The sequence below is a fragment of the Convolutriloba macropyga genome, chromosome 7 (assembly GCF_964194025.1).
Source record: "Convolutriloba macropyga chromosome 7, txConMacr16.3, whole genome shotgun sequence".
Taxonomy (NCBI): Eukaryota; Metazoa; Xenacoelomorpha; order Acoela; family Convolutidae; genus Convolutriloba; species Convolutriloba macropyga.
The window spans coordinates 29586008-29648122 of NC_134474.1; the positions used below are offsets into that span (position 1 = coordinate 29586008).

At 34.7% G+C, this 62115-nt stretch overlaps 1 protein-coding gene across 1 annotated transcript; it reads left to right on the forward strand.

The window, feature by feature from the left end:
- Nucleotides 1–24382: 24382 nt before the first annotated feature.
- On the forward strand, nucleotides 24383–54498 carry LOC142342195 (neuronal acetylcholine receptor subunit alpha-6-like). Its single transcript, XM_075393434.1, has 3 exons — nucleotides 24383–25197; nucleotides 51006–51211; nucleotides 53740–54498. The coding sequence occupies exons 1-3, from the start codon at nucleotides 24782–24784 to the stop codon at nucleotides 54396–54398; spliced, it is 1281 nt and encodes a 426-aa protein (XP_075249549.1). The 5' UTR covers nucleotides 24383–24781; the 3' UTR covers nucleotides 54399–54498.
- Nucleotides 54499–62115: the final 7617 nt, after the last annotated feature.

Below are 62115 nucleotides of genomic sequence, written 5' to 3' on the forward strand. Positions count from 1 at the left end.
ACTCTATATTTTTAATTTTTTTTTTAAAAAAACCAAGCAACACTTAAAACACATAACTTCTGCACCAACAACAGCTACATCAAATATTCTTTTTGCCTTACACTCTAGGAACACTGGGAACAATCCACATCAAGTTTGGTTTGATTTGAACAACTCTAAGACCTAATCAAAGAGACCTATTTTTAAAAATTATTTAAAATTAAATATTCGAATTAATCGGAAACTGACGTACGAAAAACTAACTTTTTTCCTACGCAAGCTATAGCAAAATTCTTTTTGTTGTAGACTCTATATACCCTGGGGATACTCCATACCAATTTTGGTTTGATTTGAACAACTTCTTGATCCGATAAAAAAGACCTATATTTAAAAATCCTTTTTCGAGAAATTCAAAAAGTTCCGTATGAAATACTAACTTTTCTCCTAGACAAACTTTAGCAAAAATTCTTCTTTTCCTACACTCTATCTACACAGGGGATACTCCATACCAAGTTTGGTTCAATTTGGACAACTCTAAGACCTAATCAAGAAGACCTATTTTTAAAAATTATTTAAAAATAAATATTCGAATTAATCGGAAACTGACGTACGAAAAACTAACTTTTTTCCTACGCAAGCTATACCAAAAATTATTTCCGTTTCACCTTCTAACTACACATGGGATACTCCATACCGGGTTTGGTTTGATTTGAACAACTCTAAGACCAATTCAAAAAGAGCTCTTTCTAAAATTACTTCTTCAAAATTATACGGAAATATTAGGAAATTTCCGTATGAAAAGTTAACTTTTTTCCTAGCCAAACTATACCAAAAATTCTTTTTGTTTTACACTCTACATACCCTGTCGATACTCCACGCCAAGTTTGGTCTGATTTGGACAACTCCTTGACCCGATGAAATAGACCTATTTTCAAAATTCGCTATTTGCGAAATTCGCAAATTTCCGTATGAAAAACTAACTTTTTTCCTAGGCAAGCTATACCAAAAATTCTTTTTGTTTTACACTCTACATACCCTGGGGATACTCCATGCCAAGTTTGGTCTGATTTGGACAACTCCTTGACCCGATGAAATAGACCTATATTTAAAATTCCTTTTTCGAGAAATTCAAAAAGTTCCGTATGAAATACTAACTTTTTTCCTAGGCAAGCTATAGCAAAAATTCTTTTCGTTGTAGATTCTATATACACTTGGGATACTCCATACCGAGTTTCGTTCGATTTGGACAACTCCTCGACCTGACGAAATAGACCTATTTTTAAAATTCAATAATTGCAATTTAAACGAAATAAAGGCAACTTTCCGTATGAAAAACTAACTTTTTTCCTAGGCAAGGTATACCAAAAATTCTTTTTGTTTTACACTCTACCTACACAGGGGATACTCCATACCAAGTTTGGTTCAATTTGGACAACTTCTTGATCCGATAAAAAAGACCTTGATTTAAAATTCCTTCTTCGAGAAATTCAAAAAGTTCCGTATGAAATACTAACTTTTTTCCTAGGCAAGCTATAGCAAAAATTCTTTTCGTTGTAGATTCTATATACACTTGGGATACTCCATACCGAGTTTCGTTCGATTTGGACAACTCCTCGACCTGACGAAATAGACCTATTTTTAAAATTCAATAATTGCAATTTAAACGAAATAAAGGCAACTGTCCGTATGAAAAACTAACTTTTTTCCTATGCAAGCTATACCAAAAATTATTTTTGTTTTACACTCTACATACCCTGGGGATACTGCATACCGAGTTTGGTTCGATTTGAACAACTCCTTGACCCGATGAAATTTCTATATTTTTGAAAATAGAATAAGCGAAAAAGTCGAGATTTCCTATTGAGATACGAACTTTTTTTCTACGAAAGCTAAGCGGGCCATTCTTTTTCATTACAACGTAAATATTACTGGTAGTCTGGGATATCAATTTGGTTCACTTTGAAAAAGTCCTTGATCCGATAAAATTTCTCTATTTTTGAAAATAGAATAAGCGAAAAAGTCGAGAATTCCGATTGAGATACAAACTTTTTTCTAGGAACGTTAGGCGGACGATTCTTTTTGCATTACAACTTAAATGTTACTGGTAGTCTGGGATATCAATTTGGTTCACTTTGAAAAAGTCCTTGATCCGATAAAATTTCTCTATTTTTGAAAATAGAATAAGCGAAAAAGTCGAGAATTCCGATTGAGATACAAACCTTTTTTCTAGGAACGTTAGGCCGACCATTCTTTTTGCATTACAACCTAAATGTTACTGGTAGTCTGGGATATCAATTTGGTTGACTTTGAAAAAGTCCTTGACCCGATAAATTTTCTCTATTTTTGAAAATAGAATAAGCGAAAAAGTCGAGATTTCCGATTGAGATAAGAACTTTTTTTCTAGGAAAGCTAAGCTGGCCATTCTTTTTGCATTACAACGTAAATGTTACTGGTAGTCTGGGATATCAATTTGGTTCGCTTTGAAAAAGTCCTTGATACGATAAAATTTCTCTATTTTTAAAATTCAATAATCTCAAGTTATTCGAAATAATTGCACATTTCCGTATGAAAAACTGACTTTTCTCCTAGGCAAGCTATAGCAAAAATTCTTTTTGTTTTAGACTCTACATACCCTGGGGATACTCTATACCAAGTTTGGTTCAATTTGAACAACTCCTTGACCCGACGAAAAATACTATAGTTAAAAATTAAATAAACGAAATAATCGCAAAAATCCGTCTGCAAACCCAACTTTTTTTCTAGGCAAGCTATACCAAAAATTCTTTTTGTTTTACACTCTAGGTACCCATGGTATACTCAATACCCAGTTTGGTTTGATTTGAACAACTCCTTGACCCGATGAAAAATACTATATTTAAAAATTAAATAAACGAAATAATCGCAAAATTCCGTATGAAACACTAACTTTTTTCCTAGGCAAGCTATACCAAAAATTCTTTCTGTTTTAGACTCTACATACCCTGGGGATACTCCATACCGAGTTTGGTTCAATTTGGACAACTCTAAGACCTAATCAAAAAGACTTATTTTTAAAATTACTTATTCAAAATTATTCGGAAATAATAGCAAATTTCCGTATGAAAAACTAACTTTTTTCCTAGGCAAGCTATACCAAAAATTCTTTTTGTTTTACACTCTACATACCCTCGGGATACTGCATACCGAGTTTGGTTCGATTTGAACAACTCCTTGACCCGACGAAAAATACTGTATTTAAAAAATAAGTATTTGAAATAATCGCAAATTTCCGTATGAAAAACTAACTTTTTTCCTAGGCAAGCTAAACCAGAAATTCTTTTTGTTTTACACTCTACACACCCTGGGGATACTGCATACCGAGTTTGGTTCGATTTGGACAACTCTAAGACCGAATCAAAAAGACTTATTTTTAAAATTACTTATTCAAAATTATTCGGAAATAATAGCAAATTTCCGTATGAAAAACTAACTTTTTTCCTAGGCAAGCTAAACAAAAAATTCTTTCTGTTTTACACTCTCGATACCCTTGGGATACTCCATGCCAAGTTTGGTCTGATTTGGACAACTCCTTGACCCGATGAAATAGACCTATTTTCAAAATTCGCTATTTGCGAAATTCGCAAATTTCCGTATGAAAAACTAACTTTTTTCCTAGGCAAGCTATACCAAAAATTCTTTTTGTTTTACACTCTACATACCCTCGGGATACTCCATGCCGAGTTTGGTTTGATTTGAACAACTGCTTGACCTTATCAAAAAGACCTATTTTTAAAAATTATTTAAAATTAATTATTCGAATTAATCGGAAATTAACTTACCAAAAACTAACTTTTTTCCTACGCAAGCTATAGCAAAAATTCTTTTTGTTTTCTAATCTACGTACACAGGGGATACTCCATACCAACTTTGGTTAGATTTGGACAACTCCTTGACCCGATGAAATTTCTATATTTTTGAAAATAGAATAAGCGAAAAAGTCGAGATTTCCGATTGAGATACGAACTTTTTTTCTAGGAAAGCTAAGCGGGCCATTCTTTTTGCATTACAACGTAAATGTTATTGGTAGTCTGGGATATCAATTTGGTTCACTTTGAAAAAGTCCTTGATCCGATAAAATTTCTCTATTTTTGAAAATAGAATAAGCGAAAAAGTCGAGATTTCCGATTGAAAACCGAACTTTTTCCTAGGCAAGCTATAACAAACATTCTTTCTGTTTTACACTCTAGATACACATGGGATACTCTATACCGAGTTTGGTTCAATTTCAAGGAGTTTTTGACCATACGAAAAAGGCCTATTTTAAAAATTCGTCATTCGGAATAATCGCAAATTTCCGTATGATAAACTAACTTTTTTCCTATACAAGCTATAGCAAAATTCTTTCTGTTTTAGACTCTACATACCCTGTAGATACTGCATAGCAACTTTGATTAGATTTGGACAACTCCTTGACCCGATCAAAAAGACCTTTTTTTAAAATTCCTTTTTCGAGAAAATCAAAAAGTTCCGTATGAAAAACTAACTTTTTTCCTAGGCAAGCTATACCAAAAACTATTTCCGTTTCACCTTCTAACTACACATGGGATACTCCATACCGGTTTTGGTTTGATTTGAACAACTCTAAGACCTATTCAAAAAGAGCTTTTTCTAAAATTACTTATTCAAAATTATACGGAAATAATAGGAAATTTCCGTATGAAAAGCTAACTTTTTTCCTAGCCAAACTATACCAAAAATTCTTTTTGTTTTACACTCTACATACCCTGTGGATACTCCACGCCAAGTTTGGTCTGATTTGGACAACTCCTTGACCCGATGAAATAGACCTATTTTCAAAATTCGCTATTTGCGAAATTCGCAAATTTCCGTATGAAAAACTAACTTTTTTCCTAGGCAAGCTATACCAAAAATTCTTTTTGTTTTACACTTTACATACCCTGGGGATACTCCATGCCAAGTTTGGTCTGATTTGGACAACTCCTTGACCCGATGAAATAGACCTATTTTCAAAATTCGCTATTTGCGAAATTCGCAAATTTCCGTATGAAAAACTAACTTTTTTCCTAGGCAAGCTATACCAAAAATTCTTTTTGTTTTACAATCTACATACCCTGTGGATACTCCACGCCAAGTTTGGTCTGATTTGGACAACTCCTTGACCCGATGAAATAGACCTATTTTCAAAATTCGCTATTTGCGAAATTCGCAAATTTCCGTATGAAAAACTAACTTTTTTCCTAGGCAAGCTATACCAAAAATTCTTTTTGTTTTACACTCTACATACCCTGTGGATACTCCACGCCAAGTTTGGTCTGATTTGGACAACTCCTTGACCCGATGAAATAGACCTATTTTCAAAATTCGCTATTTGCGAAATTCGCAAATTTCCGTATGAAAAACTAACTTTTTTCCTAGGCAAGCTATACCAAAAATTCTTTTTGTTTTACACTCTACATACCCTGTGGATACTCCACGCCAAGTTTGGTCTGATTTGGACAACTCCTTGACCCGATGAAATAGACCTGTTTTCAAAATTCGCTATTTGCGAAATTCGCAAATTTCCGTATGAAAAACTAACTTTTTTCCTAGCCAAACTATACCAAAAATTCTTTTTGTTTTACACTCTACATACCCTGTGGATACTCCACGCCAAGTTTGGTCTGATTTGGACAACTCCTTGACCCGATGAAATAGACCTATTTTCAAAATTCGCTATTTGCGAAATTCGCAAATTTCCGTATGAAAAACTAACTTTTTTCCTAGGCAAGCTATACCAAAAATTCTTTTTGTTTTACACTCTACATACCCTGTGGATACTCCACGCCAAGTTTGGTCTGATTTGGACAACTCCTTGACCCGATGAAATAGACCTATTTTCAAAATTCGCTATTTGCGAAATTCGCAAATTTCCGTATGAAAAACTAACTTTTTTCCTAGGCAAGCTATACCAAAAATTCTTTTTGTTTTACACTCTACATACCCTGTGGATACTCCACGCCAAGTTTGGTCTGATTTGGACAACTCCTTGACCCGATGAAATAGACCTGTTTTCAAAATTCGCTATTTGCGAAATTCGCAAATTTCCGTATGAAAAACTAACTTTTTTCCTAGCCAAACTATACCAAAAATTCTTTTTGTTTTACACTCTACATACCCTGTGGATACTCCACGCCAAGTTTGGTCTGATTTGGACAACTCCTTGACCCGATGAAATAGACCTATTTTCAAAATTCGCTATTTGCGAAATTCGCAAATTTCCGTATGAAAAACTAACTTTTTTCCTAGGCAAGCTATACCAAAAATTCTTTTTGTTTTACACTCTACATACCCTGGGGACACTCCATGCCAAGTTTGGTCTGATTTGGACAACTCCTTGACCCGACGAAATAGACCTATTTTTAAAATTCAATAATTGCAATTTAAACGAAATAATCGCAACTTTCCGTATGAAAAACTAACTTTTTTCCTAGGCAAGCTATACCAAAAATTCTTTCTGTTTTAGACTCTACATACCCTGGGGATACTCCATACCGAGTTTGGTTCAATTTGGACAACTCTAAGACCTAATCAAAAACACTTATTTCTAAAATTACTTATTCAAAATTATACGGAAATAAAAAGAAATTTCCGTATGAAAAGCTAACTTTTTCCCTAGCCAAGCTATACCGAAAAAACCTTTCTGTTTAACGGTTAACATACCCTGGGGATACTCCATACCTAATTTGGTTCGATTTGAACAACTTCTTGATCCGATAAAAAAGACCTATTTTTAAAATTCCTTTTTCGAGAAATTCAAAAAGTTCCGTATGAAAAACTAACTTTTTTCCTAGGCTAGCTATACCAAAATTATTTCAGTTTCACCTTGTAACTGCACATCGGATACTCCATACCGAGTTTGGTTTGATTTGGACAACTCTATGATCTTATCAAAAAGGCCAATTAAAAATTATTTAAAATTAATTATTCGAATTAATCGGAAATTAACGTACGAAAAACTAACTTTTTTCCTTTGCAAGCTGCATCAAAAACTCTTTTCGTTTTGCACTCTGTATACAAGTGCTATAATGTACAACAACCTTTTGACCTTATTGAATTTGCCCATAATAGAAACACAGAAGTCCGAAAAACCATGCCCCGCAAAATAATCTATTGAAAAATTTGTTAGGAAAGAACAAACACGCTATAAATCGAAACTAACAAAGGACTAAAAATTTTTTGGGCTCCTTAGTTGTGCTCGAAGTGGCTGAGCATTGTAATCAGATAGGAGACTTCATTAAATTTAAAATAGAAGAGTTTATATTTAATGGCCGTCAAAACTATTTCCATTTTCTCCTCTGTATCTTCCACAACGAAACCAAAAGGAACAAAATTTTGCTCTTGCATTGTAACTAATTTCAGTTTCTTGACAACTCGGAGTTTTCGAAGCACACAGCGTTCCACATCTCCACGAAAAAAGAAGAGAATTTCGCCGACAAAATACTCGTCGCCACTTAGGTCGTCGTCTATTGAGACACAAACAAACTTATCAGCAACACATCCTCGTCCGTAGGCCGCCGATGATAAGAAAAAATTTCCAATTTTACGACAAAACAGTTTCAAATTTGGATTTTCTGTGCGAAACTTTCTTGTCTCAGTGTTTTCTACAAATCCGTAACATTCATCTAGTTTTTTCTTCTCGTTAAAAGTTGTGAGCATTTCAGCCAGACAGTCGTCTTCTACAGTCATTTTCGCGATCATTTTTGCTCTCACAAATCCTCGTACTAGGAGCTGACACTGGTTTACGGTTCCTGTGAGTGGTGCAATCAAAAGTCTGTTGGCCGACTCAAACATGGCAGCAGATGCGGTGAACAATGGTCCTATATTTTTCGCCTGCCATCCTAGATGCCGGAGTAGATGAAAATTTATCGACTCCATCTTATTTGTTTTCTCCGACATGCTGATGCAGAATTCTGACAGCAGTTTATCACAAAAGTTAGCATTCTCGTTAGATTCAAAAAGTTCACGAAGAGCAAAAACCAATTTTTTGAGATCCACTGCGTCACTTCTTCGTTCTTCACCATGCAAATACGGAGGGAAAATTATGGCTGACAAATAAAACAACAAAAACTTCACTTCCTTTGCTTTGAAGCTGGCTAAGGCTTCGAGACTTCTGACGTTATTTTTGAACTCTTTCGGTAAGTCAACGTACTCGAGGAACGAATTAATTTCAGCTTTATGATCTACATCCATTTTATTATAATGATGTTGAAGAAGATCTTTTGCTACACCAAGAAAAATTTGGTGCATTGGGTCAATTGGAGACGAAAGGGGTTGATTTGAAATTACATCAAAAGCTTTGCTTCTACCTTTCACGCCATGAGTTTTGAATTCGCAGTCCTCTTTTGGTCCCAACTCCGCTCTTAATTTATCAATGCTTCCATTCTCTAGCTCTTGTATGTTTCTCATATGCGAATCGAATGAGCGCATTTCAAAAGAGTGATCATGAGGGTATCGATGTGTGTATGCTAGATGAATTCCTCTCTGTGTGCATAAAGTGCAACCATAGTAACCATTGAACTGCTTCATTTTGAGTACTTTGGATTTTGCAATCAGATCAGTTACTAACAAGATTGGCTCAAATGTAATTGTCAATTCTTGTTCATTGAAAGTGAGCTTCTCCGAAACAGACAACTCGTTTTGTATATGCTCAAAAAAACATCAAAATCTGGATAGCCTGAACCAACAAACAGCGCTCCTAGTACAAGATTTTTAAAAAGTTGTCGTTGCTTAGGTGGTAGATCAGCAATAGCAAAGAACAGCGGCCACGCCGAGGTTGTCGGAGTCTTGCAAACAGCAGCTCCATCTGTGTTTACAATTAACCTCACAATCACCTCCCTTTGATCATTCATGGCAAATTTTGGCATTAGAATATCGCGCGTGGTAAGTTTCTTTTCAGCGTACTCAAACATTTCGGAAAGAGAAGTCTTCACAATATCGACAAGCAACGGGCGAAAATTTATTAAAATCAGCTCCCCTTTCTCAACCAACGTCCTGTCACACTGATAAGAGCTGCAGAAGTCTTCAAATTGTTTTTTAACTGCCCACGGCGAAACAGATTGACCGTCAAAGAGTAGCTGATCACGCTTCAAGAGATCGTTCAAAAGCGCATCAGAAGCATTATGGACCGAAACAATAGCCAAAAGCGAGGCTTTCAAATTTTCCACAGAAACACCTGATACTTGATGCAAAAGCCCATTTGAATCATTACGTTCATACGACACAATTTCATCACCACTATCGTTAAAACTGTGGTTGCTGAACAGATCAAGTGCCGTGTTGCTCTGAAAATGGTCAGAAGGCAAGCTAATAACGGTGCTACTAACTCCATCTGATGAATCATTGCATTCTGGACTTCCAAATCTTGCTAAATCATCTCCGTCACAGGCGGGGCCACAGTTGAGAGGAATTGAGCTTGTCTCCGAAACAACAGTGGCATTTGAATCTTCGCTATAGAACTTGATAATGTCAGTGAGCAATGAGGAACGCACATCCCTTGCATTTACTTTTATTCTGGGAATCACTGTTCGTTTTCGTTTTGAGGGCTTCATACCTACTTCGCTCATTTTATCTTCTGACTCCTCTGCTTCTATACCGTGCTCGGATACATGTCCACAGAGACAAAACTTATTATTTTCTCCAAAAAAATCTTCATTGTAATAAGTAGTCAGTTCTTCGCCCGGCTTGATTTCACGAATCGCTCGCAGTCGTACGCACTCTCTGCCTTTGAAGCCACCACTCATGTAGTAATCGCAGTTTGGGACACACGAGTGATTTGCCCACCTTGCGACGCCAACTAACAATTTATCGCCTTCCATAAGGGACCAGTCATCAATCACACGATCTTTTGGTTTTTTTGCCAGCAAGCCTACAGCACATTTGATTTCACCTTTTTTGATTACTTTTCCACTGCGATTCACCAAACAGTACCCGCCGAAATTGTCAGCTTCGATACGAAAACCTTCAGTGAGAGCACATTTGTAAATTTCTTCCATATCCTGACTCAGCTTTTTGAAATCTCTGTCAGAATCAATCAAATTCATGTAACTTTCTTGGGACATCAATTCTGTGAGCAAATGTATTTCATTGGCCGTTTTTTGAACATAACGCTCAGCGACAAAACCTTCAATTTGGGCCAATTTTTCGCAATTATCCATTTCATCTTAAATTAAAAATTACATTGAGAAACACAATTTCTTGAGAAGCTATTGCAATATGAATATGAGACAGGGAAAAAAGTCCGACTTCAAAAATTCTTTCAGTTCTAGCACAAAAAAAATCGACATAAACGGGAGTAATTTTGATAACTGCATGCTAAAGCTGCATGATGAGAGAACACATAGCCACCGATGAATTAAATCAAACCAATCGTTAAATCAGAAGGAAAATCTAAGCAAGAACTAGACAAATGACTTCATTTACAAATCAAAATCCACAAAATGAATCAATTTTGTCATAACTAACAACAATTAGAGTTACAACTAACTTCGCCGTAAAATTTAGGCAAAAACTAGACAAATGTTCTGTTTCTTTGTAACCACTGTCATGATAAGTTTAAATCAAATGTCAAGTTTAAATATAGCTAACTTAGAGGTCTAACTGAAACCTTTCCTCTTGGCTATAAAGGTTTTACAAAAAAGCTATTGTTATTTCATTCCGCCTGATTGTTCGCAGTTGTCGGCGTCTCTGATACTTCTTGCCTATGTTCAACAACCTCAGCATTTTTCAGATAGCTTTTCCTCTCCCTTCCTGATTGGTTTGCAGAATCTCTCGCCTTCCTCAGTGCCATTCGAGGTGTCAAAGGATACTTTTGCTTCACGACGTCTAAACAAGAGAAAACTCTCTGCATGAGTAATAATTTTTAAGAATAGAAGACCGATGCTAACTTATTGCAATTTTTCTAGAACTATTTTTTGAAGAGTGAGATCAACAGAAAAGTACAAAAACCTTCAAACAATTCTCGTTTTTCGAGAGGCGCTTCTGTACGTGTGCCTGAGCTCTGACTGTACATCATCTGATCAACCAAGCCGTCAACTCCAAAAATTTTTCTGCCCAAACAACGGCCAAGTTGAGATGGATAGCAGTTTGCCACATGGGTCTTCATCAGATCTTCTCCCTCGAATTCAACTCTATGAACTGGGTAGGCGGCCCTCAAATCTGGATTCTCGTCAATGCTTTGAAACCCAAATTTTTGAAGAATGGAGATTTCCTGAACGTCTTCGAGCTGAAATAAAACAGCTTGGAAAAAAATGTTTTGTTTGATTGAAAAAAATTCAAACCAACCGTATCATCAAGCTCGCCCAGAATTTTGCGTCGTTTCTTGTCATGCTTTGCCTTAATTCCAACCCCCACTTGTTGTGCACAGTTCATTCTCTCGTCGTGACCTTTCAAGAAGTCTTCGAACTCTTTGCACATGGAAGTTGAGCAGCTCTAGAAATTAAAAAAAGTATTGAGAGAGCAAAGTTTTGGACACTTTATAATAAAAAAATTTATAATGTCAGCCAATGGTTTGATAAATTTTTCCAATTAAGGGATTGAACAATGAAAGCAAAAACTTACGCCATTTTTCAACAACAAAACAACAAACCTCCGATTTGTCAGCAGCCGTTGTCGCCTTTGGCAAAAAAAGAAGTGACCGTGTCTCTTTGTTTGGTTCTGCGACTGCTTTTGTGGGGCAAACACTTTTTTCTGTTACTTTTGCTCTGGCTTTTGCGGGACCAAGACTTTTTTCTGGGCACGTTTGAGGCATCTCTTTTTGCGTAGCTTCAGTCGGTTCGGGAGACGAGAAAAGCTGATCAGGTGAGTCAACGACATGAGTAGCTGCAGGTTGAGTTGCGCTTGTTGTTCCTGGCCCCTCCCAGAGAAAGGGGGGTCGCTGTCCTTTCTTATAAATTTCGGCCGCTTGCTTCTTGTATTCGCGCACTCTCTCGGCCGGCCCTCTACCCAAATACAGCATTCTGCGAGGATCGCGGTTGTGTCTTATGAATTCGTACTCTCCAGGTTGTAAGGCGAGCTTCGCTTCGTCAGAATAACCTCTGGGCCAAGCAATACTATTGAGACCCGTCGATACACAAGCTTTTTCGTATATGAAAACAAACAACGTATTTCTATGCTCATGACGAATGCTGCGTTCAACTTGTGTTTCCGGGTCCGTCTCAAAGCTGGGAATTTTTACTTGCCTCTTAGGGCGATCGCTGGAATTGGCCATAGATCTGAAAGACAGATTGAAAATTATTCACATCGAAGCAAGTCAAATAGTTGAGTACAAACAAGTAGAATCAAAGAAAACAAGATTGAAAGTCATTATGTTTCTTGTGGGTTCATCATTGAAACTACACACTATCTCATAAAACAAATTTGGAAGCTTTGATTCAGTTTAAAGCATTAGAAATCTAAACTAACTCATAAATTTAACTGCTGCATCTGAGTCCTGTTGCATCTGACAGTTATAGAATTAAAAGAAGTACATACAAGTAAAGTATACTCTTAGCACCTTGAATGAGCTATGGATCTGGAACAAAGTGAGTGAACTCAATAAATCTACGTTTATGCATTTTCTTGGTTGGCTTTTTTTCCCCGATACAAATCTTTCTTCTTATTCTTAGCTTCTTCGCTGTACTTGCCTTTACCTTCTAACCTCTGCTTCGCATTTAATCCAGCTTTATTGGCCGCTTTCTTGGCTTGTTTTCTGGCATCGGGGAATGATGAGCTCGGAAACTTTCTCTCAACTGATCCTAAAATTGAGACTTGTTAAACGTTAACTTACTAAAGGGAGTTCACGGGATTTTGGGAAAACGTCAAACACCTTTCAGAAACAAGAAATTTTCTAACTCACGAAAAAATTTTAGCAGGGACTCCTTTGATGCACACTTTCTTCCATTTGTCAGGCTCTTTGTGGGTAGAATCATTTCGTACGCCAGTCCATCAACTCCGTAAATCCACTTACGAAGTGCCAGTCCGTATTCGGAGGGTTTGTGCCCACTGTAGACATGGTCTAGATTTTTCCCGTTCAGACCAAACTGCACAGGAGGTTTCTTCTCCACAAACCGAAAGACTGTGTGCTCATCAAGATCGTCGTGGTTATCCGTTTGATCCTCGTCTGGGTTATCTTCAACGTTACCAGTTTCTTCCGGAAGTTCCGCAATCTCGTCAATACTTGCAAGCGCGCTGGTGACCTTCAAGAGAACAAACTTTTTAAAATGATAATGTAAGTTAAGTTGTCAAATTAGACTAACGTAATTATTGAAGTTGCGCTTCACGGATAGCAAATCATCGACGGCCTGACTTGTTGAGCCTCGCAGAAGGTCGACCAAGTCATGCATCCGTTTCTCATTCTCTAGCAAAACTTCAGTGATTCCTTTATGTTTTGCACAACACTAAAAAGAAACAATCATTAGTGCTTTAGCCGACTAGGATTTCAATGATGCAAGTAAAAGATAATCATACCGAGACAATAGTTCCCTTCGCAATCTTTGACGAAGATTGTGGATTCAAGCAATTGCCGCTGGATACTTCCGAAGCTGCTGGGCAAATTTCCACAGTCACAGGTTCCACAGCTTTGAGAGGCTTTGTAATTCGCTTTAACTCTTCTAGCTCGCTTGAAAAATCATCAATACCTTGCAGCACAATTGAGTAACCACACAATTTACCATCCCTGTTAAGCATTATGTTACTACCCGCTTCCAGCTTCACTTTCTCGAAATAGCTTAAACAGCCCCACATATCTGAATCTGCGTCAATAATTCGAACGTCATCCTTCTGATTACTCATAATTAACCAGTTGAGTTTAGCAGCAGACATTTTCAAGACCTGAAAAAATTTAGAAGATTGAGATCAAACAGAAAATCATTGGAACGTAAACCGCACAATTAAATCAAGATTGTCATTCTGAGGCGAAAACTGCTTGATAGACACAACTATAAATGAAACTGTTAAATCTGATTCCAGTAATCAATATGTACGAACTGTTCAGCTAAATCTGATTCCAGTAATCAATATGTACGACCTGTTTAGCTAAGTTAACGAAATTACAGTTTAACCTCAGCCGAAAAAACAGCCATTCTCAACTGGGCTTAAGTCTTCAGAATGCACTGAGACTGTATCAGAGCTCGAGTCACCAGTCAAGTCTATCACTTCTGCATTTGCTTTTTCAAGTTCTTTCACTCTCTTTGTGAGCTCTTCTAGTTTCTTTTTGAGTTCCTCCATCTCACGCAACAATTTATTTTCAAAACTTGTTTGGTCATGTCGAACATTACCATCTTCCCTCAACGACGGAGTCTTGCAATGAACGCCTTTCTCATTTACAACAATTTCATACTGTCTCATCTTTACAACTGAAAAAATTCCCAAGTTGATGTGTACGTTCAAAACGAAAATCAATTATACCTGGGAAACATAACCCAAACTCTAGGCATTTTAGACTCCTTAGACACAGCAGACCTCTGACAGTGACCCTTACTTGATTTTAACAACATCTCGGCCCGATGAAAATTAATTATTTAAAAAAGACCTGTTTTAAAACTCAATAATCGCAAATTATTCGAAATAATCGCAAATTTCCGTATGAAATACTAACTTTTTTCCCAGGCGAATAGTAAGAAAAATACTTTCTGTTTTACACTCTTGGTACCCATGTTATACTCCTCCATACCCAGTTTGGTTGAATTTGAACAACTCCTTGACCCGATGAAAAAGACCTATTTTCAAAAAATGTTTAAAATTAACTATTCGAATTAATCGAAATTTCCGTACGATAAACTAAATTTTTTTTCCTACAAAAGCTATACCAAAAAATTCTTTCTGTTTTACAATCTATTTATACATGGGATACTCAATACCGAGTTTGGTTTGATTTGAATAACTTTTTGACATAATGAAAAAGACCTATTTTTAAAATTCCTCATTCGCGAAAATCGCAAATTTCCGTATGAAATACTAACTTTTTTCCTAGACAAGCTATAGCAAAAATTCTTTTCGTTGTAGATTCTATATACAATAGGGATACTCCATGCCGAGTTTGGTTCGATTTGAACAACTCCTTGATCCGACGAAATAGACCAATTTTTAAAATTGAATAATTGCAATTTAAACGAAATAATCGCAACTTTCCGTATGAAAAAATAACTATTCTCCTAGGCAAGCTGTATCAAAAATTCTTTTTTTCCTACGCTCTACCTACACAGGGGATACTCCATGCCCAGTTTGGTCTGATTTGGACAACTCCTTGACCCGATGAAATAGATCTATTTTCAAAATTCGTTATTCTCGAAAATCGCAAATTTCCGTATGAAAAACTAACTTTTTTTGTAGGAACGTTAGGCTGACCATTTCTTTTGCATAACAACCCAAATAGTTCTGGTAGTCTGGGATATCAATTTGGTTGACTTTGAAAAAGGCCTTGATCCGAAAAAATTTCTCTATTTTTGAAAATAGAATAAGCGAAAAAGTCGAGAATTCCGATTGAGATAAAAACTTTTTTTCTAGGAACGTTAGGCGGACCATTCTTTTTGCATTACAACCTAAATGTTACGGGTAGTCTGAGATATCAATTTGGTCGACTTTGAAAAAGTCCTTGATCCGATGAAATTTTATATTTTTGAAAATAGAATAAGCGAATAAGTCATTATTTCCGTATGAAAAACTAACTTTTTTCCTAGGCAAGCTATAGCAAAAACTCTTTTTGTTTCAGACTCTATATATACAGGGGATACTCCATACCAAGTTTGGTTCGATTTGGACAACTCCTTGACCCGACGAAATAGACCTATTTTTAAAATTCAATAATTGCAATTTAAACGAAATAATCGCAACTTTCCGTATGAAGAACTAACTTTTTTCCTACGCAAGCTATAGCAAAAAATCTTTTTGTTTTACACTCTACCTACACAGGGGATACTCCATACCAAGTTTGGTTCAATTTGGACAACTTCTTGATCCGATAAAAAAGACCTATATTTAAAATTCGTTATTTGCGAAATTCGCAAATTTCCGTATGAAAAACTAACTTTTTTCCTAGGCAAGCTATACCAAAAATTCTTTTCGTTTTACACTCTAGATACACATGGGATACTCCATACCGAGTTTGGTTCGATTTGGACAACTCCTTGACCCGACGAAAAAGACCTATTTTTAAAATTCGTTATTTGCGAAATTCGCAAATTTCCGTATGAAAAACTAACTTTTTTCCTAGGCAAGCTATACCAAAAATTCTTTTCGTTTTACACTCTAGATACACATGGGATACTCCATACCGAGTTTGGTTCGATTTGGACAACTCCTTGACCCGACGAAAAAGACCTATTTTTAAAATTCGTAATTTGCGAAATTCGCAAATTTCCGTATGAAAAACTAACTTTTTTCCTAGGCAAGCTATACCAAAAATTCTTTTTGTTTTACACTCTATATACACATGGGATACTCCATGCCGAGTTTGGTTCGATTTGAATAACTCCTTGACCCGATAAAATTTCTCTATTTTTGAAATTAAATATTCGAAATAATCGCAAATTTCCGTATCAAAAGCTAACTTTTTTCCTAGGCCAGCTATAGCAAAAATTCTTTCTGTTTTACACTCTACATAACCTGGGGGTACTCCATGCCGAGTTTGGTTCGATTTGAACAACTCCTTGACCCGACGAAATTTCTATATTTTTGAAAATAGAATAAGCGAAAAAGTCGAGATTTCCGATTGAGATACGAACTTTTTTTCTAGGACAGTTAGACCGACCATTCTTTTTGCATTACAACCTAAATAATACTGGTAGTCTGGGATATCAATTTAGTTCACTTTGAACAACTCCTTGACCCGATAAATTTTCTCTATTTTTGAAAATAGAATAAGCGAAAAAGTCGAGATTTCCGATTGAGATACGAACTTTTTTTCTAGGACAGTTAGACCGACCATTCTTTTTGCATTACAACCTAAATAGTACTGGTAGTCTGGGATATCAATTTGGTTTGCTTTGAAAAAGTCCTTGATACGATAAAATTTCTCTATTTTTAAAATTCAATAATCTCAAGTTATTCGAAATAATTGCACATTTCCGTATGAAAAACTGACTTTTCTCCTAGGCAAGCTATTGCAAAAATTCTTTTTGTTTTAGACTCTACATACCCTGGGGATACTCTATACCAAGTTTGGTTCGATTTGAACAACTCCTTGACCCGACGAAATTTCTATATTTTTGAAAATAGAATAAGCGAAAAAGTCGAGATTTCCGATTGAGATACGAACTTTTTTTCTAGGACAGTTAGACCGACCATTCTTTTTGCATTACAACCTAAATAGTACTGGTAGTCTGGGATATCAATTTGGTTCACTTTGAACAACTCCTTGACCCGATAAATTTTCTCTATTTTTGAAAATAGAATAAGCGAAAAAGTCGAGATTTCCGATTGAGATACGAACTTTTTTTCTAGGACAGTTAGACCGACCATTCTTTTTGCATTACAACCTAAATAGTACTGGTAGTCTGGGATATCAATTTAGTTCACTTTGAACAACTCCTTGACCCGATAAATTTTCTCTATTTTTGAAAATAGAATAAGCGAAAAAGTCGAGATTTCCGATTGAGATACGAACTTTTTTTCTAGGACAGTTAGACCGACCATTCTTTTTGCATTACAACCTAAATAGTACTGGTAGTCTGGGATATCAATTTGGTTCGCTTTGAAAAAGTCCTTGACCCGATAAATTTTCTCTATTTTTGAAAATAGAATAAGCGAAAAAGTCGAGATTTCCGATTGAGATACGAACTTTTTTTCTAGGACAGTTAGACCGACCATTCTTTTTGCATTACAACCTAAATAGTACTGGTAGTCTGGGATATCAATTTGGTTCACTTTGAACAACTCCTTGACCCGATAAATTTTCTCTATTTTTGAAAATAGAATAAGCGAAAAAGTCGAGATTTCCGATTGAGATACGAACTTTTTTTCTAGGCAAGCTATACCAAAAATTCTTTTTGTTTTACACTCTTCACACCCTGGGGATACTGCATACCGAGTTTGGTTCGATTTGAACAACTCCTTGACCCGACGAAAAATACTATATTTAAAAAATAAAAATTTGAAATAATCGCAAATTTCCGTATGAAATACTAACTTTTTTCCTAGGCAAGCTATACCAAAAATTCTTTTTGTTTTACACTCTACACACCCTGGGGATACTGCATGCCGAGTTTGGTTCGACTTGAACAACTCCTTGACCCGACGAAAAATACTATATTTAAAAAATAAAAATTTGAAATAATCGCAAATTTCGTATGAAATACTAACTTTTTTCCTAGGCAAGCTATACCAAAAATTCTTTTTGTTTTACACTCTACACACCCTGGGGATACTGCATACCGAGTTTGGTTTGATTTGAACAACTCCTTGACCCGATGAAAAAGACCTATTTTTCAATTTCTAAAACTTCTAAAATGCGGAAAAATCGTAATTTTGAGCTAATAATGGAATGTTTTCAACGATTCTGTTGGTAATCTAGGGTTTCCCCTGCAGAATCCTCAAAAACAAACCACGCAAAAGTTAATAGAAGCAGTACAAATAAATGATAAAGAAAAAAAAAGCTCTCAGATGGGACAATTCTGAATTCAGATTAGCTAAATAAGCATCAAATAAACAATTTCTCAATATGGAAGTATAAAACTACACGGCAAACACTAAAACAACATTGCTATAACAATTACTGGACTAGCACAATACCATTCGATAATAAACAATCAAAAACATCATCCGCAAATCGACTTTCGTTTATTGGGGACCATCGTTTACCCCAGCTGGAAAATTGCCTAGGCACTTCTTTTTTCGCAGGAATTCTTTTTTTCGGTAACGCTACAACCTTCTTCTTGGTATGAAAACCGAGACATCTGATCCTGTCAACTTTTTCAATGATCATTTCGCCATATTTTTCTCTCTTTTTCTCGATAAGACTCCTGGCACGTTTGCAGTCTCCACTGCCAAAAAAATTGACCCAGCCATTGTAACGCCATTGTTTTTTTTCGCCCGTTTTCTGATTTGGTCTTAATTTGCCCAACTTGATCGATTTCGCATTCTTAAATATCTTCCAGACTTTCGCTAGTACTTGCCCAGGTTCGCACTTAGCTTGAAAATTGACGAACCTTATAGAGGTTGCGAGATCTAAATCTACTTGACGTCTTGTCCTATATAATTCCTTGTCTTTTTTAAAACATTTGAAACATTTTACTCTGATCTCCTTTCTGCGTCCTCCTGGACTCAAGAACTCATTTACATTAACTCCCTGTCCAGGTACATGGTCGTCAAAATACCTTGACTGCATCTCACTTGATCTAAAATACTCAGTTCCTGCTATTAAAATGACCTTGGGCACGCCCGACACTCTGTTCTGCGCTCTACAGCAGCGCGCGCAGCTATTCTGCGACGTGCAACACTCGTACGGTACGACACGTAGCACGGGCGGGGGTATTCTGGTGTAGCTGCCGGACTTGGGGGGGGGGGTTGGTTGGGGGGGGGCTCTCTGACACTTTCTCATTGCTTTCACTAACTTACTATCACCATTTGAATGTTTCCGATACATTTCATTTCATATGCACCTCTTTGCAGGTTAATTATAATGGTCTAGCCGGACAGCGCTTCATAGCACTCCTCCTGCTGTCAGATGACATGCTCAGAATGTATGCAGCTGGTCAAGTGACAATGCGGCAGCTCATTCGAATATTTCACATTGCCAACACATATAACTTACCTGTAGAGAGGCGAAATACAACTTGCGTTGAAATTACATATTTCACATGATCTCGAGGTGGGAAATATGGTGGTAGTTGTTTTAGTTGTGGTGGTAGTTGTTTTAGTTATGTGTTTTAGTTGTTATATATCCAGCCTCGCGGGGCGGAGGCCCGGGCTTATTTCAAAGGGCAATTTCTCAGAGATTACTGAACCGATTCTTGAAAATGAAGGTGTTTTGGAATCAGGAAGAAAAGGGCTATCATCTGGAACATAAAAAAGTTCGGAAAAACAGTTTTTAAATTTTGATGATTCTGACCCCTTGGTCGAAAACAGCTCATTTTCGACATTCTTCAGATAAAGCAAAAAAACAACACCTTCGGTCACAGATAACATTGCAACAATATACATGACCGTAACGCAAATTAGCCAAGCTTTATTTTAAGCTATAGAACGCTCTCTAACTCTATCTATGCTCGAAGTTATTAACAAAAACAATTTTGAAAATTCGAATTTTTTCGAAATTTCGACCTCAAGTACGTTGTACTCTTTGACCAATTTCTCAAAAAATTTTACGTTTTTTTAGATTAAAATTGGTTTAGTCACAAAGCTGCGATACTAAGCTGCACGATGCGTACTTGAAATCATAGTTTCGAAGTACATACACAATTTTAAAACTGGACTCATTGTGAAAAAAGGCATTTTTTTCACTTTTCTTCCAATTCCTTGCAATTTTTTTAACCCTTTCTTTCGAAAACGATAGTCTTTGTATACATATCTAAAAAGATGAGTTTCTAAGCAGTATAACAAGCATAAATATGCCAGATAAAAATTCTGTAATGGTAAAATACGTTGACAAATTTTAAAATTCACCCAAAAAAAAATTGAAAAGTTTCAAAAACTTCTTCCAATTTTCATGCGTAAAAGATACTTTAAAGACCCTTTCTTTTCGCGCAACCTTTCTTTCACGCCTGATCTTTTGAAAACCATGACAGATTTTAAGTGCGGAGTCCCTTAAAAACAATAAATTTAATGTTTTTTCTGTTAGTACAGTGAAAAAAACTATTACATTTTGAGAACCAATGCAAATTTTTTCACCGAAGAATGTTTTCAAAGCAGGCAGGCTATATTTTTATTTTGATTTGCCTTAAACACACAATTTGAACCTTTCGTATCATATTAGCTTTAATCTGAACAACACTTTGACCCGGTCACAAAAACTGACCGCACTCGATGAGGCTTAACTTTTTCGATCACCGAAGATTGTTTTGGACACCAAATCGTCAATTTTACTCCAATTGTGCTCATTTTTGGTTGGCAGGCTCCACTTTAGCCATAATTGGTGATGAAGTTAAACAATTGGTCTGACCGAACCATTTTGGGCAAGTTTTAATCTATTTCCAAAAAAAAGTATCCGAAATTTTTTGACCACCGATCATTGTTTTGGTGACCAAATCGTCAATTTCAGTCCAGTTGTGCTCATTTTTGGTGGGCATGCTGCACTTTAGCCATAATTGGGGATAAAATAAAAAAAATTGGACTCAGGGAACCATTTTGGTTAAGTTTTCAATTATTTCCAAAAAAGTATCCGCGCTCGATGAGGCTTAACTTTTTCGATCACCGAACATTGTTTTGAACACAGAATCGTCAATTTTACTCCAATTGTGCTCATTTTTGGTGGGTATCCTCCACTTTAGTCAAAATTAGTGATGAAATTAAACAATTGGTCTGACCGAACCATTTTGAACAAGTTTTAATCTATTTCCAAAAAAAAGAATCCGAAATTTTTTGACCACCGATCATTGTTTCAGTGACCAAATCGACAATTTCAGTCCAATTGTGCTCATTTTTGGTGGGCAGGCTCCATTTTAGCCATCATTGGTGATGAATTTAAACAATTGGTCTGACCGAACCATTTTGAACTAGTTTTAATCTATTTCCAAAAAAAGTATCCGAAATTTTTTGACCACCGATCATTGTTTTGATGACCAAATCGTCAATTTCAGTCCATTTTGGCTCATTTTTGGTGGGCAGGCTCCACTTTAGCTATAATTGGGGATAAAATAAAAAAAATTGGACTCAGGGAACCATTTTGGTTAAGTTTTCAATTATTTCCAAAAAAGTATCCGCGCTCGATGAGGCTTAACTTTTTCGATCACCGAACATTGTTTTGGACACAGAATTGTCAATTTTACTCCAATTGTGCTCATTTTTGGTTGGTATCCTCCACTTCAGCCGTAATTGGTGATGAAATTAAACAATTGGTCTGACCGAACCATTTTGAACTAGTTTTAATCTATTTCCAAAAAAAAGTATCCGAAACTTTTTGACCACCGATCATTGTTTTGATGACCAAATCGTCAATTTCAGTCCATTTTGGCTCATTTTTGGTGGGCAGGCTCCACTTTAGCCATAATTGGGGATAGAATAAAAAAAATTGGACTCAGGGAACCATTTTGGTTAAGTTTTTAATTATTTCCAAAAAAGTATCCGCGCTCGATGAGGCTTAACTTTTTCGATCACCGAACATTGTTTTGGACACAGAATTGTGAATTTTACTCCAATTGTGCTCATTTTTGGTTGGTATCCTCCACTTCAGCCATAATTGGTGATGCAATTAAACAATTGGTCTGACCGAACCATATTGAGTTAGTTTTAATTTATTTCCAAAAAAAAGTATCCGAAATTTTTTGATGACCGATCATTGTTTTGATGACCAAATCGTCAATTTCAGTCCAATTGTGCTCATTTTGGTGGGCAGGCTGCACTTTAGCCATAATTGGGGATAAAATAAAAAAATTGGACTCAGGGAACCATTTTGGTTAAGTTTTCAATTATTTCCAAAAAAGTATCCGCGCTCGATGAGGCTTAACTTTTTCGATCACCGAACATTGTTTTGGACACAGAATCGTCAATTTCAGTACAATAGTACAGATTAAATGCTCAGTTGGCGTATAGCTGTCATTTGACCACGGGGGGTCAATTCTTTGCTGCATCATATAGAAAAAAATGATCCAAAAATAAAATTTTTCGATAATTTCACTACTTTTGTCTCCTTTCAACACTTTCCAGTTCCACTTGCATCTAACTATTTTTTGAAGAATTGCAGGTATAATTTGAAAAAAGATTATAGTAAAATATCAAAAACCAAGGTTGGGGGGTCAATTATTCGCTGCATCATATAGAGAAAAATGATCCAAATATAAAATTTTTTCCATAATTTCACTAAATTTGTCTCCTTTCAACACATTTTTCAGTTTCAGTTGCACCCAACAAATTTTTTTGAAAAATTTCAAGCATAATTTGAAAGGGGATAACAGGAAGATTCCAAAAACCTAGTGTGGGAGGTCGGTTTTCAGACAAATGAAATGCAAATATCATTTTTTATATTATTTTTAAATCATTTTTTTCTCTATGACGGAGCGAAATTTCGACCACCAAACTAGGTTTTTGAGTTCTTGCTGTAATCTACTTTCAAATTACTCTTAAAGGTTTGCAAAAATTTCAGTTGGATGCAAGTGAAACTGGAAAGTGTTGAAGGGAGACAAAAGTAGTGCAAATATCAAAAATTTTTTCTTAAATCAGTTCTTCTATATAGTACTGAGCGAAAAATCGAACATCCCAACCTAGGTTGGAGGGGTCGGTTTTTCCCTCAATTTTATAGAAAAAGTGATTGAAAATCAAGTTTTTTGATAAACCTTAAACATATGGATTTGTGGAATTTTGGAACCCTCTCTGTCTTCATCTTCAAGGAATAGCACTGCACCCCAGGATGTAATTTTTTTTCGGTCTGGTGAACGCACGAAAGTCTGGACATGAACGCACGATGGTCTGGATTTGAACGCACGATGGTCTGGACATGAACGCACGATGGTCTGGACATGAACGCACGAAAAATTTGGCGTTGAACGCACGAATTTGAGTTGGAGCGCACGATGGTCTGGACAAGAACGCACGAAAGTCTGGACATATACTGTTTCGGTCTGGGATGGTCTGGACATATTTGTCTTCGAACGCACGAAAAACGCACGAAAAATTTGGAACGCACGAAAGTCTGGACATATCCACTTTCCGTCTGGGACGGTCTGGACATAGGCACTTTGAGTCTGGGACGGTCTGGACATAGGCACTTTCCGTCTGGACCTGTCTGGACATATCTGGTTTCGGTCTGGGACCTCAGCCTGGGAAATAATGACAAACATTAATCACGTGTTTCATGTGGGATTTGGTCTTTTCCTTTGGTCATGAGAATGCTTGATATAAGGTCCTTCAATGTGAATTACAAGACTGCTACCCCTTGTAGGGATCCAGAAATCCCTTCTGACGACAAATGATCTCATCCATGCTCATGTTGACGAAAATCTTTCAATTTTCCTATCTTCTAATATTTTGTCAGAAAAAATTGTTCAATAAAAGCTTTTACCCAAAAATTCTGACAGAAATTGATGTCAAAAAATACATCGTCGTGCAAAATTACGCCATAATCTGTTAGAATTTTGCAAGATAACAAATACTGACCACGCACCTTACCGCGCCTTAAGTTATTTGCTAGACTTCAAGTATATTTGACGATCCAATTTAATCTCTCGATTTGGGTACATCTGCATGAAATGTCTCCTTGATTTTACTAAAGCTCTTCACAATTATTAACAGTAATCATGTTAGTTTTTCTGATTTGAGACACCATTTCGCTGTTAAACTGAGAATTATTTCTGTTGAATAATCAGATGAATTGAACTCGCATTTTACTTTAACAGCTATTTCTTCAGAAAATGAACCCATGCACCGTTATTCTGAACAGGTTTTCAACGGAGACATCATTTATATAATTATTTGAACTTATTAGGTGGATAATCTTTTGCTTAGACGTGCACAGTACTGATATGTGCAAGTAGACTTGCATTTAGACTGATCCAGTATTGATGTTGACTTGCAGTTCAGTTCGGGTTTATGTGGTCTGCAAAACATCTTAAACCCTTGAACAGGCGCCAGTTTGAAACCCATCATAGACCGTCGGGCCCTAAATGCACCATAACATTTTTCGATATTAACTGTTTCAATCATGTTTCTGTTTAAAATTTTGCTCACCGTTTTAATCGCAACCCAAAATGCAATAATCAATGCTTCCGATGCCAATAATTACTACAACAAGACATCACTTTCTGAAGAACTTCTGAAAGGCTACAACAGATTTACCCGTCCTGTCAGATCAGACCAGACAACTATCAATGTCACATTCGACATCTCGCTCTATCGTCTTGCAGGGTTTGATGTCAAAGAGGAGACTATCACAACGTTGCTATGGCAACGGATGGATTGGAGGGATGAAATTATCCAGTGGGATCCGAAGCAAAACGATAACGTCACTCTACTCAGATTTGAAATGAATGACGTTTGGACACCCGACATATTCCCCTTCAATGACGTGGCTACCTACGATCCTAATATGTACGAAGATACCATTCCTGTAAAAATAAGGTTGGTTCAGATCATTGTCGGGTTTTCAGACACTTTTAACATTTTAGCGTTTTTAGAAACTTGAAAAACTTGAAGTATCTGTTAAAACCAAACAAGTAAGCTTGGAAATGTGCGTTTGCACATAATAAAAATATTCAACACCGAACATCCACATTTTTGACTCCACCAAATGAGGAAGAGATAGAAAACTTTCAAAAAAACCACTTAATGTTCAAAAATAATTGGTGTATCCATTTAATAAATCGCTTTAAGCTTAAACTACCATGCAAAACAAACAATAACTCATAAGAGGGCCAATGATATTGGCTAATAAGGACAGTAATAAACAAGACAAATAGCAAAATTAAACTAAAACAACAAGCATTATTTACGAAAAAAACTCATCGTCTATCTGTTTTTTTTTAATAAAAAGTCCAAATAGCATTAAAAAAACCAGCATAGACCAAATGATTTGCATTTCACCCAAAAAAAAAAGTAGCATGTCCCTATTGAGAATACCTATCAAGTAGACAGAAAACAGAAGGTGCAAACATAGAAAACAAGTTTAGTTTTTTAAAACAATTAATCTCAAAGCCATGAAAACCATTAGCTATCAAGACATTCAATTGTTTCATTTAACCCTTCATACAAAACCGTTGAGACAAAATCCAGAATGTCACAAGACTACAAAAAGAACAAATACAGGCACTTCAATTTTGCAACGAAACTGTGTCATCACAATCTCTTCACTATAAGGTCGAATTTAAGCAATTACGCTATCTTTCAATGCCTATATTGTGATATGCAAATTGTCATTAATGTGCGATTAATTTGCTGATTCGTTCAGTAAAAGAGAACGTCAAAATTTGGAAATTGTCCAAAATAAATTTACAAAAGTTATGAAAGCCAGTAGTTTAAACCCTAAAAACCATAAATTAAAAACTAAAACAGCAAAAAAGGCCGCCCTTAATTTGACTTGGCAAAAAACGCAAGCCCTTCCTTTCTGCTTTCCAATAAACCAAACATTGTACTGAATGTTACCGAAATAACTATTTTGAACAAAAATCCAGCATATCAAAAATGAAGTTTGGAAGCTTGGTTACCCCTCGAGTTATATTACCGAAAAAAATAAAGCATCAACGGAAAGCATTGGATAGATTTTTTAATAGCTCCTCCGACAACAAATAAGACTTTTGAACAATTGGACTTAGTCAGAAAACTACAAAAACAACATCGGATGGTGGCAAAATTTGAAATCTTTAAAAATATACAAAAACATAAAAACCATGAGCTTACTCAAAAACCATAAATTGATTTCACTAAAATCAAATAGTGTACCCAATTTCTACTGAACTGTTAAATGAAAACAGAGTTGACTGCAATTGGAATGATACTTGCAAAAAAAATAAGGACAGACATCAAAAAACATTCCGAACATTTTTGATTGCATAAGACCACGAGCAACGATTAGGCCAAAACAATCCTTACGCTCTCACTGCACGGCTGAAAATACCTATAATTTTTAAAAATGCGTAAAGTTTTTTTTATCGCAAACGAAATTCAGAAAAAAATTCAATATAAATTTTGCATCTTTATAAACATTTTTTTTAATTAGCAAAACACTGCAAAATTTCTATTTCCTGAAAAATCTTTTCTTGAGAAATAGAGGTACAATAAACGCAAGTCTGATTAAAATTACATCCTGTAGAGTTTGAGGTTTTTTGTTAAAAATTTTCGGCTCCAATAAAATCTTTTTCAAAACAAAACCCGGACTTGAGACTCGGAGCATTTCAGCGCTGAACCAGCATATTTCAGGAGTAAAAACTTAATTCAGTTCTGAAACATTGCACCTTCAGAAGATATTAAATTTCATCTAGAGCAGCTCTTCATAGTGATTCGATTGAGGTCATAAAAATCGCCGGGGTAAATTATCCTGGTTAGTCTGAAAAAAAATCACATCTGAAAAACTATTATGAGCAGAACAAAGTCATAATTTTGTTGCCTCTAGCTGTTAATTATTGTAACCGTTTACACGCAGTCTCACAGTCTTTATGTTTAAGCTAGTTTTTAGTTAGGAAAAACCGTGCCATTTTAGATTTGCTACACAATTTATAAATTACAAGTACCAGGCTGAAGTCCAAATCGCATATGAAGTAAACCTTGTTGGCTGGAGATAAGCTGAACTTATTATTTTTCATACAGTAAATATTACTCAGAAATCAAAACTACCCAGCCTAAACTGTGACTTGAACATAGTTATGGCCATCCAGATAAAACAGAATGCCCCTAGACTGGTTAAGCGCTGATTGCTCTGTCACCAAGCTACGGGAAGCATCCAAAACAGTAAAAACACGTGACAAAATTCGCCTGAAAGAAAAAAAATATTTTACTAAAGAAAACAAACCCTTAAACAGATTTAAAAACCGGAGCAGAACAATCTAGGACAAATACTGAGAGCATATTACAAGACTAATCCGCAGTGCAGCAAGCAACATGTATTAAAGCTTGCAAATCAAAACAAGCGCATGAAAAAAGTTTTCAGAAAAAAAACAGCAAAAATTATTAACACTTAAAATTCTTAGAAAAAAACAGCACGAAAAAAAATTTCCGCAGAAACTTAGCAAAATTTCTCATTTAGTTAGAGCACTCACTTCTGTTTCAGCCTGCATGTTCTTAGTCATGGTTCCATAGTGAACTCAAAGTTAGTAGTAGATAAAACAAGGGAATCAACCATCGGTAAAATTTGTCCCTTTCTCCTAACGCTAATCGCACATGTCGAATCGGGCCAAATTTTACTGTTTGTTGAATCCCTTGTTTTATCTACTACTATACATTCTCTCTATATTCACTTCTTTTATATTTAAAATCTATCATTTCTTGCCTCACTTAGTGCAAACCGCTAGTACAGAGTTAAGCTGGTTATTAACTGTTATCAGACGGTTCCATGAAGCGGTTTCACCGATAGTTCGGGTTCTATGAGTGAAACTGCTTCGCAGATCCCCACTGTCTCCAGTGGACGTCCCCAGATAGTTGTATAAAACTAATCAGTGAAACTGTTTCGCAGATGAGACCGTGTAACAAGCACGTAAACAAACTTGCGAAAAAACTTGAACAAAAAAGAAAACTTGGACAAAAATTGAAAGAAATATTAAAATAATAAAATTTTAAAATATCCCTTTATTGATATTTAATCAATCTAAAACTAAAACTTTCTGTCTCATTTGGCGTAGTGGTTAAATCAACGAGTCTAGTTAAGTTGCTTCATCAAACGGAAGGTTTGGGGTTCCTTCCTCACTAACTCCAGTGAACGTCCCCCGACTCTGATGAAATACTATGAAATTAAGTGAGATAAAGAAACAAATTCACAGTAAAGTTGATCAGTGAATTTGCAAAACAACTTCGTTGAACTGCTTCGCAGATCCCTACAGTGAGACTGTACATGGGACACACTGTGATGGGTATACAGTCAAAAACACTGAGATCGGTGGAAACACAGTGATGAGTGTTTTTCAGTATAACTAGTGAGATCGTGTAACAAACACGTACAACCAAACTTGCGAAAATCTGTGAAACCACTTTGTGGATTGATGAAGCCACTTCGTGGATAACTTGAACAAAAAGAGCAAAGTCAAAAACACTGAGATCGGTGGAAACACAGTGATTTGTGTTTTTCAATGTCTTCTTGAATATTATACTTATAAATATGCTCTCTGAATTGATTTCTAGTATGACCATATCTATATCTATGAAGATAAATAAATAGTCTATATTTCCTCTTTCTAAATCTATATAGTGATATATGTTTATAAACATTACACATACTACATACTAGATACTGATCAGGATCAGAATAACGATATCCCAAATGTTCTATATAATCTTTCACTTTAACCATATTTTTACATACAAAACAAGAATATTCTAATTCTTTACAATTATTACAACATTCTTTCCAAGGTTTATTTATACACTTTTTGCATTTCATTTTCATTTTTCGAAAAATTACTTCTAAATTATTTCCCTAAATAAATACATCATGTCCCAATCAACGAATACTAGTGTCATAAACTTCTGTGATGTCTGTAATCTATCCTTTGAATCAAAGAAGGGTTTATACAGGCATCAATCATACGATCTCAAACATAAGGAACTATTGGAAAAAATGTTTGAGTCTGAAGAAGAAATCTCGGAGAGGGTGTATAATTCGGATGAAGATGATTATATTATTAAAAACAAAGCCAAATCAAGGAATAAAACAACTCTGACTACTCACTCATATAGTCATAATCGTAAGTATCTAGAAAACACAGAAGATTTTGATATAAACTCCAGCCAGAACATGAGAGAAATTTATATTACTGATAAAGGTGGGAATTACAATGAAGACATAGACGAAGCAACTAATTACTCTTTAGAAGAATTTAAAAACTGTTACCAGTTCAGAAAAGTTAAGAGTTTCAAATTTAAGATCACGGTTGAATGTGATTATAAGAAGAGAACCAAAGAAGAAGTTAAAACTGCTAAAATATTTTTCAATACTGATTATATTAATAATAACGCAATATATGAATATGATGACTTCAATCAGTGGCTAGATTTCGAAAAGGAAACACATGAAGGTTATGGTTATGATTTCGAGTTTGTTGGAATAAGAAGTATTCAGTTAAACAATGAACCAACTAAAGCATCTATTGGTATTTATATAGATTTACCTCCCGATCTCAAAAGCTCTAAATCGATATTAGATGTACGTAGTTAAAAATATAATTGCTTACAACTAACTATTTTTGCTTGGCTACATCCAGCCCCACACAATGCAACTCGAGAAGGTTAATATGTAGATAAACTAATTGAACCAAAACAACAACATGAAGATGATTTTGCTTATATAATAAGAATACAGAAAATGCATAATATTAATATTTGGGTATACACACCTTGTGGTGGGGGCAAGGTAGAATTGTTTAAACAAGTGGATGATTTTGATAAAGATAGAAAAGATGCAAGAATACTAGTTTGGAGTAATGAACAAATCGAACACTGCGCCCTAATAAAAAATATAGAAACCCTGTTAGATCGCCCAAATAAAAACAACATTAAATATTATTATTGTGATAGGTGTACCTATTGGTTTTACTCACAAATTAAATATGATAAACACGAATGCAAGAACTCATTCAAACCAGAGATTGTTTGTCCTAAGGAAAAAAATATTACTTTTATAAATTAACACAAACGACAGAATATAAAAAATATTACAACTGCCGATATAGAATGTTGCATTGTTGAAGTCACAACAAATGACTGTAAATATGTAATAGCTGAACATATTCCAATAGCTGTGGTATACACCTGGCAAGGTAACTTCAAGCACTACTTCGGTCTAGGCTAGGCTGCATCAAAAGATTTGCTAGAGATCTATTAGAAATAGAAACAGAGAATAATTTCAAACATAAGGAAAAGATGTTATTCACAGAAGAAGATAATTTATATCATGCAACCAATAACACTTGTCATATCTGCAGCAAAACATGTATTAATAAAGAAAGAGATCACTGTCAAGAAACTGGTAAATATAGAGGACCAGCATGTAAAATATGTAATCTAAGATACAAACAACAAAACTTCATTCCTGTAATATTCCAAAATGGCTCTGGATATGACTTCAACCTACTATACAGTGAACTCTTCAAACAGAATAATGATAAAAAAGTAGATAACATGACACTAGCTGCTGGTAAGTCTAAGATGTTTAGCATTGATTGTCTTAACTTCTTAGATAGTTATAACTTCTTAGCTATGCCTCTAGATCAAATGGCAAAGATATACGGATGTAAAACTAAAACATTATATCCATATGAGTACTTTGGTTTGGATGATTATGACAGCGAAGCTGCCACTGGTAGCAAAGCTACCTACCAAGAAGTTGTAGGTAATCTAAAAATGGAAGACTTTGAATCCTCCCTACATAATAAATTACCAACACAAGAAGAAGCAGACAACTTTAATAATGCAAACAGTCATAAAACTGGGTAAGATCTAACTACAGAGTATTTAAAGAATGATGTGGAAATATTAGACTACTGCATGAATGAATATGTTAAACTAAGTATGAAAGAATTCTAGCTCAACCCACTACATTATGTAAGTCTCCCAGGTTATAGTTTTGATTGATGGTTAATGTCAAGCGGTGTAACATTAGATACATTACAAGATAAACAAATGCTAGATGATTTTGTTGGAGCAAAGAGAGGTGGTATATGTGGAATAATGGGTGATAGATATATAAATAACAGTGATAGTAAGACCATATGGTACATAGACGCATACAACCTATATGGTTATGCAATGATGCAAAAATTACCTTATAAGGACTTCCAATTTAATACTACTACTACTACTACTACTCTAGATACAACATTGAATACTCCAGATGATAGTGATCATGGTTACTATATAGTTTGTGATATTGATTATACTAATGAATGTAAAGAGAGAACAGAACAGTTAGCACTGATGCCTAATAAGAGAAAGATAAATGATAATGAATTAGGTTACAGAGAAAGAGATGGAGGCAAGGCAAGATCAGAGAAATTAATGTTAGACCAAATCAACAAAACAGAACATACTGTTCATTATTGGATGTTAAAGTTCTATGTTAAGATGGGAGTAAAAGTATTAAAAATATATAGAGTAATTAAATTTAAACAAGATTATATATGTAGAGATTATATACAAAACAATACAAATAAAAGAGCAACAGCTAAAACTGAAGCAGAAAAGGATGTAAGGAAATTAATGAATGACTCATTATATGGAAGAATGTGCATGAATACTCTACACTTCTTTCAAAGTAAGTTCTTACAAGATGAAGAAAAGATAATGAAAAGTGTAAGTAAACCAACATTTAAGATTATAACTAGATATAGAGATTATAGCCAAATAGAATATATAAAGAAAAAAAAGAATATAGCTCACTTGTATATTTAGGAGTAACAATACTCGAACTTAGCAAATTAAATATGTTTGATGTATTCTATAATATTCTAAAACCATCCCTCAAATATCTAACATTTCACTACATGGATATGGACAGTTTCGTATTAAGTTATAGTGAAGGTAAAATTAGTGATGAGCATATGGACTTAAGTAATCTAGACATACCTTTAAAAACTTATAATAAAGTCCCCGGCAAGTTTAAGCATGAGCTGGGGAGTAGGATTATTGAGGAATTCATAGCATCGTCCCCCAAAACATATAGCTTCAAAAATTATCCTAAAAACGCTAAAGAAAAAGGAATAAAGAAGCATAATAATGCTAGGCACATAGATTATTATGATGCATTAATGAATAATAGACAGAGAACAGTAGATGAATGCAGAATACAAAAAGTTGGCGATTACATGACAACAACAAAAACAAGTAGGATTAGTTTAAATATATTTGATGATAAAACGTTTTCCTTAATTAATATAAAAAGTTATGCATATGATAAAGAACTATATTTTTTTTAAAAGAGATTTTATAAAAAAGATTAATACTACTTCAACAGAGTTAGACAATAAATATAATAAAGACTTGTTAATAAATAATATTTTAGAACTAACCACTAATGATGATAGAAAGTTAATTGAAGCCTATATTAGATTATATAATGATCTGCAAAGCAGTTTCACTGATGAACGTAGTCATAGCTTTGCTCATCTATGAAGCAGTTTCTCTGATCTATGAAAAGACTCCATCTATGGTTTATCGATTTATAAATCTAAGTAAAAAACATAAGACTGGTTAATAGTATTCTATAATTCCTTTTATAAAATGATCAATTGCTACTCCTGGTTTAGTAGTTAGTACACTATAGATCATTACCCCTCCCAAAGTTATTTCCAAATCACTAATTCCTATAGTTAATTTGTTTTTGTTATATTCTATAATTTTTTTTATTTTACTGGTTTCCCTTTCATCTAAATAATTAGAACAACTCGAAATTATTAATTCATCATGCCAGGGTCAATAAGCTCTTCCATAGCCCGATATTGTTTTCCACAAGCTAAACATTTTTTTAACTCAGAGTAGTTTTCATCAAAAGAATTTTCATTATCCGTTTTTTACTCTTTTTATAATTTTTCAATACATATAAAATGACTAACCTAGATGAACTTATAGAATTAAACTGTCTAGAAAAACAAAACAGAAAAAATAGATTAGAAGATAAATTAAAAATAAACAAGAATATTATGGAGAAATAGAAGAGTTATTTGATCCTTTAACTAAAACTTTAAACGCAAACAATGAACACAATCTAGCATTAAGTGAACAAACATTAAGAGCAATAGATTGGCAAAATCAAGAGTTAGATAAACAAACTAAGATGATCCAGCAAGCTGGCTTCCAGTTCAATGAAGTTTTAATGAAGTCCAATGGCAAAGCTGTAGAGGAAGCTCGAGATAAACCAGGACTTTTAGTAGATAAAGACACAGCTCAAATTATTAATTTAATGTCAGTTCAATCTAACCCGCAATTAAAGTTAAAGTTCGGAAATTTAGATATTGAAATGAACGGCGTTAAACTAATTTACCAAGAAAATGCATTTATAGTTAAGGATAATATATATGAGTTGTCAAATGAATTTATAAACTTTCTTACTAACCCTAATATAAAACATGGTGAAATCGAGGAAGATGAAAACAAAATTAAAGGGTTTTTAAAGGACATTAGATATGATTTAGGAAAAGGGGATAAGAAAAGTGCTAGATATAGAACAATAAAACGTATAATAGGGGTAAAAGATGATGTATTTGGCAGGGGATTAAATAGCAACCCTAACCAACAAAGCTGCCACCACTACGCGGACCCAAATAATTTAATAGAAAGATTAGAATTATTAATACTAGAAACAAAAGCTGGTCATGATGGATTATATGACGAAATGCTAGATATATCTAAGCAAATATTATCTATGAATATTATTAATCAAGAGCAACTAGATAATTTTGTTTTTAATTATGGTAAATAAATAATGATGGAAAAACAACAACAACACTTATTAGCTAAAGAAGTATTTAGCCCTCAAATAACAAAGTTGAGAACAGAAAGAATAATACCATTATATAAAGATAAAACATGGTCAGCTGATTAAATTGATAAGTCATCTCTAAGTAAATACAATAATAATTATAAGTTTATATTAACTGTTATAGATATATTCACAAAATATGCATGGGCTATTCCATTGAAGAATAAATCTGGTTTATCTATAACTAATGGTTTTAAAATAGTATAAGGTGAAAGTCCACAGGGTGGCTCTGAAAGTAGAAAACCAGAAAAGTTATGGGTAGATAGAGGTAGTGAGTTTTACAATAAAACATTTAAACTTAACTTAAAGAATATGAAACAAAACCATATTCTACTTATAGTGACTTAAAGGCTGTGTTTGTAGAGAGATTCAATAGAACATTTTAACATATAATAAATAAACCAATGTTCATCAATGGTGATGGTAATTGGGTAAATATATTAAATGATGCTGTTTTAACATATAACAATAACATTCACTCAACAATTAATATGACACCAGTTGACGCTTCTAATAATCCTGATAAAGTTAAATATACTTTTAGTTTTAAGATTATTAAACCTAAACTTAAAGTTGGTGATTATGTTAGAAATGCAGATAAACGTAGTATCTTCTCTAAGGGATACACTTCTAATTGGAATAGAGAATTGTTTAAAGTTAATGAAGTTCTAAAAACACATACACCAACTTATAAGATATAAGATATGAATGGTGAGATAATAGAAGGTAAATATTACGAACAGGAATTATTAAAATCCGAGTTTGACTTTGAATCTAATAATAAAGTTTTAGAATCATTAGACATAATTTTTACTGTGATTAAATACAAAGATGACAAGAAATAGATTCAATCAAGCGAAACATCAATGGCGAAGCATGACCGGAGGTCCATCGGGGAAACCACTTCTCGGATCAACATTAACAAAAAACTTAACACTAAGTAAGGCTCGTGGGTTAATCCTAGAAGATAATGATAATATTGATATGAAGGATACCTATAAAATTATAAATGTACAATCCTCCAATAGATGAAAAAGATGTTGTTAATAAAGAGTATTGTGACAATAACTTATTATCCTCTTCTAATAGACATTCTACGTAGAAACACAACTGAAAAAAGAAAAGGTGAATTTGATAAAGTCATAACTAAAAGATTACAACTAAATGAAACACAAATTAATGATGAACTAATTAATGAGTTTATTGAATCAACAAATGAAGTCACAAATACTGTTAAGTTTTGAAATAAAGCTGCTGCTGATACTATCTTGAAATATAATCAATTAAAACAAGAATTTGATAATAATAAGTTTAATCAGAATATCACTAACATACAACTAGATGAAATGTTTACTACTGGGCTAAAAGAATTTAATGAAGTTAATAAAAAGACTAATTCTTTTATAGATGAAGCCCTTTTAAAGAATAAAAGGACAATAGTACAATAAATAATTGCTATACTTTTACGAAGTACGTTACTTGATAATAAAGAACAAGAAAGTCTAGAGAAGAATTATGGTTTTAAACAAGAAGATATAACGAAAGAAATAGAAAAAATTTTTACTAATTAAAATAACCGTAACTATGACTAACCCAAAAGCACCGAGTGAGAGATTACTAAATCCCAACTTGTCAACCGTTAATGAACAATACGTAAACGAAAAGATTCAAGCAGATAACAAATTTAACAACAATATTAACATTATAAAAGATATTAGAAATGATTATGAAACTGAAACTAATAACTATAATAAGAAGTTAAGTAGATATAAGAATTATTTTAACGTAGCTGAGATAACAGAAATAGTATTATCGTCTATAGCAACAACTGCAACATCAACATCAGTTGCATTAACAGGTATAGGATTACCTTATTCTATACCAACAGCTTTTGCTACAGCAACTGTTTGTGGTTCATTATCAAAAACAATTAATACTAAAATAAGAAATAAAATTATAAAGTATTCACAAATGTATATTTTAAGTAAACAGTTTAGCGACAAGATTAATTGACTATATACTAAATCAATGAATGATAATAAAATAGATAATGATAAGTATAATGAATTAGTTAAGGTATATGAGGATTATAAGAAAAACAAGAAAAACAAGCTGAGTGTTTTTCTAAACTAAAGTTGTTAGTGTTTAGTTGTAATAATGTATTTAGTAATAATAATATTAGTATTAAAATTTATCAATAATCATAAACATAATATAAATGTAATTATAATCATAATTCATAATCATAAATATAATATAATCATAATCATAATCATAAATATAAACATAATCATAAAATTAATCATGACTATAATCAAATAATTATCTTTTCTTTGTACCTAAGTATAATCCTCTTCCTTTTTGTACTACCTCTATACCTTCACCAGTAGTTGCAAATTTAATTAAATCAGGTGTGGCTGATAAAGCGGCTCTAGGGTTTCTAGATGCAGCTGCACTTCCCATTTTATTTGCTATTTCTAATGCTCCTACTGGATTATTGGCAACCTTCTTTCCAAAGTTAACTGTAGCCCTACCAACACTTTTAAAGAAATCTTTCAATCCCTCTGCTTCTATTGTTGCATCACTAACAGTCATTGACTTATTTCTCTTACACTTAACACAATTACCCTTTAACATTTTAGTACCTTTTGAAGTAATAAAACTTCTTATGTTATTAGTACTACTATAATGTCTACCTCCAACACAATATGAATTAGATTTAAATTTCTGTAAATGACTCATTTCTATATATAAAAAACAATGGAAGTTAAAAAGTATAATCCTTTTGTTGTCATTAAGCCTAAGCGTAAGCCTAAGCCCAAGCCAAAGGTTAGGCCCAAGGCTAAGATTAAGCTTGAAGCTAGGGGTCTATCTCTAGATAATAAAAAGAAATTAGAAATTATTTATGCTAAGGGTATTGTTAAGACTAGTAGGAAATAATGACAAGGACTATAGTTATAATTATAACTATGACTTAATTACAACTAAGACTTAATTATAACTAAGACTATGTCTATGAGATTATATCAACCATCTTATTTCCATCACTATTCACACTAATAACCTTTCTAGTGAATACTAATGCATGATATACAACATCTGCAACTGCAGCACTAAATTTTAAATTAAGATGTATTCGTTGTGGACCTATATGATCACTTTGATCTCTAGTGTCGAATACATGTATTCTATAACTACTTTCGAATGTTCTAATATTTATATATGGTTTTATATTATGTGGTAGCCTATTATAATCTTTATTAAAGCTAACAATCTCTTTAACAGCCTCATTATAATTATTGCTATCATAATTAATATTCATTCTATCCTCGGGATAAAACTCACTACCAATCTTACAATAACATTCAGTAACATTCATTATATCGAATGTACTTGCATCATGAGTTTGTTCATTAACATTATTATTTTCAAAACCAACTATTATATATTGTGGTCTTTCCATACCACTTTCCATACCAAGATCAAAAAAGAAGTTTGTAGCATTGGGCACATTCTTATAAAATGTCTTTCTTTCATAATAACTAAAGTCTACATTATTCTTTTTACTTAAACACTTTTGCACATTAATTCTATTATCATCACTAGGATCAATACTAGGTACACACCATGATATATCTCTAATTCTTATATTAGCATCATTACCAACTGCACCAGCATTAGTATTAACTCTAAATACAGCTCTATCATTATTATTTCTTTTTAATATTAGTTTAAATCCTAAACCATATATAATCTTTTCTAAATCATTTACAAATCCAAATAGATCACTCATCTTAATCATCATATACAGATGACCTCGTTGTGCAGCAATATGGTCACCTTTAAGTTGACTATCTATATTACCCTGATTTCTAACAAAACCACTCTCAGTTTCATCATCAGTACTAGTTAATAACTTATGCATCAATAGATTAGGATGGCAATAATCTATATATTCAATTGTCCTACCACCACTAGTTTCAAACTTAATTGAACTAAACAAGGCCATCATACCATAATTAATTAATCTGATATTAGCATCATTAGCAAATACACCACCAGCATCATCTTATACAACAAACTCTATCTCTAGACATGAATCATGCAAATTTAAATGATTCTCTTCTCTATTGAGTATGATATTAATGTTAGTATTGATTGTATTCATCGTTGCCAGATTATTTGGTTTACAATTTACAAATTTAATTTTGTGTGTATCATTATTATAACCATTTTTTGTATCCAAATTAAGATCCATTTTTTTAGATAAAAATTTAACTTTTAATTACAACTATAACTATAACTAAGACTATAACTATAACTATGACTATAACCAAAGCTATAATTATAACTATGGGTTTTCGCCCATGTTTCACCATAATTATGACTATAACCATAAATATAATCTAATAGTTGAATAGAAAAAATGACTGATAGTTTAATCTTAAGAGAACTACAAAATATACATGAAGTTTTAACTAAAACTAATGAAGACCATACATTTAACTTTAGAATGATAAAGCCAACAGAAAAATTTAACTTTAGTGAACCTATATTTAACTCATCATCTTAATTAGATTATCTGTTTATAATTCGGTGTTTAATGTGAATAGAAGGAACAATCAATTCATATATGATATCAAGGGTGAAACATGGTCAGATACCCGTCTTTTAGCTATTATACCAGGAGCATATGAATTATTCGAAATAGCAGAATTAATAAAAGAAGAAACTAAAGGTAACGTTATAATAGAATCTGATAAGAATACAATGAAAAGTTTAATGGAAGTAAAACAAGGTGCAATTAACTTTGACATAGAAAACTCAATAGCCCCATTACTAGGATTTAGAAATATAGTTTATAAAAAAGGTAAATATACATCTCAGAAAATTGTTGATTTTATGGGTATTAGTACTATTAACATTCATTGTAATGTGATATCTGGTGTTAAAGATAATGGGAATAACACAGACATACTATATAATTTTACTCTAACAGAACCACCACGCTATCTAGTAAATATTATACCAACTAATATCTTACATCAAAATATAATTAAAGATAGAATAGAATATATAGAATTTCATATTAAAGATGAGCATGGAAGACCTATAGACTTTAATGGTGATGTATTAAGTTTTACTTTACATCCTTGTTAACACAGCAACTTCGTTGATCTGGTGTAGAAATAAACTTAAACTTAAAATAAACTACCAAACTCTCCGATCCCAATTAATTCTTAGTTTACCATTAATATTTTTATTATTAGTTATATCAATGACAATATAATTATAAGGCTCTTTTCATACCTTATTATATATATTAGCAAAATCATTATAACTAAGTTCAACATTATTAAAGAAATCTTGATATATCGATGCTAGAAATTTACCTCTCTGTTCAAATAAAATAAATAGATTACAATTCTCTCCAACACTCTGCCTATCCAGAGAGAACAGGTTTTGATCAAGATATATCATATTGCAATTATTATGTCTGCCTCTACAAAAGTATTCATTAATAACTGGTTCTTTGGCTCTAACATCATCGAATATCATTAGTTTCTTTAAGTCTTTGGGTAGTTTATCGGGAGATGGTAAATCTTTTATATCTTTAACAAATTCTATAATTGCTTTGGGGTTTCTTCTTTCTAATCCAATGTATTGATCACCAGTAGGTCCAATGATGTATAGCATATCAAAATAAATACTAGCTAGAATTAGTTTTTTTTAATAAGAATGTCTTACCACATTCACTAGGACCAGATATTATACATCTAAAGTTATCTGGGAATTCAGTGTCAGTAATTATATTATCATCTTTCAACCATGATTGTAGATCATCATTTATGTTTATAGAGATAGTTTTAGTAGGACTATTGTTATAAGGTTTACCCTTTTGATGATTTTCACCAAATAGATCTGCGAAGCAGGTTCCCTGATATACAAAATTATCATTAACATTATCATTAACATTAATATTATAATTAACATTATCATTAACATTATCATTATCAATGTCATTATCATTATCATTATCATTATCATTAACATTAACATTATCATTATCATTAACATTATCATTAACATTATCATTATCATTAGCATTATCATTATCATTATCAATGTCATTATCATTATCATTTTCATTATCATTATCATTATCATTATCATTATCATTATCATTATCATTATCATTATCATTATCATTATCATTATCATTATCATTATCATTATCATTATCATTATCATCATCATTATCATTATCATTAACATCATATTTATCATTAACATTACAACCTAAACAAAAACACTCATTATACATTCCTCGATATTTACATTGATTAACTAGAATATTCGAAGCACTTTTAATTCTAAATCCTCTATCAATAAGATAGATCATATATAAACAATAAGCACCACAATAAAATTCATCATATTGTTGTATTCTCTCATTAGAGCCTAGATCAACATATTCTTCTAAAAATAATGGTGTGGTTTCTACACCAAAACTATCAAAGTAATACACAGGACCACCTTCTCTTCTTAATACTAAAACCCAATGTGTACCATCAGTTGGATGTAGATTGAAAATAACGTTGAAGTTAGCTTCCCCGATCGGTGAAGCCGTTTCACGGATATTATCTGGAGTCTCACCTCTCATTACTATTTCAATTGGTGTTAGACTTGTATCTTTACCTATATCTTTTATTCTGAGATCACTCATAGCATTATTATCAATATTAAATTTATTATTGAATTCCTCAAAAGTTAGGATAAGCATTTTTATGTAATAAATTTTATATATAAAAATCGATAAAGGTGGTATACTTTTTTCTTATTATTATAATTGGAATTTGTTATTTATTATATGATTCAATACCAAGTAAATATACAAAACTAGAAGAAAGATTTGGTGGATTTATGAATAGGAATCTAGTTAGATTTGAATATGAAAAGTCATCATTACATGCTATTGTTTATGGTGGAACTGGCACAGGGAAAACATATTTTATTAGACAATACTTAAAAACATACTCAGTCCAAGACCAAGACGAAAACCAAAACCAAAACCAAGATCTGCGAAACAGTTTGGTAAACCACAAGCAAAGCTCGTTCACTGATCAAGCTAAAAATATAGTTATAGTGTGTAAAGATGACAGAGACTGGATAGATCCTGAGTCTAATAAATTTTATACTGGGTTTAATAAATGTGATAAAAATATGATCACAAAAAATAATATGCATAAATTTCAAAATTGTGTAATAGTACTTGATGATATGGGTGATAGGTTAAATAAGGATATAGCTAATTATTTTGCTGAAGGTAGACATTGTAATATTAAAATGATTGTATTGTGTCATAAACCAGCTCAAATAATTAATACAGCAAGAATGAGTTGTGATACTATTTATTTAACAACTTATAATGGACCTGATCTATTTAAAAACTTTAATGAGATATATAAATGTGAACATGACTTTATTAAAATAGTTAGTGAGCTATATAGTAACCAATATAATCGTACAGATGGAATGTCAGATGAACTTCGTTATGGTATAATTAAATATAATAGGAAGGAAAATACTTTTATTATTATTAATAGTAATAGAACAATGATATATGATTCAAGAGTTGGTTTCCTTGATTTAAAAGCTCTTAGTTTAAAAGATGAATTAGAAAGAGAAGATATAAATAAACTTATAGCTTATATGAAACCACTCATGATAAATGCAACAGATAGAAATGTTTTTAATCACGATAACTATATATTCTATTTTAATAAACTTCTTAAATTAAATAATATTAAAATACAGAATAATGTTTTAACTAAAGAAATGATTATGTGAAAGGGTATAAAAAGTTTATCAATTATTGGTGGAATTATAAGCTCAGGTTTATTTATGTTTAGTTATATTTATCCTGATATAATATCAAGAAATGCTGGGAATGTAGCAATGGGAGCAAGCACAATGTTGAGTAGAGTAAATACATTAGTTAACGTTGGATATGGAGAAGAGTTGGATAATGATCTACGAACAGACGAAGTTCGTGGCAAGCAAAGTTCGTTGGAGACCCACGAGCAAAGCTCGTTGGAGAACCATGAACAAAGTTCGTTCACTGATCTACGAAAAGCAATACAAGAAGAATATATAAATCAGTGTAGCTGTGACTTCGTCAATGAAGAGATGGGAATTTTGAATAGAAAAGGAGAAAAGTTTTTAACCAGACTATATGGAAATAATGAAGAATTTAGAGAAGAGATCATAAATTTTGTTAGAGATAAAAAAGAATTAGACCTTGAATTGATTTTAGATAAGAGATGTAAAACTAATACACTTAATACGTTAGGAAATAAAAATTTAGCAGAGTGTATCACATCTAAATATAATACTAAAGATTTAATTGAAATCATGGTTAAATATTACCCCGCGAAATGATTAGGTAAATATTAAAGTTTACCCTATTATAAATGCTTTTAAAATGTTTAGAGTGTAACTATAAATATGGAAACATTGCTGTTTTAAAATATCATTATGAATCATGTCATAAAGATAAAACTAATAAATGTATGTGTGGTAATATAATACTAAGTGGTATTTGTGCTAATAGTTTTTCTCCATGGGTTTGTTCTGTAAAAAATGAATCTAGTTCTAGTTCTAGTTCTAGCTCTAGCTCTAGTTCTAGTTCTGGTTCTGGTTCTAGTTCTAGCTCTAGCTCTAGTTCTAGTTGTAGTTCTGGTTCTGGTTCTGGTTCTATCTATGACTCTAACTCTAACTCAGATCCTAACCCTAATCCTAACCCTAACCCTAACCTTAACCCTAACTTTAACCCAGAAGTCTTAATTAGAAGTTGTAATAAAGGTAATTATGTAAAACCACTAACTGATTTTGATGAGAGTAAGTATACATGTTGAAACCCAACCCTAACCCTAACCCTAACCTCAACCCCAACTTAAACCCAGAAGTCTTAATTAGAAGTTGTAATAAAGGTAATTATGTAAAACCACTAACTGATTTTGATGAGAGTAAGTATACATGTAGAAGTTGTACTTCAGCTAAAGTTAATTGTGCATATTGTACTTCTGTTGTGAGATATGATGGGATACGGGCTCATGTAAAGAAACAACATCCAGATGCAGAATTAACTAGAGGATTTAGTACAAGCTTATTAGATAAAAGACAAAGTCCTAGAGCTGTAAGTCCTTTAGTTATTGTCCAAACACAGGAAAGTTGTTCATGTAAATACTATAATTTTGTATCATTTCTTTTTAATTCTTATTAATAATGGAATAAATATAGAAAAAGTAAAAGAAAATATAAATTTATTGAAGAGTACAGATAATTTGAAATAAAATGTATAAAAAAAATAAAAAAATATCAAAAAAGAGGGAATCACTCTTTAAGAGTGAAAAAGGGCGATCTTTCTACTGGGGGATCACTCTGAATAAGAGTGAATCGCTCTTAAAGAGTGAATTGTAAATTTTGCTTTGATTTTTTGTTTTTTTTTTGTTTTATTTTTGAATTTAATTGATTTTTTTTATTGAATTTAGAGCTAATATATAGTAGTAGATAAAACAAGGGAATCAACAGACAGTAAAATTTGGCCCGATTCGACATGCGCGATTAGCGTTAGAGAAAGGGACAAATTTTACTGGTGGTTGATTCCCTTGTTTTATCTACTACTAAAGTTTTCTATGACAAAAAAGCTCTCTGGTGATGTTCTATTTCCTAAGCCCTATCATGGCAGCTCTCAAAATGGTTTTTAAAATGTCAGCAAACGCGTGTCAGCCAAAAAATTTTATGTTGCGATACAGAGATAAATTTTATCAATAACAAAATTTGCTCTGAAATTTTTGTGCATCATTCGAATTGTTAAACCGGCTTCATTTAGTTCAATCATTGGCATCTAAATCTTCGATCACCTAACTATCGTAGTATAAATTTGGAACCAGCCTTAAAATTAGTTTCAGTCAATTTTCTCGTTGAAAAAATGAGTATTGTGTTTGCTTGAAAGTCAGTGCTGTATTTTTGCCAAAATCAGTGAAAAATTATGGTTTACTTCTAAAATTCAAAGAATTGCTCCTAACTAATCGAACACAGACGAATGAAATTTTAAAAAAAAAATGAAAACAAAGACCCGTATGTTAATCAAGAATTGTCTTGATTGCATATAAGTTAAATAATCTTCGAAGAAACTTTGTTAACTCTGATAGTCTAGTTTTGCATAAAACCTTTCAAAATTTAGGTTCTGTAAGTTTCTAAAATCTATAGATACAGATCGCGTTTCATATCATATTATTTTAAAGTGTGTTTTCAAAACAGTGATTTTAAAGATCACAGTTTTTGTTGAATGGTCACATCTCTTGAACTGCTCTTGAAAATTATATCGTTTTATATGTTTCATAATATAGATCTCGAAAACTCAGCAGAACAAGGACCCTGTGATATCACTTCACGGCTTTACAAGCATCCGTTGAAATCAATCCACAGGTTCAAAATTTTAAACAGAGCTGAAATATCTTGAATTCGTTGATTGAGCCAATAAGGTTTGGGATTCAAAGTAACATCAGGTCAAAAGAACCTAACTGTTCTTACTGATTATCTAGGAACAGCACCTGGTTACTGTCTGCTACTCTATTAGATAGATACTTGTAATTTATTGTATCTGTATAACCATCTCAAAGATAACCATCTACTGTACTGTTGAAAATGCAAGAATAATTCTCATTTGATTCTTAAGTTCTTTCGTGTCATTGTTTGCTCAGTAAATTGTACACTCCTACTCATTTGTTTGTTCATAAGATCAGACTTGACACGACCACATGTTTTTTACTTGACATTGTGAACTACTTTAATCACGGGGTCGTATCAGTCAAGGTTCATGTAAATTTATTTGCATCGAACCGCATCGATTGCTCTTTTGACTATCCTACTTACTAGATTTTTGACCAGGCGACGGAAAATGGCTGAGTGCATATACACTTAATCAATCCCACACACACACACACACGAACACACGCACACACACCAAGACACACACACAAACACACACACACAGACACACACAAACACACACACACACACACATAAACACAAAACACACCCAGACACACACAAACACATACACACAAACAAACACACACACACACATAAACACAAAACACACACAGACACACACAAACACACACACAAACAAACAAACAAACACACAGACACAAACACACACACACACAAAACTCACACACAAACACACACTCACACAAATACGTGCGCCCACACACACATACACACACACACAAACACACACACATACACAATGTTATAATCCAGCTGCATGGGATCTTTTCCGACAGGGCCCCCCAGTAAATTAGGCACACCCCTTTGTATATGTTTCAACATTATGTATGCATTTGAGTTTTTACATGCGAATACACGTGAATGGGGATTTGGAAAATATTAACAGAGCGGTGATTCGAAATTAATACGTGCATAATAGTAACGAACTGAATATAATGTAAACATCCACAAAAAACTTGTTCTTATTATTTTTTTTGGAATTACGTGATTTGTAAATGGATCCACTACTCTGATTTTCCTGAAAAATATTGCAAATGAGTCTGTTGATGTATTATACTAGGTACGTAATCATGATCATAAGTAACCTTTCCAGAAAGGAGCAAAACATTAATATTTGGTTCGGCTATATAGGACTGGGGGCACTAGCGGAAAAGATCACCTGCATGCAATTTGAAAATTTTAATTATAAAAGTTCGCTCGCTTAATAAGAAGCAAGAATATAATTTAAAATTAAGTGAATATTGATTAAGTAAAATTAAGTAAAATTATTGATTAATGATTTAAGCGCTATAAAACACGAGCAGTAAGGGCCACGCCAAATTTGTCTACTTTTCTGATATTTTGATGCAATGAAGACATGTTTAAAGGGGGAGCTTTGTGTTTTATTGCGAAACAAACAACAGATAATGTTCCATTATTCGTATTAGACCTCGTAATTGAAAAATATATAAGATTACAACTACATATTATTGCGTCTACGAAAATTGCAATCATATAACTTTCATAAAATAGGGTGAAAACATTGCAAATATTACTTTATAGTGATCCGGTATTCATCGAAAAATATGTAGTCATAGAATTGCTTATAAAGTTTTCAGTGATAACGAAAATTTCCAAGTAACTCAGATTTCTCTTAGTCTGCAGTCAAATGAGATCTGAGCCTCAGATGACAAATGCTTGCATTATTCTATGGGAAATTTGTTATCTTAAAATTTGATGAGGTAAGAAACCTGTTAAATGCTTGTTAACAGTAAGTTTTGTTGTAATGTGTAGCCTGCTGTTCAAAAACTAGCCGCAGTTTCTTGTAGTTTAATAAGCTCAATACAGCTCACCAAGAAACCATGATCAGTTACATGTCCCGGTTTGTTACTCATGGAGGATTAGTAGAACTACCTTTTATGAAAAAACTCTAATACTAGAACTCCATTTATGGAAAAGTGGTAAATATAGAACGCTCATTGTTGAAATAGTACTTTCATTTATAGTAAATATAGAACGCTCATTGCTCATAGCACTTTCATTTATAGCAAAGTTGTAGTCACATCATCTTTAATTGTTATGATTTTATAAATGTATGAAGTAAAAGCTCCATAAAATGAGAATTCTATGAATAAAACTTTTTGTGAACCGTGGTACTTTAACAGAAACGGGATTTTTTTGTTCGGTCAAGTTTGGCCGATCGATAAAATCTTCGTAGAGAGCTGTGAGTGGTATCATTAGAAAGCCCCTCCAGCGCAAAATATGGAATTAAAAAAAGATGTTTTGATTTTCGCTTTTCACAGGGAGTCATCGGATTTCAAAATTTTGTGAATGAGAGATGATAATCCGTTTTTTTATTCACATTTTCTGTTTTTTGACCAAATTTTTGACAATTTCTCTGAAGCATGTTAAAATTTATAACGGAAATTGGATTGATTTTTTAGAGTAGAGGAGGGTTGCAGAATTGTTCTAACCGAGTTCTGCGGCAGGATGTCTGCTAAAGTTCTCAAATTTCAGAACTTTTTCATGAAAAATGGGAGTAAATATGTTTTTAACACAAATTCCTACATGCTTAAAACTTGCCGGAAGTAGACACCTTAAAACTGCAGTCCTATTCTTCGCAAAAATCTCAAAAAAGTGCTAGTTTAACTTCCACTGGCTTTAGGAGTCCTATGGAAATATAAAAGTGCCCGTTTTCTGCAGAATTAAACTCGATAAGTATACAAAGTATCAATTTTACTTTTGCTGTATTGAAAACATCTGTTTAAAAATTGATCTTTTTTCGCAACCCTCTCAACAGATGAGTGCTTTTATACCAGGAAAGATCTAAACAATACCAGCAATGATCTTGATCTCACCATGGATCCTTAAGCTAAAAGAAATAGATTTTAATGGGGCACTTTTTAAAATATTTCAGCATTTAAACATTTTATTTATATTATTGACAAGAAAATCAAATCAGGGCTAAATCATTGACATATACAATTACACAAATCGAGTACAGGAAAGTTTTTTTGACGGTTTCGGAGTTATGTTTATGATTTTTATGCCTCTGATCAACTGTTTTTGGTAAAAATTTCGGACTTCTTATGTTCTGCTTTCATTTGTAGTCTTTTTTGTATTCCCAAGACTTAGTCTACCGAATGAAAAGGCCAATTGGCCTTTTATAGATATGTAAGTGATTTTAGACAATGCTTTCAATTTATATCTAATATCTCTTTTGACCTTCAAAATATTGGTTTTAAGAAAATGTCGGTGAATTTTTGAACTTCGCCTCTATTTTGTCTCAATTTTCTCAAGTTCCAGCGTAGTCTCAGAAAAAACAGACAGTATTCAATTTCCTATGAGCCATAAATCATTATCTAAAACGGCTCGAAAATTAACCACTGGTTGTTTCTTGGATCTGGTATTACGAGATTTCAATTTATTTTCATTTTTGCGCATAATTGCACATTTTATAGGTCCAGTTTGTTTCCTTCACGAATTATTCTCTTATTGGCAAGTCCATTTGAACAAAAGCGTATTTGGAAAAAAACGCAACGCTGAAAAACGGCGTATCTAAATATGTTAACTGTTTTTGTTGAATAATTTATGCTTTTGGGCTGAGACACATTTCTCGAGCAAAATTTAGAAAAATTAGTGGACTTTTTAACGATTTTTGTCTATGTTTGTCCTTTTCTGTTGTTGTCTGGCATATACCGGATAACGATATGTCTCAATTGCTTCCAAAGGGCTTAAAAATGAATCTTTTTGAAGAATGCAGCTGATAGCTATTTGTTTTAATGCATTCAAGTTAACTTAAAAAACACTCAACTGTTTCTTTTTTGCTTTTATTTTCGTCACCATGTAACTCAATGTACCTTTTAAAAATTTGCAAACACTTTTGTTGTTTGAATCATTTTTTCTACACATTTCATATATTCTGACTCATGGCTGTGACAGTTTAATTTCATTAAAAACATTTCAAGATTTCTAGGCGGTTCAATTCATGGTTTCCTTATTCTTGTCAATTCTCCGTAGTCCTTTTAAGGAAGACCCGTTGATGTTCAGATGAGAAGCAAGTGATGATTCAAAGTTCTTGCAGATAACATTTTATAACTAAGGTGCAGTGAAGATTGTGGTGTCTGAAAATTGTTTATGAAATTTTGGCTTCTGCCTGTTTTTGTTGCTATTTTGTTGTCCCGTGACTTAGTCTCATTAATACCTTTCGCTAATTGGCTTCCTGAGGTACTGTAACGCTTTTTTTCGCTAATGAATATTATCGCTTTTTGTTGAAACTGATTGTCTGTTATGACTTTTGCTTTAAAAACCATTTGTTTTCAAAACACATAAGTGGATTTTTAAGCTTTGCCATTTATAAAATTCTTTTTCAGTCGTTTTGTAGCATAGTCTTCATAAATACAGGTCACAAACCAACTCCAGGGCGCTATAATTCTATCGTTATATCAGTTTTAAATTCAACCATTTGTTTCTCGGCTTTGTTCCTACTGACAATACGAGATTTCATAAAATGTTCGAGGTTTTTTTTTAAAAATTTGTGCACTTCAAAGAATTTTTGTTTTCTTTTCAAACTATGACTTCAAAGAAAAGTCCATTGGCTTTGAAATAATGCGCAATTCAACATTTTTGAACTCTCTTATTGAGAAGTTTACGGTTTTAACGGTTTCATTGCGCAAAGTTGAATTGAGTTTTTTTAATTTTGCCGGTATTTGTCCTTCTTTTTGTAGTCGTATGACGGAAACTGAACAATTACAGATCCCAATTGCTTCCTGTGGAGCTATAGATGAATTTTATTTTGATTTTAATTAAAATCTTAGGGTTTTAAAGACTTGAATCTCATTCATATCAAAAACGGAAATACATTTTGAACTACGAGCCTTTTTTGTCGACCTGTTACACAATCCAATGAAGGCAGGTCCCGTGTTTATTCTAATGAAGTATGGGTCAATTTGGAGGGTTGAGGTTTTAGCTGATGCGATTTTTGTTTTCAATTTTTTTTAATTGACATCGTTTTTGGTCGTAATTAATGTCTGTTATTCGATTTTCATTATTGTCTTTCTAGTAGTCTTATTAACAACAAGTTTCATGTGCCCTCTAAAGTGGCGTTATTTTATTCTATTATTGATTGGTTCAATGAATTGCAGATATGTATGTTTTTCTACGTTTCTTATCTCTTCCTCATTTGGTAGCCAATTCAGTCAAGAATGTGGATGAGCGGGGTCGGAACATTATGTGCGTACGCACATTACTTGTAATGTATGTTATCCAAATATTCATCATGTTTATCACTTTTTCTCAAGTCAAAAATCAAAACGGAATAATCAAAACAGCAGTTTCCTATAAAAGAGCGATCAAAAACGATCATTTCCTAAATATACCTATCGAAAACGATTAAATACGATTATTTCCTAAAATTACGGAAAAATATGTAGCATAAGCGGTGAAAAGTTGGGTTTTTTGTACAACAAACTTTGTACATTTTTTTGCGATTCGAACTTCTCACCTCCTGCATGCCAGCAACTTCTTCTTCCACTGCGCAAATTCTCACTAAAATCTTGCATATTTGTTTGGAATTTAAATCAAATTCACTCTACTTTTTGTAAAACATACGCGTTGAACTTTTATAAGATTAGCGGTGAAATTACAAATTTTAGCGGTGAAATGTTGTAATTTTTTTAAGTTCACCGCTTACTCTAGTGGCGAAATTACATAAATTCACCGCTTAAAAATGTTTCAAAAAATGTATGATTATTCGTGGGTAAATTTTCCGTGCGTCTTGTAATAAATGTATATTAACTTCGTTGAACAATGGACGTGAATTTATGCAATTTCATCGCAATCGCCGCTTATCTTACGTAATTTGGACACTTTTTTCAAAGCGGTGAATTTATGTAATTTCACCACTACCAGGCGATAAAGTTTTTTTTTCACCTCAGTCACCGCCTGATTTTTGTATTTTCACCGCATTCACCGCTTATCTTACAAAATTTTTCGCATTCGTCGCTTATCTTAAATAATTTTGCGTTGAATGGTGGTGACACTTCGTCCCGAGTGTGGTCAACTGGGGTTGCCATTTCCCCGGACTTCTGACTTGCGCCTAAGATCTTAGATCTTTTATAATACAATATTTTGCTAATAATTTCTATTTATGTTAATTTTGCTTGAGTTAGTAATTCAAGGCAAATCTGCATAGCTATAACGGATCTGCAGCCTGGGCTCAGCCGGTGGTGTTGACCTCTACCTGTCTGATGGATGTGACCGACTTCCCGTATGACACACAGAAGTGCAGGATCACTTATGGCCCATGGCAATACCATAGTAAAGAAGTATCCCTTTTCTGTGCCCGCGATGAGATTGATATTGACGCCTACACTAACCACACGCAGTGGGCACTAACTGGTTAGTCCCATCACCCTTAATTCGCCTCTACATAGCAAAATTAAACGGGGATTATTGTGTAATGCCTAGCCTTTGGGTAAAAAAGTGTATGCTAATTGTTAATAGATAAACAAAAATTGTGTTTACAGCCCAAAAAATTTGGATTGCACTGGTGCTCTGTGTTTTCTTGAGACTTAAAGAGTTTTTATGATGGCGCGACTCGGTGGTGAGGAGAGGAGGTACTCATTGAGTGGAATAAAAACAGGAAGTAAAAGGCGTTAAAAATTCTACTGACGAGAAATTCGTCAAAAAAGATTACTGCTGCTCAGTTTTGAAGAGCAGAGACAAATTTTACTATTTTCATATCTGAAAATCATATTTTTTTGAAGGCGTTCTGATTTTTTGATAATCAACAAACCCTTATTCGGTGGTATTTCAAACAGTTTGCTCATTTTCAGGCGATTCGGGTGGTTAAGGATTAATTTTGTGTTTTTTCTTTAAAAAATTAACTGAAACTCATTTCAGAGGGAATTTTTATATACCAAAATGTTTTGGAAAAAAACCATTTGATAACTGAATGAATTGCGTCAGTTTGAGTAATTTAGTAATTTGTGAAAAAAGTGAGCGCCATAACCTTCTTTGAATTTTCTAGAATTTCTCATTTCCTTTAAAATGCGAAATTTTTGCATTGCCTGCTTCTCTATTTTTCAGGTCAAGTTAATACTTTTAAGAGGATGAGAAATTTTATTAATGTCTGTCTGTTGCATGTAAGTCACTCAGGCAAATTTTCAACTTTTAATTTTTTTTGTTTATTTGTCTGCAACTACAAAATCTGAAATGCTAGTGAAGTCTTAGGCAAGTTTATGGCAAAGATGGCTCTCTCAATCGTTTCCGTGACTCTTCACTCCAATTTACTTAAATAAGTCGGCTGAAATTGAAATAAGAAGGCCAAAGAGTGAGAAATATTGTTGAAATATATGACAAGTTGGAAAAATGCAGTTCCCAAAATATCTCCAGCGAAACATTTCAGGTAAAGTATGATGACTGTTTTTCTTATAAAATAAAGAAAAATCGTAGTGTTAGTTAGGTGTCTTTTAAAACTTTGTTTAGGCACAAAATAAAATTAGGTACCAGAATTTGAATTAAAGAGGATGTTTTATTGAAAGTCTCACATCAATTTAAAAGACTTGAAAAGCTCACGGAAAATAAACAAACATAACCAATCTCAATTTTAGTTTTTTTTAAGTTCCTTTAACAAACTGAATCATCAAAAATATCCCATTGAAATAAAGAAACAAACGAACAAACTTTAATGATTCTAGAAAAAAAGGAACACGTGATCCAATTCAAAAAAATCAAAACAAAAATTTTGTTAATTTTCGCTTTGCAGGAAATGATTTTAAAATTTAGAGTGAAAAATTTTGTAATCAGGTAGCAATTGTTGGAACGCAAACTAAAAAATCGACGCACTTGTATCAGACTCGGCCAGAATGACACAAGATTGCATTTCAGAAAAGAAAAATAACCCTGACAGACCATTTGCGTTGGTTTTTATTTTTTTTCCTTTGTTTGCTTGCCTTAAGCTCTACTTAGAAAGGGGAGATTGGTTCCAGACATTGTTAAGCAGTGTTGCGAAAGAGGTGGATGAACAAGGTGGAAAACTCATCAATTTTCACACTGACTTGAAGTATTTTTTTAAGAACATGACTTTTTTTCAAAGTTAGGAGAGAACTTAGATCAGTTAATTACATATTCAAAAAATACTGAACAATATTAGATTTTACAAACAATTTGTTTTTGCTCTGATATCAACCATTGATATTCGTTTTCTTGCATTCATAACTGCAGCTTTTGTCAATCGACAAACAAAATTGTGTTGTTAGTATATTTTTGTTTTCACTGCTCATTTAAATTTGAATTTTCATAAGAAAGAGGTCTAGAAAAAGTAGCAGTAATTTTTGGTGTAGAAGATTTTTTCCAAAGAAATAGACAGTTTCTGATCACTAGACTGTGCAGGCACTGGACACAGCTCTGTTCAGACTATACAGGTCATACAACAAAACTACACAGGCTCTATACCACGCTATGATCAGACAATGCAAACTCTGAATTGGTCTCTGATCAGACTTTTGATACGTTAGGTAGTGCGCTGATCAGACCGTGCAGACTCTGGATGGCCCTGCAGGCTTTTCCAGACTGTAGGTAGTCTTGCCAGAATATGTGGAAGGGTTGCGGTTTACCCTAGCTGGTCTTATCAGAGCTGGTTCGGTTCGCTCACCTCATCCTGGGTAGAACTCTGGCCATTCATCTGTCCAAATATTTTCTTTTAACACATATAGGCTTTTTTATAACAAGCCGCCGCCTGTCTTGATATTAACCCACCACAAAACTTACTCAAATGTTTTATTCTCCGCCAGACTGAAATGTAGGCATGTGTCAGACTGAACAAACCGCAAAAATAACGGACCTCTTTCTTGTTATATACAATTAGTTTCAAAAATCGGATCTTAGTGCTCTTTACACTCTTAGAAATGCGTGATCTGTTTTAGAGACGACATGCACGCAACACGTAGAAACATTTCCGTACGGTACTTTTAGCGAGATTCATTATTTGCTCGTGTACAAGCGACTGAACACATTCTACACAAAGAACCTGTTGTTGCCGAATGCACTGTTGTTGGGAGTGACTGCTCTGGTGTTCTTCCTGCCGGTGGACTGTGGGGAGAGGATTGGGTACGGGGTCACCCTCACCCTCGCCCTCTGTGTCAACCTCATGATAGTCACCGAGTACATACCCGAGACATCCCGCACCTTCCCAGACGTCGGAAACTACTTCCTCAACTCCATCATACTATCAGGAATTGCCATCATTCTAGCAGCTCTCTCAATTAACGTGCATGTGTGGTACGAGAAACGGCAAATGCGACAGAAGAAGCCGGCAGATAAAACGAAGTCTAATATTTACGTTTTGAAGAATTTTGCGAGGCAAGTGGAATCGGGGGACTCCTCGCCAAGCTGGAACGAGCAGCGTGAGCAATCAGTTAGGATTCCTTTTCTCTACAGGAGGCGCTGGCTGGCTGTTTTCCAACAAAATGGAACCCATTCGCCCATCACGACCGCAGACTGGATTATTGGACTTATATACTTTTTGGTCGTTAACTCATACTCGGTCTGTTTCATTGACGATTTGGCGAACCGAGAGGCCTAAGTGGAATTAGTAAATCGAAGAGTTTTATTGAATTGGCAACAGAACAAACATAGATTATGATATATGCATAATAAATAATCAATAAAATAAGCAAAAACGGTGGTTTTATAACAATGAGATTAATTTCCCCTATAGTATAATAGATCTAGACACCATTAAGAGACTTAAAAATTGAAGGGAAGATCTTTCGAATCCAGCTAAAGTTAACGCAAGGGAATTAACCTCTCCCTGCACGATTTTTCAAAACAAACCTTTGCAAATTCACAAAGTTCGTGGAATTGGACTAAAACAAACAGGTACTGTCCCATTAAACAAAATGGCAACTTAACGGAGCAGATTTGTTAGAATATCGATCAAACTATAGTCTTAAACTTAGTGAGAAATAGAAAGAAAGTTTGACTTACCAGATTAGAAAGACAAGCAATATGACTTCGATCAAAGAAATTGTATAAATGAATCGTCAACAAATGGGGCTGAGAATCAACATTCGGTTCAAATTGGTGAATCTAGATAACTATTATTAGAGTTAGATTAAGTGATGTAAAATCTTCCCAGCATGTATTAAATGATGATGATATCTCCGGAAGTGTGAATGAATTCTTAGAAAAGTGCAAATGCATTCCATTTATGGTTCCCTTTGCGACTGATTTGCAGAAGCCAACCATATTGGGTAACCCTTGCGACCCCCACTATAAATCACGGTGCTAAGATTAGTTTTGTATCTTGACTTTTTCACACTGATAATGGGTATATATACAGCTGATTTTTGAGTCATTTTTCATCCCCAAATTCAAATCACCATCTTGATCTAATAATCAGATCTCTGCTGTAAATCTCTAAATTCTTCTGTAAAATATCATTTTGTTATTCTCTCATTTTTTGAGAAATTAATTCTTTTACTTAGTTAAAAACGCTTTTTATTCCGCTTGCGAAAGTCCATAACCCAACAGGTTATGGGCCCAGCAATTTTCTAAGTCATAAATTAATTTCCAAAACAAAACTAATTTGTTGTTGACAGTCATAATCCTTTTCTGCTTAGTACCTTTTCTTTTCACAACTGTTTTTGCCTGCTCAAACTTCAATGGATCAACAGACAGTGAAGCTGCTGACCTACACAGGAAAGGCACAGGACTTTCCAATCTGGAGCACAAGATTTGTGGCGATGATGCAGACGAAGGGACTCTACAAATCACTACTGTGGACAGAGGAGCAACCCAATGAGCCTGCGCCACAGGCCAATGGGGCAACCAATGATGAGAAGAAGAACCACAAGGTGTTGAAGGATGCATATGAGAAGGAAGTTGCAGACATCAAGGAGAAGCGAAACAATGTGTGGTGCCATCTGGCACTGACTCTAGATGCAACAACCCTCATGCTGATGAGACATGACTGTGTGGGAGATGATGGCATTGGAGATGGAGCAAAGGCTTGGAAGCTTTTGCAAGAGAGATTTCAGAGTGTGGAGACACCGACAGTGGTGACTTTAGTGGCACAGCTTGCTCGACTGCAGCTCGAGGATTCTGAGGATTTGGACAGCTTCTTCATCAGAGGACAGGAGTTGCTCACAAGGCTACAAGAAGCAGGGGAAGCAGTCTCAGAGACCCTTTTCAAAGCCTTGGTCCTCAGTGGTCTGCCAATGAGGTATGAAAGTTTTGTTATACAGGAAAGCTTCAACCCGGCAACGAACTTCACAGAGTTGAGGAAAAGGCTGCAGAACTTTCATGAGAGCACGGTGCAGAGACACAAGGGACAAAGTGGTTCAGTGGCACTGGCAGTGAAGCGTGACTTCAAGAAGGGACCCAAGAAAGGAAACTGCTTTGTGTGTGAGATCCCTGGACACTTTGCCAAGGACTGCAGGAAGAAGGAGACAGCACAATGCAGCAAGTGTGGTGAGAAGGGTCACCTAGACAGGGCATGCAAGAGACAAAGAGATGGAGGCAAACATGAGTCAGTGGCAATGGGTCCAACATTGGCTACACCAGACGAGGAATGCTGGGCAGCTCTTGCCCAGTGGAAGACAGCAGGCATGCTAGTGGACAGTGGTTGTACAGATCACATAGTGACGAACATCGATGCGTTCCTGGACTTTGTGCCCATTCAATCAGTGGACAGAAATCCCATTGGAGAGGCTTCCAGAGTGGTGGGCAGAGGCTGTGTGAGGATCAGCATACCCTCAAACAAAGGGGAATTCCAATGCGAACTCAAAAATGTTCTCTGTGTGCCAGACTATTCTTCAAACCTCCTATCAGTCTCAAGATGCACGGAGTGGGGACATAGCTTCACTTTCGAGAGAGGAAACAGCTGCATGAAACTCCAGAAGGGAACTCGGGTAAAACTAACACAAGAAAATAATTTGTTTTACTTACCCTGCAGCGTTCTAGAATTCAAGATGAGTTCCAACAGCGTGAAACTTGACAGTGCAAGGAAGTGGCACAGACGATTGGGTCATTTGAATCAAGCGGATGTGGTCAGGAATGCACCAGAGACAGTGGGGGAACTCGATGATGTATGCAATGTGTGTGCATTGGCCAAGATCACAAAGACTCCAGTACCAAGAGTGGCAGAGACCCAAGCAGAAGAGAAGCTGGAGAGGGTGTTCACAGACGTGATGGGACCTCTCAGAGTAGAGTCACTGTCAGGGTTCCGGTTCTGCATAGTGTTTGCAGACCAGTACACGAAGTTTGTGTTTGTGGACTTGCTTAAGGCAAAGAGTGAAGCACTGGCCAGCCTGAAGAAATTTGTTCTCAGTGTGGGGACGCCCAAGAAGCTGAGGCAAGACAATGCGAAGGAGTTTCTCTCAGAGCAGTTCAAGACGTACCATACCAGAGACGCCACAACAGAATGGGTTAGCTGAGAGGTGCAACAGGACACTGCTGGAGATGGCAAGATGTTCGCTCATTGACTCAGGACTTCCCAAGATGATGTGGGTAGCAGCAATTCTTCACGCAGCAAGGATCAGAAACTTGGTTGTGAGACGAGGAGAAGAAAAATGCCCAGCAGAGCTGATGAGAGGTATAAAACCTAAGCTTTCAATTAGTAAATTATTTATTTTTGGTTGCACAGTCTTCATGAGGAATAGGGACAGAGAAGTCAGCAAACTTGAACCCAAGGCACTGGAAGGAAAGTTTGCGGGTTACACTGAAGGAGAAAACGGATACCTGGTGTACATACCCAACACACGCAAGGTGATGGCAGTTCGAGATGTGGTCATCAAGGAGTCTGAAGTGGGCTCAATCCCTGACAACAAAGAAACGGCTGACCTACTAGATGATGGATCGGAACTGGGAATCTGGCACCCAGATGATGGTCATCAAGATGATGACAACAGAGAACGAAAGGACACATCTACTGCAATAAAGGAGGAGTGGCATGACGCAGGGAGCGTGAATATTCAAGAAACAACACTGAGACCAGAGGCCTCAGATGTTAGAGCAACAGCACTAGATGAAGGATCTACTGCAACAAGAGGGAGTTACAGAGACTCAGAGTCACTGGAAGACAGTGACACAGAAGACTTCTTACAGTTAGAGACAGTTGGCTTCAATGAAGATGCACTGGAACACGCGGACAGAGCAGAGCCCAAACGAGGGACACGAGCAAGGAAATTTCCGCAATTTTTTTGGAGAAGTCAGGACCCATCTTGCTGTGACTGAGGGCGACTATGTGGAACCCAAAACAGTCTACGAAGCCAAGCAAGGTGACGATTGGGACCAGTGGCACCGGGCAATGAAGGACGAGGTCAAGGCACTCAAAGACAACGAGACTTGGAGCCTAGTGAGACCACCCACAAACAGGGACGTCATACCGGGCAAATGGGTCTACAAAGTGAAATTGGGACCCAATGGTCAAGTGGACAAATACAAAGCGCGCTATGTGGCGAAAGGCTTCAAACAAGTGGAAGGACTGGACTACTTTGAGACTCTTGCGCCTACCTGTAAGCCAGAGACATTCAGGATTCTACTTCAGCTATCAGCGAAGCAGGGCCATGTGATGCACCAATTTGATGTCAAGACTGCTTTCCTGCACTCACCAATCGAGGAAGAAGTGTATCTGGAACAGCCACAGGAGTTTGTAAAACGCGGATCAGATGGGGAGAAGTTAGTCTGTCGACTAAATAAATCAATTTATGGTTTGAAACAGGTTGCTAACAACTGGTACAAAGAGCTGGCAAACTTCCTACTGAGACAGGGGTTCACCAGAAGCAGGAACGATCACTGCTTGTTTGCAAGATCAGAGGCAGAGGATCACACCTTCATCTTGGTCTGGGTTGACGATATCATAGTAGCATCAAGAAGTATGACAGTGGTCTCTGATGTCAAGAAGGCACTAGAAGCAACCTTTCACATGGAAGACAGAGGGAGACTACACTGGTTTCTGGGTCTAAGAATCAGACGAGAAGAGGGCAAAGTCACAGTCGATCAAGAACGCTACATAGAAACAATGCTTGAGCGGTTCCAAATGGATCAATGCAAACCCTCAAGAACTCCAGCTGATTTGAATTTGAAACTTCAGACAGCACAGAACGGAGACGAAGAAGTGGACCAGAGGATCTACAGAAGCTTGTTTGGATCACTTCTGTATCTGGCCAAACAGACGAGGCCAGAAATCATGTTCACAGTCAACATTTTGTCCAGACACATGAATGCACCTACCAATCAACACTGGATTTGCGGAAAACGACTTCTGCGATATCTTCAAGGTTCAAAAGGTTTAAAGCTTACTTACACAAAAGAGGCTAGTTATGATTTAGTGGGGGAAAGTGATGCAGACTGGTCTGGAGACGTGAACGACAGAAAATCAACAACGGGCTATTACTTCAAGCTCAACGGACGTGGCGCAGCACTCAGCTGGGGTGTCAAGAACCAGGCCACAGTTGCTCTTTCTTCATCAGAAGCAGAATATCAGGGCATGGCATCAGCAGTTCAGGAAGCACTCTACCTGAAACAACTTCTAGAGGATTTCGGCATCCAACAGAAACGTCCAATAGCAATTGGAGAGGACAACCAAAGTTGTATCAGACTTTTCCAAAACCCAGTCATGCACAAGAGGAGCAAGCACATCGAGACAAAGTTCCACTTCATCCGGGACAAGACGGAGGATGGGACTAAATCAATTCATTACGTCCCTACAGACAAAATGGCAGCGGACATCTTCACAAAGTCCCTACCCGTTTCGAAAGTGGAAACATTCAGAGCAGTTTTAATGGGAGCAGACTCTACGCAATCAGCTTAAAACTGAGTGGGGGTGTTAGAATATCGATCAAACTATAGTCTTAAACTTAGTGAGAATTAGAAAGAAAGTTTGACTTACCAGATTAGAAAGACAAGCAATATGACTTCGATCAAAGATATTATATAAATGAATCGTCAAGAAATGGTGCTGAGAATCAATATTCGGTTCAAACTGGTGAATCTAGATAACTCTTATTAGAGTTAGATTAAGTGATGTAAAATCTTCCCAGCATGTATTAAATGATGATGATATCTCCGGAAGTGTGAATGAATTCTTAGAAAAGTGCAAATGCATTCCATTTATGGTTCCCTTGCGACTGATTTGCAGAAGCAAACCATATTGGGTAACCCTTGCGACCCCCACTATAAATCACGGTGCTAAGATTAGTTTTGGATCTTGACTTTTTCACACTGATAATGGGTATATATACAGCTGATTTTTGAGTCATTTTTCATCCCCAAATTCAAATCACAATCTTGATCTAATAATCAGATCTCTCCTGTAAATCTCTAAATTCTTCTTTAAAATATCATTTTTTTATTCTCTCATTTTTTGAGAAATTAATTCTTTTACTTAGTTAAAAACGCTTTTTATTCCGCTTGCGAAAGTCCATAACCCAACAAGATTTAATAAAGACAAGATTTTGGTCTCAGCGAGGTTCGGATGTTTGACTCGCAATATGGATTACGCCGCCAATTATGGACTTATCCGTTCAGAAAGATTTGTTTTCCGAAAATTAAAACCTTCTTTTGAGAGAAGATTTTTGATATAGCACGAAAATCTTCATCAATGTCTTATGATCCTTTTTTCGGCTTTTTTTAGCTCCCTGTCAGAAAAAAGATCGAGGCTGTTATCTGTTATAACACCCAGTGTATTGTTTGCTTTTCAGTCACTCGCATAGACAACTAAGGCACAAACTCCTTCTGCACTATGTTGTTGTAGCGAAATTATTGCATCTGCGGCATTACTTTTGGCACATTATGAAAGCACAAAAATGATAAATTTCGGTTTCAATACGTTGCCCTTATGTTAAAGACGATTGTTTGTATCATCCTAATGTTTTTGACAATCGACAGCAAAATCCGCCCAAATTACCATTAGCCGACTATTCTTTGTTAGCAAAATAATATCTCAATGGGGGTCTAGGAAATAAACCCCAACGGAAAAAAAACCCACTTAACTTTAGATAGGAAATAAACCCCCCATGAGTTTATTTCCGTGGGGGTTTAATTCCGTGGGGGGTTTTTTCTTATCTAAAATGAAGTGGGCGTTTTTTCCGTGAGGGTTTATTTCCGCAACCGATCTCAATGTATCAAAAAAATACGTTATGGCAGCAGACCTAAATTGGTTTATGATCAGACCCAGCCGAGCGCATACCCGTGTTCCCAGACCGAAATTATAGGGTCTGGAAGGAAGTTCGAGCGAACTACAGTCTGGACGATGGTCTGGAGATGGTCTGATCAGAGGTCGATTTGGTCTGAAAAGTCTGATCATAGGCCGATTCGAGCGCACTTGGGTCTGATCAGAGGCGAATTCGAGCCCAATTGGGTCTGATCATAACCTCTTCGAGCGCACCTTAGGACCTCAACCTGCGAAGCTTTCATTTTAAAAAAAGACAGAATTAAAATATTTGTTCAGTGCTGAAGTCACGTTGGACGGAAATCTGGGGCACATCTATCCTTAGTATTTTCAGTTTTTTCCTCAAAAGTTCAAAGCTCATTTCAGCTATTGCTTTACATTAGTTTAACACATTCTTTACACCATATTGGCGCCTTTCAGCGCAGATCTTACATTTTCAACACATTCATAAAACATTTTCAGCTTTTGCCAAAGAAGTCTGATCATTGTTTTCTTCCATTTCGGGTTTGTGCAATTGATGCTTGATATTCTGGTGCTTATTCGGACGGTTGAAAAAGACAATTTGCTGTAAGCTGTTGAGCTGTTTGCTTTTGATCAGTACATATTGGGCGCGAATATTTATTTATTTTCATCCGCTTTATGAGAGAGCTTTTCGATTTCAAAGATGGCACTCCATGTGTTTTCTCTTCGTGTAAGTGCGTAATCTTAATTTTGCTCAATCCCACCCGTGTGCAGGACAACGACAAAAAACGACATTCTTTTTGAAAAAAATTGTCGTTTTTTTTCGTTTTGTTGCTGTTTTCTTCGTTTCCATTAGTTTCCGTCGTTTAAGTCGTTTTTTTACCTGTAAGAAATGATCGTTTCTTTGTCGTTTTTTGAAAGAAAATCGTCGTGTTTTTGATCGTATCTTTGTTGCTTCTTACGTCATTTTTTTTCGAAATTAATTGTAGTTTTTGATCATTTTTTTCCTCGGTTCTCATTGCTTCTTCTCAATGCACAAAAGAGCGCTGCGTTTGAAAGAGACGACGAGTTTTAGAAAATTTACAAAAAATTACAGAAATACACTCGCATAAATACAAACCTACATTCATACACACATACATTCATACCTGCAAACACAAATACA

Coding starts and splice junctions, on each gene's coding strand:
- LOC142342195 (XM_075393434.1), top strand. CDS start 24,782: ATGTTTCTGTTTAAAATTTTGCTCACCGTTTTAATCGCAACCCAAAAT. Junction 25,198..51,005: donor ACCATTCCTGTAAAAATAAG/GTTGGTTCAGAT, acceptor AAATCTGCATAG/CTATAACGGATCTGCAGCCT. Junction 51,212..53,739: donor CACGCAGTGGGCACTAACTG/GTTAGTCCCATC, acceptor GATCTGTTTTAG/AGACGACATGCACGCAACAC.